Below are 72,089 nucleotides of genomic sequence, written 5' to 3'. Positions count from 1 at the left end.
TGTTTTGTTTGTGGAAAGCTAGGGCACTATGCGGCGCAATGTAGAAAAAGGGCTACTCAAAAGGGTGATAATCCTCCTAAGCCAAATGTGAATTTGTTGAAGGAGATGATGGCAGTGATGATGAAGTCATAGCTGCAGTGGTCTCTCAAGCCCTCATTGTGACTGATGTGAAGAAATGGGTAGTGGATTCAGGAGCCACTAAGCACATTTGTGCAAACAGAGAGATGTTTACCTCCTTTGAAGAAGGGGAAGACCACATCTACCTTGCCAACTCTCGACTGCTAAGGTTCAGGGAAAAGGAAAAGTGGTACTGAAACTCACATCGGGGAAGACCTTGGCACTGAATGATGTTCTGTATGTGCCTGATGTTAGGGCAAACTTAGTCTCTGTGGCGCTGCTTGGGAAAGCTGGGGTTAGAGTGTCGTTTGAGTCTGACAAGGTTGTCATGACTAAGAACAATGTTCTCATTGGGAAGGGATATTGTAATCAGGGTCTGTTTGTTTTAAGTGTTGCTGAAATTAATGAAAATGCATCTTCTTCTGCTTACTTGATTGACTCTTTTGACATATGGCATGCTAGATTAGGACATGCTCATAAATCATATATAAAGAGATTGCAAAATCTTGAGTTAATTCATGGAATTAAAAGTAATGATTTTAACAAATGTGAAGTTTGTGTAGAAACTAAATTAACTAAGAAGCCACATTTTTCTACTCAGAGAGAAACTGAATTGTTATCTTTAATTCATACTGACTTAGGGGATTTAAAACAAGTTCAAACTAGAGGAGGCAAAAGATATTATATCACTTTTATTGATGATTTTTCAAGATATACTAAAGTATATTTATTGAGAAATAAAGATGAAGCTTTTGAAATGTTTCTTTTGTATAAAGCAGAAGTAGAAAATCAACTGAATAAAAAGATTAAACGAGTTAGGTCAGACAGAGGAGAAGAATATTTATTATTAAATGATTTTTGTGAAAAAGAGGGTATAATCCATGAAGTAACTCCTCCTTATTCACCTGAATCTAATGGCATAGCAGAAAGGAAAAATAGAACTTTAAAAGAAATGATGAATGCTCTGCTTGTGAGTTCTGCTGCACCTGATAACTTGTGGGGTGAAGCTTTGTTGTCTGCTTGTTTTTTACAAAATAGAATACCCCATAGGAAAACTAAAAAGACACCTTATGAATTATGGAAAGGATTTGTGCCTAACCTCAAATATTTAAAAGTGTGGGGGTGTCTTGCAAAAGTTTTATTACCTGATTCTAAAAAGAGAAAGATTGGTTCTAAAACTTCTGATTGCATGTTTATTGGTTACGCTCAAAAAAGTGCTGCTTATCATTTTCTAGTTTTGAAAAGTGATATTTTGGATTCTAATACGATTGTTGAAACAAAAGATGCAGAATTTTTTGAACATATATTTCCTTTGAAAGTTGAGCATGTCCCTAAAAGAGTTGAAAACTCTTCTTTGGAAAAAACTTCAAATGATAGTTTGAGTGAGAATTTAAGGAGAAGTAAAAGACAAAGAAAAGAAACATCTTTTGGAGATGATTTTTATACTTATTTAGTAGAAGGTGATCCGAAAAATTTTCATGAAGCTATTTCTTCTCCAGATTCTCAGTTTTGGAAAGAAGCTATTAAAGCTGAAATAAATTCTTTAAATCAAAATAAAACATGGGTTTTGGTTGACTTGCCTCCAGGAGCAAAACCTATTGGATGCAAATGGGTTTTTAGGAAAAAATATTTTCCAAATGGATCAATTGATAAACATAAGGCTAGATTGGTAGCCAAAGGTTTTACTCAAAAAGAAAACGTTGATTACTTTGATACATTTTCTCCCGTGACTAGGATTTCTTCTGTTAGAATCCTGATTGCTTTAGCTTCGATCCACAAGCTTTTTATTCACCAAATGGATGTTAAAACAGCCTTTTTAAATGGTGATTTAGAAGAAGAAATTTATATGACCCAACCTGAGGGGTGTATAGTTCCTGGACAAGAAAACAAAGTTTGCAAACTTGTTAAGTCTTTATATGGTTTGAAACAAGCGCCTAAATAATGGCATGAAAAGCTAGACCAAGTTTTGTTGAGTGGTGGCTTCTCTACTGTTGAGGTAGAACGTTGTGTTTATACAAAACTTGTAAATAGTGATTGTGTGATTATTTGCTTATATGTAGATGATATGCTTATTTTTTGTACTAGCATGAATATTGTGTGAGACAAAATGTTTTCTTGCTTCAAATTTTGACATGAAAGATCTGGGTGAAGCAAAGGTCATATTGGGCGTAAAAATCATAAGGAATAAACATGGTATCCTACTTTCTCAAGAACACTATGTTGAGAAAATCCTGAGAAAGTTCGAACACTATGATGTTTCTCCTTTTAGCATTCCTTATGATTCCAATATGCATTTAACAAAACATGAAGGAGATCCAATGCCTCAATCTAGATATGCACAGATTATCGCGAGTCTGTTGCATTTAATGAACTATACCAGGCCGGACATAGCCTATGCTGTGTGTAGGTTGAGCAGATACACTCACTGCCCAAGTAGTAAGCATTGGGAGGCTTTGCTAAGGGTATTGAGTTACCTGAGGGGTACCATGAACTATGGTATACTATATAGTGGATTTCCCGCTGTATTAGAAGGATACAGTGATGCTAGCTGGGTTTCAGACTCAGATGAGACAAAATCCACTAGTGGCTATATTTTCAATCTTGGTGGTGGTGCAGTAACATGGAAGTCAGCCAAACAAACTATACTAACAAAATCCTCAAGGGATTCTGAGTTTATTGCAATGGAGTTGGCTGGTTCTGAGGCCGAGTGGTTGAAAAACTTCTTAGCGAATATTCTATTGGGTGAAAAACCAACACCATCAGTGTCTTTACATTGTGATAGCCAATCAGCGATAGCTACGGCTAAAAATAAAACCTTTAATGGTAAAAGTAAACATATTCGATTGAGACATAATATTATAAGGCAGCTGCTAAAAGATGGAGTAATCTCAGTCGATTATGTGAGGTCAGAAGTGAACCTAGCGAATCTGTTAACAAAACCTCTAGGGAGGAAACAAATTTATGAAACATCGAGGGGAATGGGACTGAAGCCAATTTGAAACTAACAGCGATAGCAACCCAACCTTTGTGATTGGTGATCCCATGAAGAAGGTTCAATGGGTAAGAACAAGTCGTTTGTTAGTTTTGCTAGCACTAAATAAAGTAGCAGTCCTTTTCTATGGTGTGTGAGAAAGTGCTAGAATGCATTTTGGTGAGGCTGAGCAGAAGCTCTTAATGATTTCATAGTCTCACGGGACGGTGTGCTCATTGCAGGTACACTTAATGAAATCACCTCTACGAATGTGGAGTGGGGCCGCTCCTATAAGATCGTGACAAATCTCTAGAGCATTCGTTATGCACCAGGCACGCGCATGGCCGTTTTAACGTGCAAAAACGCCGTTAACAACAGGAATGTGGGGGTACAGTCTGACTATTAATACCCCTAGTACACACCTAGAGATGTTGGTTTTAAGTTCATAAGAACCACCGGCACCTTGTGTACTAAGTATTATTGGTCTAGGTCTGGTTTTAAGTTCAAAGGACCACCAGATACAATGATTGTACTCATGCGTGTAACTCAACTAATGGTATTTTCTTTGACACATGTGGGGAATTGTTGTAATATTTTTTGGGTGTGTCAAAGAAAGGATCCTACATTAATTGGGAATGTGGGAAGATGAAAATAAATTGAGCATTAATCATGGACAGATTTTCTTATTATTATTATGAATAGGAAAATCAAATGTAGAAGAGTTTTAAATGGATTTCCAATGCATTACAAGATTTAAAAGTGGCCCATTAAAATCCTTTAATACTGAAGCATTTAATTTATTCAACGGAAATTTTCTATGATTATCCAACACCTTGAAACCCTTGATATCCAGGGCTTTAAACATGTTTTAATGTATTAAATGATGGCCATGAATTTCAAAATGGAGTAACGTCTGAAATGTTTGAGTGTTGGTGCGGTTTTATTCCTTTTAATAAATTAAACAATGATTATGAAATACAAAACGGAAGCTTTATCTCTTTGCCTCCAACCGTTCACATTATGCAATTAAATCATTTAATGTGCAACGTTCAAAACTGAAATTTGATTAGCTTTAAGAGGCAAGCAATATTCAGATCATGGAGGCCTATAAAAGGGTGCTTTGGTCTAAGGTTCAGAACACACAGCTCTAGAGTTTTTGAGCTCCTCTCTTCCCCTCTTGTGTGTTCTCTTACCAGCTGAGTTTACTACTATCTTCTGTTGTTCTGCTCACCCTGTTATATAGGAAGGATCCGTTTAATCCTGGGGAGTGCCGCATCCTTATCTACCGGTGGTTGTGGAATAGCTCTTAAGGATAGCGTCTTTAGAACGTGACTCGGATTAACTATTTATTTTGCAGGTGCTGCCGCCAACAAAGAGTCAGTCTGAAATAATTACTGTGTATTGTACAGTCCAGCTGTATGACAGAGTGCTTTATCAGAATGGTGGATAAGAAAAAGAGAGAGGACGGATTCTTGTTTGATTGGCACATTCACTCCGTCGGCAGAAGCGGGAAACACTTTTTATTTAAAACCTATTCATATTTAAATCGGTTGTTGAGCTTCTAATCTCTGAAGTTTAAACTAATTAATACTTCATCTTATTCTTATTATGAGACTAATTTGTGTACCAAAATAAAAAATCAGTTAAAATTAATTTTCTTGAATGTGACACCTATATTACAAAGCATCCACACCGAGGCATTCAACTTGTCAACTCACAATATAACGAAAGAATATAATTTCAGTTCACATAATCAAATTGAAAAGAAGAAATCAAAGAGAACAAATTACCGAATCTTACTCCTTTATACTTAAATATAAAAATTAATTTTTTAGTCTTTTAAATTTTAACTAACTTATAACTTAGTCCCTCATAACAATGACTCTCCTTTCATTTCTACTGGACGAGAAAGATGACAAGCTCTGTTTTTTTCCCCTAAAAAAAGTACTAAATATGTATAACTTGCGTTGGATGACATGTCAGCAATCTTTAGTGGCATAAAATATTATTTTTTGCCATATAAGATAATTATTTGGTGACTAAAAATAAATTATACTCTCTCCGTTCCTTATTATAAGAGACATTTGATGCTTATGGCATGTTCCTATATATAAGAGACACTTAAAAGTTGTTTCTATTTTTTTTGTATTGATTTCCTATTTTATCCCTATTTATTTTGTCTTCCACTCATACTCTCTCTCCCTCCCACTTCTCTTTCTTTTAATAATTTAATTGTTTCTCTCATACTCTCTCTCCTTATTAATGGGGGTATTGTTGGAAAAAACATTATACTTTTTACACATTAATTGTCTCCAACTAATTTTAACTGTTTTTTTTATCAACGTAATTTGATTATTTGTCTCTTATAATAAGAAACGGAGGGAGTATATGATAAGGATTAAATTATTAAATTTGAAAAAATTAGAAATTGAGCTATCCCGAGTCATAGTTGAAGGATTGAAGTATAAGTGAATTAAAACTTAGAACACCAGAAGATTAATTTTTTTTCTAAAAATTAATATGAAAAGAAGAAGTCAAGCCTGTTACAAAGCATCTACGCCGAGGCAATCAAATTTTGCATTTAAATGAATGAACTTACTTTATTTCTATTTTTATATTTATTATTTTTTCTTAGACTAAATTATCTTATATATAAATTAATATATAATTTAATATTATAAGAAATTTTTTTAAAAAAATCATGTCACATTTATTAACATTAAATAATCTATTTAATTTCTTACATTAAATATTTAAAAAATGATAAAAAAACTAAAAATTATTAAATTTCAAATTAGATTTGATGACGACATTTTATTTAATGCTTTACAATACTAAACTTGTAAACTACTATCCTGTAATTTTCAACTTTTTTCTTATTATTTTTTGATATTTAATAAAAAGATATTACAAGTCATGAATTGAGGCATGAATTGAAACAGTAGTGTTGCAGGCTTTGGGGATTTCGGGAAACATGCGCAATGATTGTTGTTTAATATAAACTCTTCTAAGTATTTTAACCTAAACCAAAAACTTATTTTATCTGTTTATTTCATATTTCATAAATTACTTCCTGTTTTTTAAAAACTCCTTTTACAAATATTAGTTGCGATTCTAAACATGTATTTAAAAAAAATTTTAATTATAATTTATAAATATAGATATATGTTAAGACTTAAGAGCGTTTTATTTTAATTTACATAAAAATACCTCAGCTAAGTGATTATGGGACATTCTGCTAGTGTACATCTGAGGGTGCAGAGCATCCAACGTCCTCCAGCTGTATCACATAACGCTTTACAATTGGGAAAAAATTTTTGCAGGGCAAAAGTGACTTTACAAAGGACCACGCGATTTTTGAAATTATACGGTAATACCAAAGCATCAAAATCAAAATATATATATGTTTTGATGGTAAATTATCAAAATATTATTTATTTATTTATTATTTTACACGTATATATATATGCATTTTAACATGTAGCGATTAAAAAAAATATAAGTGTATATATAAAAATTTATAACTTCCAATTTATATTATAACTACTGGTCCAAAAATTTATGAATTTTTATAAGTAAATTTACATATATATAAATATTTTAGCAACTAAAAATAACAAAATTTATTAGTGTACATATAAAAATTTCAAGAGTTAAAACAAAAATTTACAATTATTCATCGGTGAATTTATAAGTATATAGAAATATTTCAACAACTAATAATAATAAAATAACAAACGTGGATGGAATGATGTTTTGGTCATTTACTATTAAAAATATAATTTTACTCCAGTTCTTTGTTTACTGCATACTACAATGTAATTATGAAATTTTTGGGGTGAACAAAAATTAAGTTATTTATCAGTTTCTTTAATGAAATTGTCCCTTTATTAGAATGATTTATGAGAAAAGACAGATTGTTGTCTGCTTGACCCGATGAAAACAGTAATACTATCACCATCTCTTTTTAACCATGAGTTAGTAAATAAAATGGTTGTTGAATTTATAGCTTTCTATAAACTAAATAGTAAATCCATACTACAAATTTAAGGAAAAAAATTAAAAGAAATACTTCTCTAATTATTAATATAATATCTAATTATTGAGTTGATTCTGATATATTTGTATTCCGTGCCCAGCACCCAAAACACTGCACGTTTTGAGTGGTGAGCGCTTTTTTTCATGTTGAGGATTGAGGCATGGTGGACAGCTGACCCCGGTGGGAAACAGTAGTTGAGTCGAGTCCACAGAATAGGAATATGATGATGAGAAAATTACTGAACGCTAATTTCAAGTTGAGGATCGAAGCATGGCGGACGACTGAGACTGACTCCGGTGAGAAACAGTAGTGCTTCTGCTTTGATGCCTCAGCGCAAAGTGGAGAAAGAATAGGCATATTCCATAATTAATTAAGAAGTTTAGGGATTTCGAGATCAGAAAAGATGGATTATAAAATACTCATATGAGCGTAACTTTTCCCGGAAGAGGATACTCTCAGCGTCCTCTTCTCTCAGCGTCCCTTAGCGTCCAAATCGCAGCCGTTAAAATAAATCTAGCGCGGATCATATTATGCCACATTATGGTGCTATTAAAAATTAGAATTAGAAATAAATCTTAAATATAGTGTAGAATTTTTTACTAGATTTCAACTAGGATATTTTTAGCATGAAATATCCAATTTTTTTTACCAGGTGTGTTTGGATGAAACCAAATTATGGTTTGGAAAATAGTTTTTGGAGAATAGATTCTGAAAAAAATAGATTTTAGGAAAAATAGATTTTGTGAAAAAGTGATTTTGAGAAGTGTGAGTGTTTGGATAGTTGTTATTAGAAGTACTTTTTATATATACAAATTGGCATAAATTAATATGATAATTATAGAAAAAATATATTTTATGATATATTTTAATTTGAAGGAATAAAATTGTTAATAATATATTTTTTATTAACATATATTAATAATATATAAGATAATATAATTAATAATTAATTAATATGTATATATATTTATAAGATATAAGATTAAATATGTTTATAAAAAAAACAACAAGATACATATCCTATAGGCTCTCACACTCTCTCTTTTTTCTCCAAAAGTAAAAAATTTCTGCTTTTCCAAAACCATGGTTTTGAACCCAAACCATGGTTTTGATTTTTTTAAGGGTGTTTGGCTAACATTTTTCCCAAATCATGGTTTGGATCCCAAAACCATGGTTTGGGGTGCTTGCCAGTTAAAAAATTTATGAAATGTTTAGACTCCAGACTTATTCAGATAAACATAAATAATAAAAAAACTTAACCATCATATATTTATATATAATTTTTTGGATTTATTCATCTTAAACTGGAAGATTTATCTAAATTTAATATGATACAGATCGAGTTAGACAGAACTATAAAGAGTGGCAAAACTATATCAAGTATTTTATTTTTTAAAATTTTTAATTAAAATACTTGATGGCAAAACTCTACCTCTTTTTATTATCCTATCTGACTCAATTTATATTAATTTGAACTCTTATTAAACTCTACAATTAAAACAAATAGATCTAAGAAATTAGATGGTGCACTCAAATTTCTTTTTTCAAAAAAATAGTTTTTTTTTAAAAAGCAATTTTATAGCATTAATTAGATTTTTTAAATTTTTAATAGCTTGATGATGTGGCATATTGTGAGCTTATAGATTAATCTGATGGTAGATATTGGGACGCTGAGGGACGCGCCGCTGAGACAATCCGGACCCGTATTTTAACCCAAACCAAAAACTTATTTTATCTGTTTATTTCATATTTCATAAATTACTTCATATTTTTTAAAAGCTGCGTTTACAAGTATTAGTTGCGATTCTAAACATGTTAGAGGCTTATTTGAAATGTATTAAAAACAGTTTTTTAATTATAATTTACAAATATATATATTAAGAGAGTTTTATTTTAATTTATATAAAAACACTTCGACAAAGTGATAAGGGGACATTGTACCAGTATACATGTGGGGGTGCAGAACATCCAACGTCCTCCAGCTTCGGACGCTTTAGTCCACTCAGCCATCTCTCTCCAATTGAAAAGGGCCCTTTTTTTTTTATATTCTTTTTTATTTAATTTCATATTTCTATCTTATGGGAAAATTTTTTAGCGCGGCAAAAGTGACTTTACTAAGCACCACGCGATTTTTGAAATTATACGGTAATACCAAAGCATCAAAATCAAAATATATATATGTTTTGATGGTAAATTATCAAAATATTATTTATTTATTTATTTATTATTTTATACGTATATATATATGCATTTTAACATGTGGCGATAAAAAAAATATGAGTGTATATATAAAAATTTATAACTTCCAATTTATATTATAACTAGTAGTCCAAAAATTTATGAATTTTTATAAGTAAATTTACATGTATATAAATATTTTAGCAACTAATAATAACAAAATTTATTAGTGTACATATAAAATTTCAAGAGTTAATACAAAAATTTACAATTTATAAGTATATAGAAATATTTCAACAACTAATAATAATAAAATAACAAATGTGGATGGAATGATATTTTGGTCATTTACTATTAAAAATATAATTTTACTTCAGTTCTTTGTTTACTGCGTACTACAATGTAATTATGAAATTTTTGGGGTGAACAGAAATTAAGTTATTTTATCAGCTCCTTTAATGAATTCTCCCTTTATTAGAATGATTTATGAGAAAAGACAGACTGTTGTCTGACCGGTGGCATATTCGTTTTTCCGTGTAATACTATCACTATCTCTTTTTAACCATGAGTTAGTAAATAAAATGGTTGTTGAATTTGTAGCCTTCTATAAACTAATTAACAAATCAATACTACGAAATTAAGGGAAAGAATTAAAAGAAATACTCTTCTAATTCTTAACATAATACCTAATTATTGAGTTGATTCCGATGGGTTCATATTCCGTGCTCATCAACCTGAAGAGCATAGAGTACTCAACACCCAGAACATTACACGTTTTGAGTGGTGAGCGCCTTTTTTTTTAACTTTAATTTTGCTAAAAAGATTTGTACTACCTCAAATTATTAATATAAAAACTAATTTGATATTTAATTTAGTTTTAAATATAAAATTTTAATCTATTTTGTCTCTCATATATATTTTTTTAAGAGAGTCCTTGTAATAATTAGACATGTTAAAGATTTGATCAATTGGTGGTTCTAAGTAGTACATATGATTAGTAAAAGGTATTTTAGAGAAAATATTACTTATTTATTACAAATAACTACTTTAGATAATTTTTTGTTATACTTAAATTAGTCAAACTAACTCTTATATTAAGGATAAGAGAAAGCATATGTATCAAAATTATTTTAGGTCAACATTTATCTAGTACTCTAAAATATTTTTTCAGGTGTTTTCAGTACCTTAAAGTATTTTATGATTCATTTAGTACCTTAAAATATTTTTCATGTGCATTTAATGTCTTAAAAAATTTTCTATTTCGTGATATTGTATTACAAAATATTTTAGAATGCTAAAAAAATATTTCAGGATACTAGATAAATCATAAAAGACTCTAAAATACTAGACCCTGAAATATGTTTTTAGTGTCTAGTTACAAAGTATTTTAGAATGATGAACGCGTATAAAAAAATATTTTAGAGCATTAGATGAACCACAAAATACTTTAAAATATTATATTCTCAAATATTTTTTTAAATGCGTTGTCATAAAATACTTTAAAACACTAAATACTCACGAGAAGATATTTCAAGATATCATAAAATACTTTAAAATATTAAAAGTATCTAAAAAATATTTCAGAGTATTAAATAAACCTTAACTAAAAATAATTCTAATACATATATTTTTTGTACTGAAAAAAATTTTAAAAAAATAAAGGTTCCTCATTATAATACTCAGCACTCAAAATGTCCACGTTTTGAGTGTTGAGCACGGAATACAGATCCGATTCTGATTCTAAATATAAGACTTAATTCTCATATATATATGTTTTTTTAAATTATCCCTATTAAATTTTTTTTAACCATAATCATGTAAGAGATGGAAGGAAAATATTAAAGAATTTAGTTATCATGTTTTAGAAAAAAAGTTATATTTCTTATAATTAAATAATTTATATAACTGTTTAATATAACTAAATTAGTTAAATATGTTTTATATTAAGAATTATAGAAATAGCATTTAGTGAAAATAATATTAAAATAATTATTATTTAGAAAGACCTAAAATCAATATATGAATATATGAACGTACAAGTACTAAATTTTTCCCCAGTCTCTTTTATTTGTTTTGTAACGCACTCCTCTGTACACCTAGATTGAGCAGATTTATTAATTATGGCTTATGGCTGAAGGCTGAAGGCTTACGTAAAAAAAGTGGAATTTTTAAAACTTTTCATCAAACTTTGAATCATGATTTATCATTTTATTTTATTTTTTAAGATTTATGTTATAAAAATAAGACTTGGATTCATTCTTCGTGTACCTGATAGAAACTCCTATTTATCATAGCTGTACAAATGTTATTTTTAAAAAGTCTACTTTTCTATTCTAGCTTTAATAAATCATGCTTTTGTAAATTCTGATTCATTCATGCCATTGACATGTTACCAATATATACCTACTAATTCCTCAGCTATGCTAACCACCCCTAATCACTCCTCCTTATAGATGTACATATAGTCTTATAAGTGAAATTTACATAACTTCTTAAATAGAAAAGTATAAACATCACATATTATAAAAGAAAAAAGAAAACATAACACAAAATGTATTTAAGATTAATTAATTAACTAAGCACTAAGTTCTTCTCTCCTTCCACCTTAACTATGCTCCTACCAACTCCTCTTTCCCCTTAGTTGAACTAGGCCTTAGGATTAAATAGAAAGCAGAGGTGAAATTTAAAGTATCCCAATAGTAATAATCATATTTCATATATTATGTATGTTATAAAATTGACCGTGTAAAGCAAGCCATGAAAAACAAAACCTTACAAAATAACTGAATTGAACTAAATAAAAAACTGAGGTATATTCACTATCATTTAACTAAATCTCATATAATTGCAGGGCAGCCATGCAAGGTCAACCTGTCCCGTATTCCCAGTACTATGTATGCACATGGCTATGACAACAACTGGTAAGGCAATTTACATGTTCTCATACTTAATTATAGTATTATAGCATGAGTAGACATACAACCAAACAAAACATAAAAAATAATGATTAAAGCTACCTTCCGCTTACTTTCCTATTCTGGTACCTTACTCTGGATTTCTCCTTTGTAAGCTAGGATGCCAATTAAATCCTAACATTACAAGTACATATACAAGGTATGTTAAAACTAAGATTATGATTAACCCACAACTATCTAATTCTATCTAAAGACCCCCACTCAGGCACACTTCACTCTCTTAATTCGATTGGTCATCTCACACGAAAATTCTTATATTTAATTTCTATGTTTCCAAGGGTCTCTAAAACCTCTCCTTTTCTTTTGTTTCGTTGATCAAAAAGAAAACAAGAAACAAAATTCATAAATTTAATCGTTACAAACAAAACACAACTTGCATCTGTTTCCCACATATCACAGCAGCAAATACATATATGTCAAATATTTAAGATCTTAATTCAACATCAAGAACCATCCAAATTGATTATTCAATAGTTGGGAGCATCAAAAACTATTTTAATATCACTTTTTTCACGTTTCAATAACATGTTCAAATAACTTTCTCAAAAGCTGAACCATTTAATAATAATAATAATAACAATCAGTAACTTTGATTTTAGAATCTTAATCATCGTTTTGGATTAGAGATTGATTTTATTAAAATAGAGCTTAAGAGGGTATTTTTCTCATATTCTTATCTCTGCTCTTAAATATTTGATTTTGAGGCTCCATGACATTATCTTGTTCCGATTTATTTTGCAGGTTTTTTTTTAAATATAGATTTTATATTATTTCTTTATTATTTTTAGTAAATATATGCATTTTAACATGTAGCAATAACAAAAATATAAGTGTGTATATAAAAATTTATAGCTCCCAATTTATATTATAACTCCTAGTCCAAAAATTTATGAACGTTTATAAGTAAATTTACACACATATATAAGCATTTTAGCAAATAATAATAACAAAATTTATTAGTGTACATATAAAAATTTTTAAGAGTCGGAAAAAAAATTTACAATTATTCATAGATGAAGTTATAAATATATATAAATATTTCAACAACTAATAATAATAAAATAACAAATGTGGACGGAAAGATATTTTGGTCGTTTACTATTAAAAATATAATGCTGTGTCACGAAGTTTTTGGGGTGAACAGAAATTAAGTCATTTATCAGTTCCTTTAACGAAATTCCCTTCTTCTTAGAGTTTGTCGGTTTGGCTTGCTTTCTTCTAAGCTTGGTTTTATCTTGAGTACCTCTTTCTTGCTATTATTATTTCCTGGTGCAAAATTTGGAGATCTCCCCTCTTGTTGACTCCATATTGCTATCCCTTCCATATCCCTCGTTATCTTTCTTACTCCGTAATCGGATGTCTCTATATCATCGTGACGTCGTCGATATTGAATCGTGTTGGTTCCGGCACCATATCACTCGGACGCTTGGCCCTCCTCCGATCCTCAATCAATCAGCCACCCAGGTCTAGTGGTCATATCAGAGAAAAGGCCACCTCTTGGACTTTGGAAGAACACACGTAAGTATACTTCATATATTATTTATTTTCACTTTAAAGGATTAGGCAATAGGATGAGGTTACAAGCAAAGTGAGATTTCATGTTGTTATTTTATTACTCACAGACTAGATATATCTTGTGTAAGAGAAAACCTTGATATATCTTGTGTCTTCACTAGTGTTTAGAGGCTTTTTTTCTTTGTTAATCATTTTTTTATCTACTATTTTCCAGCATGATAAAGTAGTTGAACTGTTTGGAAACATTATGTTCTTTCCTTCTTTTTTTTTGGATGTGTGTAGGGATTAAGATGCTCAAAAATCATGAGAACACCAGCAAGATTGTGTTCAATGATGATCAACCACTATGGATTTGGAATACTACACCACAAGATGCATCCACCGAACGAAACGAAGCTGGACCTTCTTTGTGTGCTTCACGATTATATACTTCTCTAGTCTTGGATTTTATATTTAGAATCATATAGAGTATTTTTAAACGGTTTAATTCTGTTATGTAATAGAAAATTTGTTATGTTAAGCCGATGCCAATAATAATAGGATTTTTAATTATATTAATGTTATATGTAATGGAAAGTTTAATATGTTATAAGCGGATGCCAGTAATAATAGGATTTCAAATTATGTTGCCCTTCGGTGTTCCTATCATATTCTGCATCATTCAAGTGGATCCTTTTAGGAGAAAGCAAACTTCCTATTTGATTTTTGCTAATGACCGAAATTTATTTTGCTGTGCATAAAAATAAATTAGAAGTTGAAGTGCGACTAAAACATGTAAATGCTTATTTTTGTTTATGTTTTGAAATCAAAATCATCACCCACGTTTTCATTTCAAATGTATTATTACACTTGTCATAGAAATTGAATTATGTTGTTATTTTTCAAACAAAAAAGTGGAGTCTACTATTACAATTTTACTTTCTAACCATGCATTACAAGCCCAAGTGGTACTGTAAGATGTTTATTTGCGCTTTGCATATATACTTTATTTCCCTTAACACGGATAATTTTATTGTAAACAACAAAATAACGTACTCATAGAATTGATGACCAGGGAAAAAAGGCAACCTTTTTTTTTTTTTTTTTGCCAACGGTAAAAATGCAACTGTGTATATGGTAGGTTTAAGTAGTTTTGACTATCAAATGCAACCAATCCTTTTGTTATATGGAGCTTTTCTCACAATTTTGCTCTAGATGTAAAAGCCTTAAAATCAAGTAAAAGGAGATCAATGTTTAAGTAGTTCTGTTTAAGAGAGGGGCATTTAAGTTCGGGTTATCTATAACATGTATGGAAAACATGCATAAAAATTCCCATTTTCAAAGAAGTCCAGATTCTCAGTGTTATCAAATTAAAGGGTATTTAGAGATGCATTGAATTTTGGGTTATCTATAAGATGTGTTATTCTATTTAAAAGATCAAAAGATAATGGATAACATACATAAAAATTCCCACTTTCAAAGAAGTACAAATTCTCAGTGCTATTAAATTAAAGGGTATTTAATTAGTAATGGGTCACGTATTTTATCCCTAAAAATGTGTAAATATTTAAGCAGATTGTCATTATATCTGACCCTAAAGAAAAAATAAAATAAGCATGTGCACCTTGCTTGGCTTTTTCTTTATATCTCTGATGGCAAGAAAGACTTTTCATCTTGATGATAACAAAATCCAAAAATTTGTGATTTAATATTGTTCTTATCCTGGTTTTAAAATTTGGATTATCGAAATTTAAGTTTCAATTCAGACTATTTTGGATAAAAAATCAACTAATTTGTATAGGTATACCAAAAGATAACAATTACTTGAAACCAAAATTTAGTTGTAGAAGATATCATATAATAAGAACGAGAGAGGGAGAGAGTAGTTCATGACTTTTTGATTAGATAATTCATTGATTGATTGATTCATTGGTATGGCGAAATTAACTACTATTGGTATTGTCCTGTTTTTGAAATTTGAATTATTAAAATTTAAACTTCAATTCAAACTATTTTAGACCAAAAATCAACTAATTCTCACATATCAAAAAATGATAATTATTTAGGATAAAAAATTATTTCTAAAAATGTCATATAACAAGAGGACTAGAGGGTAATTCACGACTTTTTTTATTAGTTAATTCATTAATTGATTGATACTATTGTTGTTATCCTGTTTTTAAAATTTAGATTATTGAAATTTTAAATTTTAATTAAAAAAAAAAAAGCAATCTTTTTTACACATGCAATTGATATAGCATTAGAGTGGTTTTATTCTTCCTATGAATTTGTTTTCCTAATTTGCGCGCACTTAAATAGCCTTTTGCTGATTGAGGGACATTCGAGAGACATTCGTATTGAAATAGCTTGTTTTCTTCCAGGTCATGAACCAATCCCATTATTTGCTCCTGAATCTTTTCATGATATTTTCCTAATTTTTTTCCTTTATCTGAACATAAAAAAATTTACATTTTCTGATATTTGTTATGAACTAATAATATGCAATGACATCAGAAAAACATCTATTTTAATATTTTTCTTTTCTTTTATATTTATTGTTTAAATCATTGGATCATCAGATCAGATAATCATATAAACCGCATTGTGGCGGTCAAGTGAAATGCGTAATTTTTGTTTTTGTGAAAAATTAATATATAATGAAATCGGAGAATATCTATTCTGGTTTTTTTAGAATAAAATATATTTGTTGAGTGTACAATATATAATTATTCCCTTTATCCCTTTTCATAATCAACAACTATCATTCTTCCGTTGTCCCCAAATATAAGCAACATTTACAAGTTGCCTTAAATTTTTGAAGCAAATTTCATATTTTACCCTCATTAATTAATCATTTTAATAATGAATATATTTATTATTTTATTTTTAAAACCATTATCTCTCTCCATCACACATTCTTTCTCTTTCATAATTCTTTTTATTATAATAATTTTTATTCTCTTTCTTATCCTATTTTCCCTCATGAATGAGGGTATTTTGGGAAAAAAGCTTTCAATTTCTGCATATTTATTATCTTTAACTAATTTTTTAATCTATGTAATGGACTCCAAAGTTATTTATAAAAAGGGACAGGGGGAGTAAAATAGTGGAAAATCTATTTTGATGTGTTTTGTTATGAATTAATATAGTGTGATTTTTTCAACTCAAAAAAAAAAATAGTGTGATTTTCATAAGAAGGTTATGCTTCAATTCTTTATTTTTTGTGTCTCCTGAGTTGGATTCTATTTTATTCAAAGCTAATGGTGGAAATTTAAAAAGTTGATTTCTCTCGTGATAATTCTCGAGTATTTAATTAAGGAATAAGTGGGGAAAATACTAGAGGTTTTGAAGGAAAGCAAAATAAATACTTTGGGAGAAATACATTTTTATAATAATAACTAATTGATTTATTAGTGGAAGAGATAATGAATGCATTGAAGGAAAATAAATTAATTATGTTTTGCTTTTTTTTTGCCGCCAATTATGTTTTGCAATTATGTTGTGCGAGGAGAATAAGTTGGAAAAAAATAATGAATGCTTCATGGAAAACAAATTGCTTTTAATAACAACCGAGTTATCCTCAATTTATTAACTCCATAGGTGTATTACATATTTTATATACTAAAGTGAGGACTTAATTAAATAGCTTGTAGTCTCATTTTTTGAATTACATGGGTTCATTCTTCTTATGGGTATGTTCTCAATTCGTACTTGAATGGTCTTCTGTTGATTGATGGTTCAAGAGTTTAATTTGTAAGTGGGGTATTAATGAAACCTATTTCTTTGTCCAAGGTCATGACTCAATTATATCATTTGCTAGTCTTAGTAGAAGAGATTGATTTTTAGTACCCAATCACACAAGCATTTAAAACTAATATTAACAAATGATTGCTATATTTTTTGTCTTTTCTTATTTCTTTGATTACTGAATAATTTCAACAAGCACAAATCGCAATATTTCTAGCTAGGCGTACGATACTTGCCCATATTTTCAACTTTAGGAGATAAGTAGAAACATTTTTTGGCCATTTGATTGGTAGGAATATTAGGTAAGGAAAAGATTAATCATTGAGAAATTTTTGAGACAGATATGTTATTAACCAATTTAATTGTGATCTGAATAGATATATTAATGAATTTTTTTGGGAAGAGTTTCAGGAGGCTTCGAAGATTAAGTATAAACCAGCCTTGACAGAAGGGGGATGGAAAATTTGGTTTCAATTATGGTAGGGTGTGGAATTTGATATTGAAAAGAAAGTTGGAAGGTAATATTCGTATACCTATGTCAATGTGATTGTGTTAACAATAATATACATATTTTTATATTTTATGCGTTCTATATAATTTACTCTTAGGATTATTATGCAAGAAAGCTATATCTTAAGGTTAAAATATACCAATAGGAAATACTTTAAATAAATCAAATAGTAATAAGTGATGTTTTTTAGGGGGACATTGATGAAAGTTTCTATATGGTTTAGGGACTCTATAGTTTCTTCACTCGTAGAGAAAAATTTTTTTCAAATCTATAACATAGGCTATAGTGACAAGAATATACTCTCTCCAGTGCATAATATAAGTCGTTTCTGGTATGATTCATTCAAAATATAAATCACTCTAAGAATAATAACTACATTTTCTTGGTTTTGATTAAAGTGACACATGTTATGAATTGAAAGAAAAATGTGTTTTTATAATTCATGTGTTCATTAAATAATGATGACAGTATGGTTTTTTCAAGAAATAATTATCTCAATAATTGATGATGTTAAATGTCAACATCACGTATGATTATTATACTAAATTTATTACATACGTATTATCACATTGTCATTTATATTTAAAGACCCACCAATCCTGAGCCCTGAACATAACTAGTATAGTTGTTTATACTATTGGCAATGAAGACAATTGACACAAAGATTGACAACTATAATTTGTGATAAGTATTTTAACGATTTTGCATGTTTGGCATATTTTAAAAAATATGGTTAATGTGTGTTTTTAAATTCAAATGTTAGTGATTGAACTATTATTAGTTCACTAGTGCAACGCACGGGGTAAGGCGTCTAGTTTTATACTAAAAGTGCTCCCACCGCTATAGTATTTTTAGGGTGTGAAAGTATTTATAAACTTGTAAAATCAGAGTAAAAATGGCACTGAGGTTAAACTTGACAAGCAATCATTACTTTTTGTAGTGGGGCCACGTTAATGTTATGAAAGTACTAAAATGCCCTTAACTCAGGAAAAGAAGTACCTATAAACTTTTAGTAAAAGCGCGCTAAATACTGTATATTCCTTCATAAGTGCAAAAGTACTAATGACCATACAGATAAAAAAAATTTTTAGGAGAAATTATAAATAAAGACCCTCAAATATGTAAAATTATGATTTGGGATTTTAAATTTGAAAAATAATAAATAAAGACCCGATCTCACTTTTGTAAATATAAAATTTGGGTAAAAAGCCTGAAATACGCCTTAGCCAAATTGTGATTTAATCTATTGAAATTATCATTTGCTAAAGTGAACTTGTCATTTCTCATAGTCAACTTGTTATTTGGCACACCCTCAGTCAAGTTGTGATTTGATCTACTAAAGTTTTCATTTACTAAAGTGAACCTGTCATTTCTCATAGTCAACTTATCATTTGGCTGGTGGCATTTCAGACATTCCATCCACGTTTTATATTTGCAAAAGTGGGACCCGTTCCTCATTTGCTATTTTTCAGATTTAGGATCCCAAATTACAATTTTACATATTCAGGGGTTTTATTTACAATTTTTCCAAAAATCTATTAAATTTTATGGTTAATATACATCTTTGGTCTTCTCAATTTACATCAAGTTTTAATTTAGCTCCTTAAATTTATAAAGTGTATTTTTAATTCCTTGAGTGTTAACACCGTTAGTTTCATTAATAATAAAGGTTGACCTAGCAAATTTAAATAGTAACTTTGTAATTAGATATTGAAATATTAATCTTTAGTTTAAAATTTGTGAGTTGAAAAATATTTAAAATAAAACCTAATAAAGATGTAGTCTGATTTTTAACATCAACAATCATCTTTCAATATATAAAAATATTAATGGACTAAAAATAAAATTTATAATTTTAAGAGGTTAAAATAAAACTTGATGCAAATTTAGAGGTCCAAAAGTATAGTATAATACTTTTTTTTTAAAAAAAGTAATCAACTTATTTAGACGTTCATGGGCACTTCAACAAAGCCACCGTTAAAATTATTAGTATTATAATAGTATGATAAAATTTAATAGAGTTTTTTTGGCTAAAACTGAAAGAATTAATTTATTTTCACTATCATTGGTACTTTTGCACTTATGAAAAAAAAACATATGGTATTTAGTGTACTTGAACTAAAAATTTATAGATATTTTTGCACCTCATCTTTTTTTTTTGTTTCTTTTATTTAGCGGGGTTTCGGTACTGTGATAACATTAGCGTGGGCTCTACTATAAAAAAACTAACAATTGTTAGTCAAATTTAATGGCCATGTCATTTTTGCTCTAACTCTACAAGTATATGAGTACTTTTACACCTCAAAAAAGGTTATGATGGTAGTTGTACTTTTAGTATAAGTTTATGGGTATTTTTACACATTGATCCATAAATAAATTGGTTGTTGAATTTATAGTCTTCTCTAAAGTAATTAATAAATTAATACTACAAAATTTAAAAAAATTAAAAAAAAACTCTTTTGGTCCTTAATATATGACCTAATTATTAAATTAATTTGGATTTTAAAAATAAGACTTAACTCTCACATATATCAATTTTTTTTAAATTATATATATCGATACTCTCTCAACCATAATCAAGTAGGAGAGGGAAGGAAGATATTAAAAAGATTATTATGATGTTTTAGAAAAAATATATTATACTTCTTATAATTAATTAATTTACCTAACTATTTTAATATAATCAAATTAGTTTAATAGATCTTATATTAAATGTCAAAGAAGTAACATTTAATGAAAATGATACTAAAATAATACTATCTAGAAAGACATAAAATCAGTATATAAATATATAATTCGAGTAAAGGTGTTCACAGCACGGGATGTCCCAATTTCTCTCTTTTTAAGAAAAAAATTATTTTATTTTTGGGTATATATTTTTTTATGTTATAATGTTTGTTTTTTTATTGGGCTTCTAAAAAGATAAAAACAATATTATATAAAAAAACTTAATTATATAATATAAAAAGGGTGTAAAAACATTATTGTAAAAAAAAAACCATGAAAAATACTATATAACCACGTTTGATAACAACACTTTATTCGGTATTTACAACACTGAAATTACAAATGATAGCAAATTTTTTTTGACATTCTTTATTTAGCATTTACTAATTTGTAACTTCTTTTTTGTCATTTTTCCTAATTTATATTCTATACCGAAATATTATTATTTATTACATTTATTAAATAATCAATATTTATTTTATATTTCCATAACAATCTTCCTCAATGTAACGCTTCCTTGCCTTCGTATACGTTAAACGCATCTTCATTTATGCCCCCACATATAGTCTCCCACCTCTCTCTCTATCGCCATACATAAACACACACACACGCTCTTAAATACACCCACACGCACAGATATATAGGCTCCCACCTCTCTCTCTACACACACACACACACACACATAAACACACACCCGTATAATAACGTTTTTGTTATACAACAACGTAAGGTATGCAGTAGTGTATATAAGAATAAATTACATTTATGACATGTTTTCAGGGCGATCCTTGGCTGGCTGATATTCCAGGTAAGAAGCTTCTCTCTGAGTGCCCTTCAGAATATATGAGAAAACTTACAGTGGCTGAATTATTGTCTCCTAATGGTTGGAATCTCTCTCATTGAAAATTGCATTTCTGATTTTGAAAAAAGAGCCATCTTGAATACTGTTATAAGCTCTTCTAATTGAGAAGATAGATGGCTGTGGGCTGCAGGGAAAAGGAGCAATTATGTGGTAAAGGAAGGTCATAAGATTGCAAAAATGAGTGGCTCTCATCTTGTTTGTAATGTACAGGGTCCTTCTAATAATCCTTTAAAGAATTCTTGGAAAGAATTATGGAAGTTGAACGTACCCAGTAAAATTAAAAATTTTCTTTGGAGGGTGATGCAAAATGCTCTTCCCACCTTTGAAAATTTGTGCAAAAGGAAAGTTAGCGTGTATGATTTATGTCTGATTTGCAAGCAGAAAAGCGAGTCGTTGAAGCACTTTTTTTGAATGCGATTGCATGAAATTAACCTGATTTGGAAGCCTTTTTACCTTTAATTTTGATGTTTATACTCCAGTGGACTTTGTTGACTAGTTTAATCATTGCCTATGCTATTTGCTTCTGTCTCAATGGCAAAAGGCTGTCCCGACCTCTACTCTCTGGTTAATTTGGAAGAGTAGAAACAGGTTCTTATTTCAGAATGTCACCACTAATCCTGTCTTTACCTTTAAACAAGCAGAGGATTTGATTCAGGATCACTAGACTGCTAAAAGTTGGAATAATGCTACTAATGCTATTAATGAGGAGGTTGAAAAGAAGAGTGAAGGCAAAGCAAACTAGAGTTTGCACGTGATCATTCTATATATCAAAATTAATGTGGACTGTACATTAGCTCCTGATAATGATATTGCAGCTAGAGCTTTTGTTGCTCGAGATTCTAATGGATGGGTGTTAGATGGAGTTTCTAGAATAATTGCTGCAGATTCAAGTTTGATGGCTGAAGGTGCTGCACTGCAATGAGCTATGAATTACGCATATGGCAATGATTTTGATGAGGTGCTGTTTGAATCAGATAATCAAACTCTGATTAACTGTTTAAACAAAAACACCCTATCCCAGGTTGGAGGAATTATTTTATTTTTGAAAATCTACAGTTCTCAAGATACCGTCCAAGGAGCCACTCGTATTGCTGGATCCCAAGAGAGACAAATTCTGTTGCTAATTGGGTAGCTAGAGTCTCTTTGGCTGGGTCTTGCCTGACTGATGGGGTGATGAGGCCATCAACTTCTTTGCATAGGCTTACAGAATCTGATTTATGTAATGCCGAAACTAATGTAGACTGATATTTATTTTGTTTTATGGTGATCTCACAAAACTCTGTACTATTGACTTATTGTGGAATGAATTATTGTTGGCAAAAAAAAATTAAGATGGATGGTTAGAGAGAATGTGAAGAGTTTGATTAGGGACCATTTTAATATTTATATACTTATATATTTATGTTATGGTATAAATAAAAGAGTTGCAGATATCAAGAAGTTTTTTTGAAACAATGTTGTCCGAAAGTTGAAAAATCATAATAATGTCAACCTACATGAATGAAAATCTAATGTTAAAATCCAACGCTAGCATGCACATGGCATCCGTCTCACTACTGTTTTTTGAAGTCAAATTTATAACTGAGGAAAAAAACTTGAAAAAATTGTAATTCCTCCCTGGCTCTTCTCTGCCGCCACTCAATCATCACCATCTACCATTTCATCTTTGATCATAAAGAAGCCCCGAAGACCACTCAAGCAAGAAAAATGTTCTGCATCAGTGGGATCTCCATTGCTGATATATATATATATATATATATATTTTGCCTATTGTAAGAATTGTCAATTGGAAACTGATTACTTAGCAAGAGCTTGACAATAATGTTTAATATATTCCTTCTACTCATTTGGGTAAGCTTCTAAGCAAGTTGCCGACATTTATGCCTCGAAATTCCAATAAGCCATCTATTTTAGTCTCTTTCATTCAAAACCAATAACTCAGATGCCTCATCGGACCTCTCTCTGCAATGGACACAAGAGAATCCTTCCAATCTGATCTCGTGGTTCCAGAACATCATTACCCGATCTTCACCCATAATTGCAAAGCATTCAAGAAGAAAACGATTCTGTCAGATGGTTGGCCGTTAGGGATAAGGTTAAGATCGTTTGAGGGTGACATTCAAATCTAAGGGAAACAAGTGACCGATCAGATCGTGTGGGCTTTGAGGATTGACATTGGAGGAGGTAGAAAGGTCGGGGATAGATGGAAGGGATATCACGTGTTCGTCTACGGTCCCTCTCTCATTTTCATTTTTTACAAAATTTTTTTAATTATGTCGCATGATATTTGTATATGACCAAAAAGAAATAATTCGCAGTTGATTTTCTTAACCAAAAGGAAATAGCCCTTGAGAGTATTTAACGATGGTGGCTTAAAATGAGATGTTTGAGTCCTTCAAGAATAAAATGAAAAACACAAGAAAGTGAGCCATTGGAGGATTAGTTCGTTACGAATGGCAACTCGGAAATCCAAGTTTACTGGCAAGCAATTACTTATGTGCATGTCTTTTCTTACATAGTCAGATATATCCTCGTTAACAAACCCCCAAAAGGACATGTCCCCAAATTGAAAATCCTGCATCTTATTTTACTTATTTATAATATGATCCCTTTCACGCTTGTTCTAAATCAGAGTCAAGCATTCAAATTAAAAATCATGCATCTTGAAGAAGGATTCAAGGTTAACAAGGTAGCATTAACAAGAACGGCAAGAAAGAGAAAATTATATGCATATAGAGATAAAATGGCTTCCTTGCACGACACATCATCAATTTTGTTTTCACTCAAACTTCTTCTGTCATGAAATGAATATGCTCCTCGCAAATTCCGTAGTTATTGTATAAGACCATTATATTCAGCTTACCTTTGGATTCAATTTTCGTTGTGATCAAAAACAGAGATGGGGAATTGTCTTACCAGGAAGGATCAAAGTCTTCCCATTGATACCACCTTCAAGCTTCCTGCTCCAACACCGGTTTGGCCACCAGGTAATAATTATTATCTCCATATACTATTTTATTTTTTCCCCCCTTTCTTGTTTAAAAGCAAAGATACATTCGAAAAAGAAAAAGCAAAGATGCAGAACATAACAGACGCAGAGCAATTATGAATAATTACATAACAGAACAAGTTTGGCACAGGTCTTGAACACTTGTTAGACACACTTAAGCTTCATATTCCATATTTGGAGCATCTCTCTGCAAAGCATTTAGACTTCCAGAAACAAACTTATTTCATATATTAAACATGCCCAACACCCCATGTGTCACAGATTGTACTCTGGTTTAGGACAAAATATGTGAGGTTTTAAGTACAGTTTGACGTACGTAAGTATTAATTATGTCAAATATTGTCACAATGAGGAAGGATTGTTATCATTTTACATGTACGTAGGTGATGGATTTGCTAGTGGGATCGTCAATTTGGGTGAGCTACAAGTGGCGCAGGTTTCAACATTTAACAAAGTATGGACATCCTACGAAGGTGGTCTGAGTAATCTTGGCGCTACAATCTTTGAACCAACAGGATTACCAGAAAGATTCTGTATGTTGGGTTGTTATAGCCAACCTAACAACAAGCCCTTTTCTGGGTGGGTTCTTTTGGCCAAAGATAACTCTTCAACCAGTAGCCCTGCTCTAAAGGAACCACTTGACTACAGTTTGATATGGAACACCAAGTCCTTAAAAGTCAATCAAAATGGCTCAGCCTATTTTTGGCAACCAAGCCCTCCGAATGGCTATATAGCAGCAGGACATGTTGTGACCACAACACCAGACAAGCCTTCCTTGGACAAAGTTCGATGTGTCCGGTCAGACCTCACTGATGAGATTGAGACATACGGATGGATTTGGGGGCCAGGAAAATCCAATGACTCCAATGGGTTCAATCTCTATGAAACAAGACCAAGAAATAGGGGAACCCAAGCCCCAGGACTTCTTGTAGGAACATTTCTAGCTCAAAATGGTGGAATTACCGGTGCTTTGGCTATGTCCTCTTTGAAAAACACCAACGTTAACTTCACCTCTATGCCAAATCTAAAACAAATTCAAGCAATAGTCCAAGTTTACTCTCCAATAATGTACCTACATCCTAAAGAACAATACCTCCCTTCCTCTGTAAATTGGTTTTTCACCAATGGAGGATTGCTCTATAAAAGAGGAGAAGAATCACAACCTACCCCAATACAACCAAATGGCACTAATCTTCCCCAAGATCATAACAATGATGGCTCCTATTGGCTAGATCTTCCAGCAGACAAAGCCAACAAGGAAAGAGTTAAAAGGGGTGATTTACAAAGCTCAAAAGCATATCTGCACATAAAACCCATGTTTGGTGGAACATTCACAGACATAGCCTGTTGGGTATACTATCCATTCAATGGACCAGCAAGAGCAAAAGTAGAGTTCATCACTATTTCACTAGGGAAAATTGGCCAACATGTGGGGGACTGGGAACACGTGACACTAAGAGTGAGCAATTTCGATGGAGAACTCAGAAAGCTATATTTCTCGCAACACAGTGGCGGTACTTGGGTTGATTCCTTCAATCTTGAATTCAAGAATGGAAACAAACCCGTCGTATATTCTTCACTTTATGGCCATGCGTTTTACCCTAGAGCAGGGCTCAATCCTCAAGGGACTAATAGTGTTGGACTTAGGAACGATACTGCGGAAAGTGATTTGGTAGTGGACATGGGGGTAGGATATGAAGTGGTTTCCACTGAGTCTCTGAGGTCAGAGATTGTGGAGCTGCCATGGCTGAACTATTTTAGAGAATGGGGTCCAAAGATAAGCTATGATATTGCAGAAGAGCTGAAGAAGATGGAGAAATGGTTGCCTAGGAAGTTGAAAAAGCTTTTGGAGAAATTGGTGAGAAGCTTGCCGAATGAACTGTTAGGAGAGGAAGGACCCACTGGTCCGAAGGTGAAGAACAATTGGAATGGAGATGAAGTTGTTCATTGATTGCAAGACCTGTAAATGTATTGTTTCTTATGAATAGTTTAATTACTATTTTTCAGAAATTTCAAATGACTCAGTTTTATTGAAACCCAACCCCTTACTCGATGATCAAGCAATATTCTGATTGAGTGAGAGATGAACCATTCCGTGAAGGGAAAAAATAAGGCTACTAAAATTGATTTGTGTTTATATAAATATTTTTATATTCATAAGGGAAAACCATATTGGAGGTACCTATACTTTCTCTCAATTTTCAATTTGGTACCTATGTGTTTTTTATTCTTAACTAAATCTTTAATTTTGCTCTATTAACATCATTAATCCTTATGTAGAGACTAAAAATATCAATAGAACAAAGTTATAAGAGCTAATGTTGCTAAAAGTATAAAATTAAATGTTTAATTAAAGGGAAAAAAACACATAGGTACCAAATTAAAAATTGAGAGAAAGTATAGGTACCTCCAATATGGTTTTCCCTATTCATAATATTGTTTAAAGTTTAAACTAATGATAATGCTTGCAGAACAGTCCTTCCCCTTTCCATCCGGTATAAACCAATGATAATGCTCCATATAAAAACTTTATACTCATCTAGTCCTTAATATAAAATATATTTAACTAATTTGATTAGATTAAGAAAGTTAGGTAAGTTGGTTAATTATAAAAAATATAACATGTTTTTCCTAAAACATCATAATCATCTTTTTTAATATTCTTCCTCTCTTTTTTTTTACTTGATTATGGTTGAGGGAGTATTCATAAAGGTAATTTGAAAAAAATTGATAAATATAAGAAATATATCTTATATTTAGGACCAAAATCAACTCAACAATTAGGTTTTATACTAAGGAGTGGATGAGTAATATGTTATATATATTTTTTAAATAGTGTTCAGTTGCAAATATCACCGATGTAATTTTTTATTTGATAACAAAAGCTTACGTACAAAAAAAGAAATAATTATGAATAAATCTGATGCAACGGCGATTATTATTACTATTTTTTAAGATGTTCTTACCAAATTATCATATAGGAAGGAAAGGCTAAAAAAAAAAATTTACTCATAACAATCTTCCTTCTGAGTTAGCTAAAAAGTCTGAAATTGAAAAAACATAGTTGTGTCCTTTTTTACTCCATTCAATTTCATATTACATCAATTAACTCTTAAAATAATAATCGAGTGAAATAATTCCTTCACGAATATAAAACTTTTAAATAATGGAACCTTTCATTCCATTCTATTGACTGTTTCATTTTATTCTATCACAAGCTTTCTACCATAGCTTTATAGGACATAACAATATATATATTGAAAGTGTGAAAATACATATAAGTACTTTGAATTTGAATTTTGAGTAAGCTACGCGTAATTGTCATTACTTTCTAGTAAGTTTTTAATATTTTTTTGACCAAAATATATGTTTAGTCCTCTAACTTTATACATGGTTTTGATTTGATCCCTTAACTTTAAAAAATATACATTTAGTCATTTAATCCTAAAATTATTAGGACTCGATGATGATTTTTTGCAATAATCATAGATGTTTTGAAAATTAAACTTAATATGTTAGCATTTGAGAATATTTTATTAACATTTAAGATCTTAATGTCATCATTTTTTTAAAAAAATTTAGGGTTAAAGGATTAAAAGTATACTTTTTAAAGTTAAGGGACCAAACAGAAACCTTGTACAAAATTAAAGGATTAAAAATATATCGCCTTCTGATTTTCCCTTCAACTTGAATACTTTTGTTGGAGATCATCGTCATCGTCCGTCACCATCAAGGCAAATTTTTCCTGTTATGAATTATGGGGGGTTAGAAGAATCATTGAGACCCCTGCAGATCCGTAATTAATTTAGAGCTAAAAAACTGGTCGAGTCCGTCAGGCCGGTCCATTTAAGCCTGTTTGAGTTGAGGGCTAGACTTGTAATTGGGATCTCTAAAGGAAACTTGGACCTAAAAGGGCCAGTCCTGCAGCGCTGAAAAATAAAAAAGCCGGCTTGTTTAAGCCCACCAACAGTAATTTTTTTTCTTAATTTATATTTTTTTCTTGACCCTAACCTAAAGGCCTGTTTGGTTTGAGGGGAGGGTGGGGTAGGGGAGGGGAGGGGTAGGGGAGGGGGTTTTATCCTCATCTTATTTGGTTTGATTCAAAAAAAGAGAGGGAATGCTATTTAATGATCTCTCGTTTGGTTCAAGAAGGGAAGGGAAGGGATAGTAATAAATAATTTACCATTTTACACTTATATATTAGTTTATATTTTTTATTGATATATTATATAAATTAATTTACATCTTAATTTAAATTATATAATTTAATGAAAATTCAATCTTATCATGTTAATATATGCATTGAAAAATTGGTACAGTAATTTTTTATTCTAATTAATATAATAATATATTTGAAATAATTAAATAAATTCTATATGCTCTAAGAAAAATGAAATTTTATTCTCTTTAGGCTATCCTTTTGTCAGCTTTAAAATATATTTAATAAATAATATATTTAAAAAAAAAATTAATTTTATGATATTATAATTTTTTATTTAAATAATTTTTTTTTAATTAATTCTTTTATAATATATTTTTAATTATAATAATTTATATATTTTTATTTTTTTACTTAAGATAATATATTTTTATTTAAAATAAATATTATAATAATATATTTTATGTGTAGTAGTGGAATATTAAAAAAATCATAAGGGTATGATGATCTAAAATTTTAGCTCTCATCCAAAAACCTCCAATTTGCAAGGGAGCTAAAATGGGGGGAGGGGAGGGAGAGGAGGGACATTTTGGCTTCCCTCTCCTCCAAAATTTTTAACCAAATGAGAGGAGGGGCTCATTTCCCCTCCCCTCCCCTCCCCTCCCCTCCCCTTCTCTTCCCTTCTCTCCAACCAAACAAACCCTACATCCCTAACATTTTACATACTCTTCCTCTCTAAGTTTTACTTTCAGTCTTTCATTCACTTTCAACTCATACCTCAGTCTTTAATGATGTTAAAATAAATAAAAATATATTCTCTATATTTTAAATCAAATTTCAAATTTGTATTTATTTGAATCAACAGTTATATATTAAAATATATTCCCTGTATTAAAATAAAAATTTTAATGGTTGAACCAACAGATATGTATCAATTTGTATATATGTTATAAAATTTTAATAAATAAGTTAACACTTTTTCTATAGTGACTATATCAAAATTTTTACTCTATATTTAAATAAAGTTAGACAAGTGAGCTAGACAAAACCAAAAGTGACCATTCTGAACAAAACCAAAAAAAAAAAAAAGATGACACAGTTAGCTCATTAAAAGGATACTATGGATTAATTCAAAGTGCTAAGATATTTCAAACTTCCCATAAGACTGTGTAGCAAAGTGATTTTCACAATTAAAGCCTGAGGAAAAAAAATACTACTTCCGGTCCTAATTATAAGACCCCATTTGTAGACTACAAACAGGGTCTTATAATTAGGATCGGAGATAGTAAGTAGACAACATAGAATCAATCCCCAGTAGTTGCTAAGTTGAAACCTCTAGAACAAACTTAACATTGATACTTTTAAATAAACTTATTGGTGGGAAAAAATTCAATTCAAAAATACAAAAGAAAACATATTAGACTCCATAATAGCTAAATAGTATTAAGAAGAAATCATTGATATTTTTAAAAGTTAAGAAGAGCCTATTACTAGTGAAGCACAATCAAATGTTCTTACAATTGATGATAGTGACGATAGTGTTTGTCCACTTTTTCTTTTTTTTTAGTGAAAGCATTTGTCTACTTTTAATGGAACTTATTGATGTTAATGTTATTGACTTGTTATGTCTAATAGATGTTTTAGATTTTTTGTATGTTGATGGACATTTGGATATGATGATCTTTTATATTTGTGACTTAATTTTATTCATATTCTATCTTTTACTAGTAATTTTATTAGTTTATTTTTTATTTTTTATAAAACATGTCAGAAATATGAAAAACAAATTTTTTTTTTAAAACAGACCAAAAGTCCATAGGCCAGTCTGAGCAAATTAAGGTATTTTTGAAATTACGGTCCCGGAGGGTCAGCCCTTTTAAGCTCGCCAGCCCTGCAGGGCCGGCCTGTTTTCCCAGCTCTAGTAATTATTCTATGTCATATGCCTGCATGGCCAAATATTTGTTTGACACGAGAAGTTCCCATTATTATAGTTTAATTAGTTATTTCTTCAACCACTAAGGTTAATAGTCAAAAACAAAGTTTAACGGATTAGCTTGGAGCTTCATGAAGTCGTAAAAGTATGTACTCTTCCTGTGTTAAATATAAAAGGAAAATGACATTGAGGTCCCATGTAACACAAAATACTACAAAAAGGTCCTAGGAAATTTGGTAATGATTCTGAAGTCCCAAAGGGACTTGAATACAATTTGGTGAACTGTAAAAAGACGCCTCTGCCCCTGGTGAGATGCATCAAAACTAACTCAAAGCTACCCTGTTTTTCAGTCTGAAAATCAGCACTCTATATGCAGGAAGCAAGAGAGAAAAACCCCAAACTTCATTCTGCTTCTTCCCCCACTCCCATCTGAAAATCTCATCGACTCTATTAATGTCAATCATTGGCAAAAATCGCTTGTGTTTTTGGTTTGGTTTGTGTTTGGTCATTCAAGTTGGGGTTTTATTATAGGTGAGTAGAGTGATTATGGATGTTTTGTTTCTGGGTATATTGTGGGTGGATTAAAGGTAGGCTTGCTCTGTCTGGATATGGTTCAAGGGGAATTGATGAGAAAGATGAAGGTTGGTGTGATTAGAAACCCTTACTGCGAAATAGGAAAATATGTTGTCAATAGGGCCGCGACAGTTGTCAATACAGCTCCTTGACTTGTCAATAGTAACAGCATTGTACAGATTTACATTAATTGATTTTTTAAATTTTTTACACAAAGGCCATGACCTTCTGTACCCTTGACTCATTGGTAGAGGTCACAAAAAGAGGAAGAAGAGGCAACAAAAAAGGGTGAGTAGTTACATGAGGCAAAAAAAGAAAAAAAAAAAAAAGCCACTTTGATCATAGACAAATGATGGCAAAAGAATTTTTTGGTAAATAGAAGTGACATAAATTTTTTTGTAGATGTCACAACACACACAATAATTAGTTTAATACTGGATACATGCAACTATATGTTTTTTTTAATGGGGTTATAAAATCGGTGTAATTACATGTATATGAAGTTGTAAATGAAAGTTAGTTGTGTATTACATTCTGATGCATAGTTAGTTGTCATTATTTGCACCCTTCATTGTCAATATATGCTTCGTCACTTGTCACTCATTGCACCATCAGTTGTCACTTAATGTGCTGATATAAATTTAAAAAAATGATTTTCATTACATAATGTTATACAACGTCATACAATATCACTAATTCCTCAAAACTAATCCATTTTTTTATAATATGATATAGAATAGTTATTAAAAGTCAATCATCACTGATATGAAGTCATAAAATCACTTGTCATGAACAACATATTCACTTGTTAATGGTTTCAGTGTAACTTGACATGTTAGATTCTGCTGTCATTTCAATTGTCATTATCCGCACCCTGCATTGTTATTAGACCTATTATAACTTGTCAATGGAGCATTGTGACTTGTCAATTAATTTGCTGATGTAAGTTGTAAACAATATGAATTCAAATTACATAACCTGTTTTAGTATCATATGATATTTTCAATTACTTTGTTATATTATATTTTAGTTATATTGTCATATATAATTATTATTAATGAAGTGTCAATGGTGGCACTATGACTTGTCAATAGAAGCACTATGACTTATCAATGGTAGCACTATGACTTATCAATGGTAGCACACTGACTTGTCAATGGTAGCACTGTGACTTGTTATTCACCGAATAACTTCTTGAAAGGTTTGGGCACTGCGGCGGATATGATTAGGCGTCGCGGTGCCTTACACAGAATGGCAACTCCTTGGGACAGATGGGGGTGCCGCGACAGATATGGTCAAACGCCACAGCGGATTATCAGTTGTCAATGGTGGCACATTAACTTGTCAATGGTGACACTATGACTTGTCAATGGTGGCACTATGACTTGCCAATAGAGTACTGTGACTTGTTAATGAAGGCACTGTCTCTTATCAATTGAACATAAATTTGAGTAACACCTTCTTCTTAATAATTATGTTTTAATGCAAATATCACTTAACATTATAAATAAATGACACCTTCAGTTGTAAAATTTTTTAATATTAATTATTAATATCCACACATTCATTTGTTATGAAATTGTTATACCACTTGTTATTAACTCCTGTTATATTACTTGTTATTTTGGATAACTCAGGTTGTTATTCCCTCCGTTCCTTATTATAAGAGACAAATAACCAAATTACGTTAATAAAAAAAGCAGTTAAAATTAGTTAAGAACAATCAATGTGTAAAAAGTATAATTTTTTCCCCAAAAATGCCCTCATTAATAAGGAGAGAGAGAAGAATTAAATTATTAAAAGAAAGAGAAGTGAGAGGGAGAGAGAGTGTGAATTGGAGATAAAATAAATATGGGTAAAATAGGAAATCAATACAAAAAAGTAGAGACAACTTTTAAGTGTCTCCGATATATAGGAACATGCTATGAGCATCAAATGTCTCTTATAATAAGGAACAGAGGGAGTAATTTCTAAGCTGGATGCTGTTGAGCTATACACAACTGAGAATTTCAAAAGAAATGAGTTACTTTCGTTTTCAGCAATTGATGATATAATTTCCTTCAATTCTTCATAACTTGTACCCTCCTTTATATTGTTGTTCTTACACTACCTCCCACATATCTCATATCATCTTCTCTATCATTTATAAACTTTCTCCCTATGTGAACAAAGCAAAATAGATGCTTTTCAGATGGACTCGCCATCAATAATTTAAACCTACATCAAGAATCACGTAACTGTCATTGACAAGTCAAGGAGCTACGTTGACAACTGTTGTGGCACACGTTGACAACTATCGCAACCTGATTGACAACATATTTCGTGCTAAGAGTTTCTACCCACATTAACCTTCATTTTTTCTTCCTTTGCTAGTAAACTAACATCAGAACAGAGCAAAACCATTAACAAGTGAATATGCTGTTCATGACAAGTGATTTTATGACTTCATATCAGTGATGATTGACTTTTAATAACTATTCTATATCACATTATAAAAAATGGATTAGTTTTGAGAAATTAGTGATATTGTATGATGTTGTATAACATTATGTAATGAAAATCATATTTTTTAAAAATTTATATCAACACATTAATTGACAACTGATGGTGTAGTGAGTGACAAGTGACGAAGCATATATTGACAATGAAGGGTGCGGATAATGACAACTAACTATGCATCAGAATGTAATACACAGCTAACTTTCATTTACAACTTCATATACATGTAATTGCACTGATTTTATAACCCCATTAAAAAAAAATATATAGTTGCATGTATCCAGTATTAAACTAATTATTTGTGTGTTGTGACATCTACAAAAAAATTTATGTCACTTCTATTTACGAAAAAATTCTTTTGTCATCATTTGTCTAGGATCAAAGTGGCCTCTTTTTTTTTTTTTTTTTTGCCTCATGTAACTACTCACCCTTCTTTATTGCCTCTTCTTCCTCTTTTTGTGACCTCTACCAATGAGTCAAGGGTACAGAAGATCATGACCTTTGTGTAAAAAATTTAAAAAATCAGTTAATATAAATCTGTACAATGCTGTTACTATTGACAAGTCAAGGAGCTATACTGACAACTGTCGCGACCCTATTGACAACATATTTTCCTATTTCGCAGTAAGGGTTTCTAATCACACCAATCTTCATCTTTCTCATCAATTCCCTCTGAACCATGCTCAGACAAAGCAAGCCTACCTTCAATCCACCCACAATATACCTAAAAACAGAACACCTATAATCACCCTACCCATCTATAATAAAACCCTAACTTGAATGACCAAACACACACCAAACCAAAAACACAAGTGATTTTTGCCAATGATTGACATTAATAAAGTGGATGAGATTTTCAGATGGGAATGGGGGAAGAAGCAGAATGAAATTTGGGTTTTTTCTCTCTTGCTTCCTGCGTATAGAGTGCTGATTTTCAGATTGAAAAATAGGGCAGCTTTGAGTTAGTTTAGATGCATCTCACCAGGGGCAGAGACGTCTTTTTACAATTCACCAAATTGCAATCAAGTCCCTTTGGGACTTCAGAATCATTACCAAATTTCCTGGGACCTTTTTGTAGTATTTTATGTTGCATGGGACCTTAGTGTCATTTTTTCAAATATAAAACTCATTTTACAGTATAATTTATGTTATAAAATTAGTCTTGTATTTAGGATCGAAGAAGGATATGCATTATGTCAAATCTTAAAAAAAAACCACAAATGTAATCTTATTGATTTATACTGTATATATTTCATTTAAGTATCTCTCTCAGTACTCGACGTACGTCGTTTCCAAGAAAAGCTGCTGATTGATATCATCACTGAAAACGCAAAAGAAAACGAGAGAGAAGAATACACTAAACACAGTTCAATAATGTACTTATATTCCCATATGGTTCAAGCAATATATATATATATATATATATATGTGCGCATGCAAGCATATTTGTATATATGCACACACACACATATTTGCCAAAACAAGGGAAGGACGTAAGGAAATCTGATCTCTCTCTCTCTCTCTCTCTCTCTCACACACACACACAGAAGGAGAGGCTAGCTTATGGGTTTTGTTGATAATATGTGGAGGTAGAGAGAAAATAGGGTTTGGAGAACGATGAAGAAGAAAATGATGAATATGATAGTTTTAGGGTCTGTATTGTCTGTGTTTCTATGGGCAGTTCATGAGGCGGCGAGGCTACCGGCCAAAGATGCAGTAGGGAAGTTTAAGGCATTCTCGGGTGAGATTCTGTAAAATTTTCTAATTTTTCATTTTCCCTTCCTGTTATGTCTCCTAATTTTCTTGGATCTATACGCTTCTGGTGTATGTTGTTATTTTTCTTTGAGATTTCTAGGCATAGGCTATGTGAGGGTCGAAAAGGAAAAAAAAAATGAACATAAGAAAAAAATTGTGAAATGATATTAACTTTTACGTGCTAACTTTTGTTGGAATTTTTTATAACAAATGAATCATAACATAATCTTCAAATTTTTTATTGTTTTTACACATTTTCAAATTTATTTATACACATATATTAATTCGACATGAAATGATGATAAACATTAAAAATAAGGAAAAAGAATGCTTTATTTACATAACAAAAATAATAACATAAAATATCAAAATAAAAATGAATTATTAAGAAGGTAAATAATTTTTTTACTCCAATTCAAGAATAAAAATAAAAGTATTGACATTATTGAAAAATGATTGCAATCATACTATAAATATCATTAAAAAAAATTTATAATTAGTGAATGAAACGAATTCAATTTAGTGATAAAAAGTTAAAAACTAGCCTAAAGATAATATAATAAAATATGTTATCTATTAGCTTTTCTTTGATGTAGGTTAGCTATTTTCTCCTTTAATGTTGGTAAACTTCTATAAAGTTTTGAATTTATGATTTAGCTAATAAGAAGCTAAATAAAACATTCAAATTAAAATGAATAATGTAAGATGCATATTTATAATTAAGCCATAGGAATGAGGATTTTTTTTTTAAAACTTCAGTTTTATCTGGTAACTTCCATATTACGCACTATGTGATAGAATAAAATGAATATTCTGATTCATGATAATTAGATGCCTAATGCTTGTTTTAAATCAGTTGAATCATACATTCAATCAAGAAATAAATGATCGTATCCCATGAAGCCCAGAAGAATAGCTGCAGGGGCAAAACGGCTTCCTTGAACGACACGTCACTGGGACGTCGTTTTTGTTACCACACATAAATTTGCTAATTCAATGACCTTACATAGCTTCTACCGTCACATTTAGCACATATCAAAGGAATATTCGCCTTATATGCCTTGGGATTCGATCTTCTTGAGATAAAAACAGAGCTGGGAAATTGTCTTGCTCTCTCTTGTGCAAAGGGTATCTCCAAGAAAGATCAAACACTTCCCATTGACGCAACTTTCAAGCTTCCTGCGCGAACACCAGTCTGGCCACGAGGTAAATAACCTTTGTCATCATTCTGTCCTCTCTTTTCCTCTCTATTACTTGTTCAAAAGAGAGAACATATGTTAAAAAGATACAACTGTTTCTGTTATGTTCACTCATGTTAAGTATCTCTTTAACATGTGTTTTCAACCTCAATCCCAATCTTTATCCTTCATTTTCAATATTTTATATCAAATGTAACCATAGAACACAACCGATTCATGTTCCACATTTGTAGTATCTCTCTGCAAAGCATTGATGCTTCAGAAAACAGTTGTATCTGTTGGCAAGGGGAAAAAAAAATGAAAGAGTTATATCATATCCTGAACACAAATGACAGTTCGCTTCTTTTGGGCAAAATATGTGAGGTTCAACTATAATCTAAAGTACAGTGATATTCCAGATGCTGTCAAAATTTATCAGATGTGACCTATATGCTGCTCTCTATCTAGCCAATTCCTATTGGTGATGGATTACTCCTTTGCATGTAGGTGATGGATTTGCCAGTGGGATCATCAATCTGGGAGACATACAAGTGGCTCAAATTTCAACATTCAACAAAGTATGGACATCTTATGAAGGTGGTCCAGATAATCTTGGGGCCACAACCTTTGAACCAATAGGACTACCAGAAGGATTCTCTATATTAGGTTACTATAGCCAACCCAACAACAAGCCTCTTTTTGGATGGGTTCTTGTGGCCAAAGATAATTCTTCAACCAGTCAGCTAGCACCAAAGGAGCCACTTAATTACACACTAATATGGAGCAGCAACTCTATGCAAATTAGTCGAAATAGCCCAGCTTACTTTTGGTTACCAACTCCTCCTGATGGCTATAAAGCAGTAGGCCATCTTGTGACCACCACACGGGACAGGCCTTCCCTCGATAAAATTTGGTGTGTCCGGTTAGACCTTACTAATCAGATTGAGACACATAATTGGATTTGGAGACCAGAAACATCCAGTGACTTCAATGAGTTCAATATTTATGAAACAAGACCAAGTAACAGAGGGACAAAAGCTCAAGGACTTCCTGTAGGTATATTTCTAGCTCAAAATGGTGGAAATAACAGTTCTCTGTCTATATCCTGTTTGAAAAACACCAATTTAAACTTAGACTCTGCCTAATTTAGAACAAATTCAGGCAATAATACAAGCTTACTCTCCAATAATGTACTTACATCCCAATAAAGAATACCTCCCTTCCTCTGTAAATTGGTTTTTTGGAAATGGGGGACTACTCTATAAAAGAGGACATGAATCACATCCTGTCCCAATACAACCAAATGGCACAAATCTTCCTCGGGGTCATTACAATGACAGTTCCTATTGGTTGGATCTTCCAGCAGACAAAGCCAACAAGGAAAGAGTTAAAAGGGGTGACTTACAAAGCTCACAAGCGTATCTACACGTAAAACCCATGTTTGGTGGAACATTCACAAACATAGTCTTTTGGGTATATTACCCATTCAATGGACTAGAAAGAGTAAAAGTAGAGTTCATCAACATTTCTTTGGGGAAAATCAGAGAACATGTGGGGAATTGGGAACACGTGACACTAATAGTAAGCAATTTCAATGGAGAACTCAAAAAAGTATATTTCTCAGAACACAGTGGCATTACCTGGGTTGATTCCTCTAAGCTCGAATTCAAGAACAAAAAAAAAACCCATCATTTATTCTTCACTCCATGGCCATGCGTTTTACCCCAAAGCAGGTCTCCACCATCAAGGGACCGATATTACTTCGAAAAGTAATATAATAATGGACATGAGAGAGGGTTATGAAGTGATTTCTGCAAAGTATTTGGGATCGAAGATAGTGGAGCCGCCATGGCCGAACTATTTCAGAGAATGGGGTCCAGTAATAAGCTATGACATCGCAGAAGAGCTTAAGAAAGTGAAATGGTTGCCTGGGAAGTTGAAAAAGTTTTTGGAGAATATTGTGAACAGTTTGCCGAGTGAAATGTTAGGAGAGGAAGGGCCAACTGGTCCGAAGGTGAAGAGCAACTATAATGGAGATGAAGCTGATAATAATCATCAATGTATATATCAACATATATGTCAAATATACAGCAATTCACACAACTCGTGAATGAATACACGAAATCATGTTTTGTTGATCCAACTACCTTCAACAGTTCAACTGCATTGTTTGTCATGAATATTAGTATCCATACATTTGAATTGAATGGAAATGCTAATGCTTCCACAAACAAAATTATATGAAAATGGGGTCCCTTTTTGGATAAACTTTGAAGGAAGTACTCGTCTAGTTTTATTTACAAAGCAAAGAGATAGATATTTTTTCCTTATATTATTAAATTTTTAACATGGATGTGTTATTTTATTCTATATTTATTAGTATGTATATTATTATTTTCTTAGAAAGCATATATATTAAATAGGGATAAAATTAAAAAAATTATTAAATTTTAAAGTAGAATTAATGAGGTTTAAAGTTCTTTATGATGAAATATGTTGAAAGTGAATTATAAATATGGTGAGACTAATATAATTGAAAAATGGGTGATACTAACTCATGAGATAACCATAATTTTTTGTTCATAATTGATTTTGGAATGCATTGGGATGTTTGGTAGTTTATAAGATACCCGTGGTTTTCGATTCATGATTCAATTTGGCACTATAAATTGTTTTTATTATCCTTCTTGAAACATATGCCGTTTGACCTGCCAAAAGAAAAAACCCCCCTCTTTGGTTAGGAACCAAAGCTTGTGGGGCTTTTGAAGCACCTAGATAAACTTGTCATGTTAGCCAAGTACTCTCAAGTTGACAATTGGTCCGTTGTTCTAATATATTATCTGCAGTTTTAATTATAAGACATTATTTATAATTTATAAATGAGATTTTATAACAAAGAGGGGAAGTAGTATATAATCTTTTGTGATACTAATCATCTTTAATTTTCCTCTTCTTTGGTGGTCTCAAAAAGGACGTTAATGCGTTTGGTGTATATCCACTACTGATAGCACAAACAAGATGATCAACTACCATATCCGCAACATGACACCACAAAAGGGGGTCATCGATCTCGCTGCAGTTGATAAGCCTGTTGAATTCAACAATACTATTCACCAATAAACATTTTCTTCACTTTTTTTTTTTTTTTTGGTTACATGAGGGGCGGAATCGAACCCGCACATTACCAACACACGCACACACTAGGTGCCATTCCGCCTAGAGGCGGTTGGCAACATTTTCTTCACTTTACTCAACATTATCTAGGTGCTTCAAAAGTAAATGAAGTCTCACTTTTTGTCAGCACTTCATTTGGCGTCCATCATCCTGCTACTATGTACTATAAAGTAAATCTCACGATCCCTTTTTGATACTCTTACGCTTTTTAATATAAAATCTGTTTAATTTGATTAAATTAAAAAAGTTATGTAAGTTAGTTAATTATAAAAAATATAACATGTTTTTTCTGAAACACCATAATTATTTTTTTTAATATCTCCCCTCCTTACTTACTTGATTATGATTGAGAGAGTATCTATAGGAGTAATTTAAAAAAATGATAAACATGAAAAATAGGTCTTATATTTAGGATCAAAATTAACTTAATAATTAGGTTTTATATTAAGGACCGGAGGAGTACAATAATTTCATAACAAAATTGCATAACATAATCAGATACAATAATATTGATAAAAAAATCAGTAGAATACTGGTATTAAATATAAATTAAGGGTTAATATTCAATTTTGTCTAGAAGTTTTTTGGGATCAATATTGCGCTAGAAATGTTAAAAATATTAGGAAACGACAGCCGGCTAACCCAGTTGCAAAACAAAAACAAATTGCCCCAGAAAGGATCATCACAGACAATTCTCCGTCAAATAAAAATCTTTGAATTTTTGGTGAGGCCGGCAACTGATATTTTCTATGTCTTTAATGAGACGAAAACAACACTCCAAGGTCATGTTTCAAAATTTATATCATTCATTAAATTATATGAAATTTTGATAGGACTTCATAATATAAGAGTATATGAATTGTGACTAGAGATTGAATAAAATTTATTATTTTCTTAAAATTTTATGAACATAATTTTTATTGTGAAGCTTAGTTTAGTTTGCCGTGGAAGAACAAAGGCAGACTCAAGAAAGGTCTTTATTATTCTTTAGAAGTTACTTGTTTTAATCAAATGATTGAGAGCCTTGGTTGTTAAAAAATTTGCTAGATGATTACCTTCGAATGCTTTCAACAAAATAACCAAAGGTGTGAAAATAATATTCCAATAGGCTGTAAATTAGAAACAATTATTAATATCAAGGGAAAATTGCAAATAAAGACCCTCCAATATATAAAATAACTATTAGGGACCCTGAATTTGGAAAATAGTTTTAAAAGACCCGGTCCCAAATTGCAAATATAAAATGATGGTGGAATGTCCAAAATGCCCTTCTGTTTTTTTTCTCCTTCTTCCTCTCCAGATCTTCTTCCCGACCTTTCCTCCTCCTTTTCCTCTCTCTCTTCGTTCTCTCTTTCCTCTCCAAATTTCCTTCCATCTCCTCACTCCTTCCTAAAGTATATGGAACTCACAATGTCATTCGGTAATCCTCTCTTCATTGTCATCCCCCGTCACTTTCTTCTTATCTTGCTTAGCTGCTCTTTCGTCGACAATGAAGCATCTTCCATCATTCTCTCTGTTGCTGTGGAAGGAGAGGAGAGTCGAGGAGTTTGAGGGAGAGTGACAGTCATTTGCAATTTGGGGAGTTTGAAGGAGAGTGACAGTCATTTACAATACTTGTAATGTTTGTTTCCAATGTGTGCGATGATTGCTTGGTGCTGAGACAACACCCAACAAATTTGGATTCAGCTTGTATTCATAATTGAAAATAACAAGTTTGATAAGTTGTTGAAAATAATAAGTTGACAAGTTCTAATATCCACTTTACGACAAGTTCAGTAATGCAAATAACAAGTTTAGCAAGGCAAATAACAACTTCTGATAAGCAATTCATAGAAATTCGAGTTTCTGTGTTAAAATGATAGCATTTTCAAATTTCTTTAGCAAATGACAAGTTTTGATACACAATTTATGACAAGTTAAGCAAGGCGAATGACAAGTTTAGTAAGACGAATGACAACTTCTGATAAGCAGTTCATATAAATCTGAGTTTTTGTGTGAAAACGACAGGTTCCCATTAGGTTTTCATACTTTTTTTTGTTAAAATGACCGAATTTCCACATTGATTTATAAAATGACAGGTTCACAATAGAAAACGACAAGTTCCCATAAGATTTTCATATACTTTCATACTTTTTTTGCTGGAATTACAGTTTGTACATTTCTGACAGCAACCACTTCTGATAAACACGGAATGACAAGTTCACAATGAAAAATGCCAAGTATGGCAAATGACAATTTCCCATAACGTTTTCATACATTTTCATACTTTTTCTACTGGAATTACAATTTGCACATTTCTGATAGCACCCACTTTTGATAAACACGAAATGACAAGTTCATAATGGAAAATGACTAGTTAAGTATGGCAAATGAAAAGTTCCCATAACGTTTTCATACATTTTCATACTTTTTGCTGGGATTACAATTTGCACATTGCTGATAACAACCATTTTGATAAACAGTAAATGACAAGTCCACAATAGCGAATGACAAGTTAAGTATGTAAAATGACAGGTTCCCATAACGTTTCCATACAATTGTAAATTTCTCTGTTAAAATAACAATGTGCAGATTTTTGACAGCAAACACTTCTGATAAACAGTAAATTACAAGTCTATAATAGTGAATGACAAGTTAAGTATGTAAAATAAGAAGTTCCCATCACGTTTTCATACAATGGTAAATTTCTCTGCTGAAATAACAGTGCAGATTTCTGACAGCAACCACTTCTGATTAACATATTTCATCATCAACTTCACCTCTCATTTCCTCCTAATGTATAAAATTATAGCACCAGAACTCTCATAAGCCCCTCAAGAAGCATGCTCATATCAACACCAATGGCAAATGCACTATGATGATCATATCCACTCACAAGTGCATCCTCAACCATGAGATCCCAAATGTAAATTGTCATATCATATGAATAAGAAATCATCAAATTCTACATATAAGGTGATAACTTTATTTGTTTAGCACTGTATTTAGGGCTCGTTTGTTCCTCACATCCCACACCTTGATCGATTGATCCACCGAAATACAACATCATACTTAATTTCCACAATTTAGAGCTTGTTTGCAATTATTAGAAGTAGATGCTGTAAAAAATGTGCAAATTGTAATTCCAGCAGAAAAAGTATGAAAATGTATGAAAACGTTATGGGAACTTGTCATTTGCCATTCTTAACTTAGCATTTTTCATTGTGAACTTGTCATTTCGTATTTATCAGAAGTGGTTGCTATAAAAAATGTACAAACTGTAATTCCAGCAAAAAAAAGTATGAAAAAGTATGAAAATCTTATGGGAACTTGTCATTTTCTATTGTGAACCTGTCATTTCATAAATCAATGTGGAAATTCGGTCATTTTAACAGAAAAAGTATGAAAACCTAATGGGAACCTGTTATTTTCACACAAAAACTCAGATTTCTATTAATTGCTTATCAGAAGTTGTCATTCGCCTTACTAAACTTGTCATTCGCCTTGCTTAACTTGTCATAAATTGTGTATCAGAACTTTTCATCTGCTAAAAAAATCTGAAAATGCTATCATTTTAACACAGAAACTCAAATTTCTATGAATTGCTTATCAGAAGTTGTTATTTGCCTTGCTAAACTTGTTATTTGCATTACTGAACGTGTCGTGAAATGGGTATCAGAACTTGTCAACTTGTTATTTTCAATTATGAACACAAGCTGAAAATCAAAATAGAAATGAAGAATAAAAATCCAGATTTGTTGGGTGTTGTCTCAGCACCAAGTAATCATCGCACACATTGGAAGCAAACATTACAAGCATTGTAAATGACTGTCACTCTCCTTCAAACTCCCCAAATTGCAAATGAATGTCACTCTCCCTCAAACTCCTCGACTCTCCTCTCCTTCCACAGCAACAGAGAGAATGATGAAAGATGCTTCATTGTCGACGAAAGAGCAGCTAAGCAAGATAAGAAGAAAGTGATGGGGATGACAATGAAGAGAGGATTATCGAAGGACATTGTGAGTTCCATATACTTTGGGAAGGAGTGAGGAGATGGAAGGAAATTTGGAGAGGAAAGAGAGAACGAAGAGAGAGAGGAAAAGGAGGAGGAAAGGTCGGAATGAAGATTTGGAGAGGAAGAAGGAGAAAAAAACATAAGGGCATTTTAGACATTTCACCATCATTTCATATTTACAATTTGGGACCGGATCCTTTGAAGCTATTTTTCAAATTCAGGGTCCCTAATAGTTATTTTATATATTGGAGGGTCTTTATTTGTAATTTTTCTTAATATCAATATATGAGATGATTTATCTGAAGAGGTATATTTTTGTAGACAAACAAGTCAATTTTATTAATTGAAAAAACAAATTACAATATTATTTTATACATAATACTGTTTAACAATTTTTAAGAAATTTTAACTTTAAAATAGTTAGTATATTTATTTTACGTTTATGAGATAATTGTTATGTGTCTGTTAAATTTAACAATTATTTTATCCTTTTTAAATTTAATACTCCTCCGGTCTTTAATATAAGACCCAATTATTGAGTTGGTTTTAGCTCTAAATATAAGACCCATTTATTATATTTATCAGTTTTCTCTAAATTACCTCTGTAGATACTCCCTCAACCATAATTAAGTAAAAGAGGGAGAGGAGGCATTAAGAAAGATGATTATAGTGTTTTAGGAAAAATGTGTCATATTTCTTATAACTAATTAACTTACTTAACTTTCTTAATCTAATCAAATTAGTTAAATGGGTTTTATATTAAGGATAAAAGGAGTATTTCTATTGGCCTCTTCAATCTTTTTCGCGAGACTAACGTAATTAATCCAATTCGTGATCATAACTTCAAGCATTATCATACGGTGCTTGCCTTTTGCCACACACTGAGTGGAAAAAAATATTTAAAACAAAGCACAATATTTTTTCCTTGTAGAACGGTTTTTTGTTATTGAGAAAACAACAGGAAAAAACTCGTTAATAATGTGCTATTATTACATATAGTTTTGAAAAAAAAATTATAAAAATTGTTCTTGAGAAAAAAAAAAAACAGAACATCTCTTTGATCTTTTGTTAATTTATTTCTATAAAATTAGAGAATATGTGGAGAAACATTTTTTTTATAAATACAAAAATTATCCTTTCTCCTTTCGTTTGATTGCTTTATATATATATATATATATATATATATATTAAAATAATGATTCAAACAGATTTTTTTAATTTTTAATTTTCAAAACCGGGTCTGAAAAACTTGTTCTAAACTTTGAAAAAAGAGAATAAGATCAAACTGAATTTCGGAAGACTATGTAAAGACAAGAACAAAGGATTAATACATTTATTTTATATAAAGCCTGGCCGATTACCTTGTTCGCCGGGGCGAGCTTAAAAAAGTTGAAACACTTCAATTAATGCCAGGACGGCTTGTCGTAAAAACAAATGGACCTTTCGTAGGAACATCGGAAGTGTCAGATGAGTCAAAAGTTCCAACCAATAACAATTAACAAACGAAATATAAGAAAACAAAAGCTACAAGTTCACACATGCACATCACTTTTCTAATTTCTATCTCACCTTTATATTTTTGGGGGAAAAAATTTAAAAAATATCTTCCAAGTTTTAAAATCTCAAATCAGAAATAATTTTAAAAATTTGTTGTCATTTGTTTTTTAAATATTGTGAATTATTATTAAAATATAGTAAATAAGATTAATTAAAAATTTTAAAATTCAAAGATATTTTTTTTCCTGAAAAATTCTCTCTATTTTTGCCCTCTTTTTCTTTGGTTTCATAGCCTTTTCATCATATCTCAGAGACTTATATATATTATGCTTCATCATATAAGTTATATATTTAGGTGTTATAAATTAACCCACTTATTAAGAAAAATCGATAAAAACTTTATTTTTATTTAACTTTTTTTTAATTTTTTTCCCTAAGTTTATGTGAAGTGTTTTTGTTTCAAAGATTTGAATTATATTTTATATTAGAGACACTGATTATTATTATTATAATTATTATCCTATACGTACACGAAGCATCCGTCTACACGTCTACTTATAAAAAATAATAATAATAATGTAATTTACATTAAAGTCAATATATTGAAGAGCATGCGCATTCTTAAGAATTAATATTGTTTTTTAAGATATTTTTCTGAATATAATGTTAACCACTTCTTTTGTTTTTGGAGAAATATAGACTTAAGAATTAAGATTGTGAAACGCATGTATGTTTCATATTAAATTTTCGGTGAATCACGTTTCTTGTAATAATTTATCAATAAATTTGTTTTATATAAATTTTTATGTTTTGGATAGGATATATCCGCATAAGTTGAAAATGAATAATTGTTGGCCAAAAAACAGTTGAAAATGAATCAAATAAAAAAAAAAAGGAAGAACATTTTTTTTTTGGCCTTACATCAGCCATTCTTGACGTTTAAACTAATTTATTTTTAATACATTAATCTAGCATTTACTCATCAGACTCGATTGATTATAAATGCTTTTCTAACCTTGTTATTATTGCTTCTTCCTTCTAAACTCAATCTTGTCTAAGAGCCGCCAACCAAACCAAGCATGGTAATTACTCATCTGTGCTAATTTTTTATTTTGACTTAAAAAGAAAGCTATATATGTACCTGCATATATTGCATCCAATTCTTAATATAAAACCTACATAATTAACTTATAAATACCAAAAAAAATAGATAACTTAATTATTTGTGATAAATATGTATTTTTAAATAATATTTTTTAATTATGTGTATTAGAATTACAGTTTAATTGAAGCCTCTCAGCTGGCAAAAAAAAAAATGAAGCCTCTTAGTATCTACAATTAATATGGATTCTTTAAAAAAATTTATAAATATAAAAAATAATTAATTTTATATTTAGAATTAAATTTAATTTCTTATCTACCTCTATGTTTATTTAGGACGAGAGCTCATATTTATTTCCCAAAAAATTTAGTATATATTGAAGCAGAGACCAAGACCACCAAGTCCACTCAATTCCACCAACAATGGCCTTCAATGCACCTTCCCTATCACTTCTTGTGCTGGCACTATGCATAGGAAGGAGCACTCTGCTGCTGGCACCACCACCAGCATTACAGTGTGGCCCCAACCAAGACTTATCAAATGGCCTTCACCTCAACAAGCTACTCTGCTCTCCCCTTCCTTCACCATCACCACCAACGTCCCTAGCCACATACACCTTGCCGGCGCCGTCAGCCGCTACCTCCGCCTCATCCTCACCGAGCATCACCGTCCTCTTGTCCCTCCCTCCGCAGTTAATTTCTCAACCCACACCCTTCCCTTACAATCCCTCATTATCACCGTCGCTGAACCCGCCGCTCCACTCCACCACGGCGTTGATGAGTCCTATTCTCTCACAATCCCTGCAACCGGACCCGCCAATCTCACTGCCGCGACGCCGTGGGGCGCCATCCGAGGCCTGGAGACGTTCTCGCAGCTCGTATGGGGAAATCCGACGCGCGTGGCGGCGGAAGTGTACGTCTGGGATGCGCCGATTTTCGCTCACAGAGGCGTTATGCTGGATACGTCGAGGAATTACTTTCCGGTGGAGGATATTCTGAGGATGATTTCGGCGATGAGTATGAACAAGATGAACGTGTTTCACTGGCACATTACGGACTCGCATTCTTTTCCATTGGTGGTGCCTTCGGAACCAGATTTGGCCGATAAGGGGTCGTATGGCTCCGATATGCAGTATTCTCCGGCCGATGTTGGAAGGATTGTTCGATTTGGGCTTGATCATGGGGTTAGAGTTCTGCCTGAAATTGACTCACCTGGTTAGTATATCTAATTTGACGGGGTGCCCCCAATTTTTTTTTAATCATTTTTTACCCGGATCAGTGCCCACCCGACATCCATGCCTAACACTGAAAGTTGGACCGATAAATGTGGTAGTTTTGGGATCAGTGATCAGTGGTTTAATGGTCTGCGCACAATCATAGTTGAATTGGATTAAATTAATTAAAACATAAAAATATTTATACATAATAATAATATTTAAATAAAAAGGATATTAGTTTACAAATAAATAGATATCTTTGTATGAGGTCTTTCTAAACCATTGTTTATCCCAGTAAAACGGAGAAACATTAAGGGGGGGGGGGGGGGAAGGCTATGAGATTATGTACTGAGTGTCCGAGTCAGCTTATCCCTTTGTTTGCCCACCAAGTATGTAATCATCCTTTGTTAAAATCTGTACGATGAAATAAAAAATAGAAGAATTTGGTTTTGTCTGTATGTAAATATATAGTATGATCATGTTCTAATTGAAACTGTAAAGCTTTGACTTTGTGACAGGCCATAACCGCAGATCTAGTTATTTGGATGCAACTAATTGGGCTGATCTCTCCTACAACCTCGGGATCGGCCGAATATTACTCATTAAAAACTTCACTGAGTAAGAACAGAAAAATATGATTGAGATCCCCCAAAACCACCAAAAAGAAGTGGCTGCTTGAAACAATTAGTTGTTCTATACTTCTCTTAGGACATGAATGTTTAGAACCTTTGGATAAGTAACGTTTTCTGTTGGCATTCCAAAAGTATGCCGTTTTCCCCACATCAGCATAATTCAGCTTTATCAAACGGAAGTTTTGAAGATTGAGACCGGTCATATCTTGTGTTTGACGTGTTTAACATTCGCATCTAACAGTTCGAATTATATTTTCTGAGTTGATGTGTTATTGTGAGTAGCGTTACTGGAGAGTCGGGCAGGGGAGTGCCCATTTTTTTAAGTTCGAAGGTGCACACAGAATGATGAGGACTAATAAATTATTCTACTCATAAGACCTTTTGATTATTAGTTAATTAACACTTCTTGTTTAATATTCTAGTTTGAAGTTTACAACTTGGGGTCTGATACTTTGAAATAACCTCTATTCTAATATAAAAGCATGCCCTTTTCACATAAGTCAGTGATGTTACTAGGCATCATGATCCATAAGGCTCGTGTGCTTGAAAAACAAATCCCAATGTATTTGATGTTTCTTTGACACCTGTGTATAGACATTTTATATTTTGGATGTATCATATTTGGGTCAGTATCCATCGAGGCAATGATGGTTACTGTTCAAAAGAAAATGTGAATTGACAGGCTGAACAGGATCTGTATCTATCGGCTCTCATTTAATGTCAATGTTCATAAATTTCAGATTACCATGATTACTGATTTAAAGAACCTCTGAATGGACAGGGCACACAGGATCTTGGGCATTGGCATATCCAGATATTGTAACATGTGCCAACATGTTCTGGATGCCGCCGGGTGGTGATGCACTTGCTGCAGAACCTGGAACAGGACATTTAAATCCGTTAAATCCTAGGACCTACACTGTACTTAAGAATGTCATAAAGCATGTTACTTCATTATTTCCAGAACCATTCTATCATGGCGGTGCTGATGAGGTCATCCCAGCTTGCTGGAAAACTGATCCCACAATTCAAGCGTTCCTAGCCAACAATGGAACCTTCAACCAACTTCTTGAGGCATTCATCAATTCTACTCTCCCTTATATCTTATCCCTCAACCGAACTGTGGTCTATTGGGAAGATGTTTTCCTATCCGACCGAGTTCATGTTCCATCCACAATGCTTCCTAAAGAAAATGTGATTCTACAGACATGGAACAACGGACACGACAACACAAAGCGTCTTGTTTCTTCTGGATACCGAACCATTGTTTCGTCTGCAGATTTCTATTATCTGGACTGTGGACATGGGGATTTTGTTGGGAATGATTCCCGGTATATTATTCAAAGTGGAGATCAAGGGCATGGAGGGTCCTGGTGTGGGCCCTTCAAGACCTGGCAACTTATCTATAATTATGATATCACGTATGGTTTAAGTGAAGATGAGGCAAAGCTGGTTCTTGGTGGAGAAGTGGCATTGTGGTCTGAACAAGCAGATCAAACTGTTTTGGATTCGAGAGTTTGGCCGAGAACATCGGCGATGGCTGAGTCGTTGTGGTCCGGCAACAGAGATAAGAAGGGTATGAGGAGATATGGAGAGGCCACAGATAGATTGAATGAGTGGAGATACAGAATGGTAAGAAGAGGTATAGGGGCGGAGCCAATTCAGCCCCTGTGGTGTGTTAGAAACCCTGGCATGTGTTACTATGCATGATGGACTGATAAACACTAACTGAAATAGGTGTCGCGATAATTCACAGATTCAAAAACTTCTTTTGATATTTTATTGCTTCCTTACTCAGCCAATGGGCAATCTACATCTCTTGCTCATTCATTCCTCTATGAAAATGATGGATATTGCCAGTTATACTTGTTTTAGATGTGACTGAGTCTTATTCAAGTCATTGTTTATGTTCTTTCAAGAATTATTTTAATCGATTGTTTTGTATTAGGACAAGAACTCTGTTTCAGATATTGAAAGATGGTGTCTGTGTCATTATCGATTCGATATTTCTTAAGTTTTCTTTTGTATCACATGTGTCCAATAAAGTATGAATTATATATTTGATTGTCCCAATGAAAATATGAGTGAGTTTCAGCAGAACAAATATTTGATTCTCCAAAATCTGTATATGACACTATTGAGCATTACTTCTCCATCACAATGACGGCCAATGTTTATCCTATTTCGTCTGTCAAATGGAGTTCTTATATAAGTTTTTTGGTCAAAGATGTTATACTTATGGAATTGTGTATTTTGAAGGATTGTTACAAGAGTAAGTTGGTCCCTCGTGAACATGAGTGATCCTCGTAGTTTTTGAATATTACCAATAATAACATAGTTTAGTGGCATGAAAACTTTTTTTTCGTAATTTAAATGACAATTAACGCGTTGAGTCATGCCTACCCTTGAAATAAAAAGAAATTTGTCAACAATTCAGACAAACGAACATAAAAAGGGGGAGGCGAAAGATGAAGCCGGATCCAATTGAATCTGGCTTAGACATAGATCCGTCTTATTCTTACCTACCTCTGGTCATAAAGTGGGATTTTTGGCCCAGAAAGTCATTCAATGGGCCTTCCCATCCCACCCGTGAAATTCTTTTATTGTTATGTGCTTTCCAGCCAAGGTTCAAAGGTTTGAATCCCTGTTGGGATAGGTATTCACATTTAGTACCCGATAGTGTTTTGAATATGATTACCTCTAATAGGAAGATACTTATGCTTTAGCAAAAAAAAATTCTTAAGAGGTGCACACGTTATGTTAGACAGTATTTTAAATAGGATTGTATAAAAAGAGAATATCTGTGTCTAGCCCAAAAAACAAAATTCCACTTCATGAGTTTTTTTTTTCCCCTGTTTTTTTTTTGCCAATGCACCTCACATGAGTTAGAGAAATAAAATAGGGAGAATTGCTATGAAGTCTCAAATAAAGAACATAGTTATTAAAAAGTTTCCGTAATAATAGAACAGCTTTTAATGACAAGTTTTAAATAATAAATAAAAACTATTCACTTGTTATTAAGACTTGTTGGTAATTGTTTTTTTTATCGGATCCTCATTGTAACTATCCGATTGCCACATTATGAATATAAAATAAAACAAATTTAGAACTATAGTAATTGGTGAATGGGGTTTTAATTTTCAACTACCGAACGAAAATTAAATGAGTTGGTCTATTTAATTCACAAAACCTGTGTTTTGAGAGGTCACTGGCATGCAAGTCATCAATTAAAGCTTGAATCACTACTATCTATATCTGACCGCTTACACCCCTCAACATACCCAAATTTCTTTATGGTTTCTTTTAGTGTGTGGCAAGCAACGCAATACAGACAATGCTGAATATGATGATGAGGATATATCACTCTCCAAACGGCGCCTATCACTCCAAAACTCCATTACTTCTCACTTAAGACTCTTCTTTGATTGTTTCTTTCTCTGTCTAGCTATATATAAACCCCTCCACTATATGGAAAAATGATTCAAAGAAATCATCGCTTCTTTGTTTTGTTGTTAAAACCATGAATCTTTCTGTGTATGTGGTTTTTCTGGTTCTGCTGCTAGCTGCTTCATCATCTTCTAGTGATGCTGCAATGACGTGTGACCAAGCGACTGGGTATCTGAAGCCATGCCACGAGTACTTGACCGGGCCGAGTGGAGCGAAGCCGCCGGCGGCGTGTTGTGACGGAGCCAAAGCGCTAGCTCTGGTATCGGCAGCGTCGACCCCGGAAGATAGGAAGACTGCTTGTGAATGCATCAAGGCTGCTGCTCAAACCACGCCAATTAATGCTCAAAACGCTCACGATCTTCCTGATAACTGTGGCATCTCTCTGCCCTTTGAGATTTCTCCCGACTTGGACTGCGACAAGTAGGTTTTAATTAATTACTTCTTAGTTTGATTTGTTTCATTTCTTTCTTTCCCCTTTCACTTCAAGTATTGCTTAATATAATATAGGTTGGTTTGCAAGAAATATAATTTAAAAGATTGATTTATAAAAGCCTGGTAATGACTTAAATCGTTATAAAATTTCAACCGAAGAAGACAATTAATGATGGAATTATGTATATTGATTTAACTTCAATTCATTCAATTATGTTAAAAAAAAATATAATTTGATATATTTACAATACATTCTGGAAAAGGTAAGACATATTTACATTTTCATGTGTACATACTACATAAAATCTGAAAAAGAAGTCATATCATTTGTTGTAATTTGTAACAAAGATATATGGGTCAACCTTTTAAGGTATGGTGACAAATTTTCTGACATCTTTGAATTTACATGTGTATCGTTTGCAGGATTGGTCAGAGCCGAGCTGTGCAATGCAATATATTGAGAAGCTGAGACCTGAAAGCCATATATGTAGAAGGTTATCACTATATGTAGAGATACCTATACTATAGATGAATAAAATAATAATAAAAAGTTGGAACTTACATGGTTTCTTACTTCCGTTTTTTCATATTTTGGTCGACACATGCCTTGGCGGATTTAGTCAAAGAAGTATCAAAATTTATACATAATAATTATAATATAACACATTCAAACTTTAAAAATTGATCAACGACAATTTAAGTCTAATAGAAGAGACTAATATTAAATTCCTGCTAAAAGAAATCTTAGTATTTATATTTATTGTATGACAGTGCCTCAAATATAACACTCTTCAACAACATGCCTGTGCTTATTTTTCTAAAAAAAGTTATAATAGATTTACAAAATGCATTTATGACACCCAAATTAAAGAAACGTGAGGAAATATTACATCCCAAATATATATAATAAGCTTGTTTCATCCGATTTTGGTTACTTTGGCTATCAATTGTAAAAATATTAAGAGACATTTTTCCCTTTAAATGTTCACTGGAGAGCACCTGGCATCTTAAACTTCTAACAATTAAAGTTATGAAAACGTTTTTTTTTTTTAATCAACAAATCTGTTTTGAGATCTAAATACTAAAAATGCAAACAATATAAAAAGCCTCAAAATCACAACTCTTTATCTTCGGTTCATCTTGACGTAAATGAGTTTTCAAGATGAATGATCATGGGCAACTAGGGTTTCTTCCAGGTCCACCAAAAGAGAAGTAGTTGCCCCAGTCATTAGATTGGCCAGTTTGGACGTTGTAACAGTTGGGTTGGTCAACACGAGTGCGAATATTATTAGGAGGCACAGTTTGGTTGTTGCCATTAACAACCTTAATATTCCAGAAAAAGCAAGCTTTGCCATAACCTTCTTGAGGAAAATGACCACTTCCCATTTGTGTTGTAGTGTGTTGTCCATTTGATCCTAAGTTTAATACTTCACCTCCCCATCCTACTGTTGTTGCGCTCTCAGACAGAAGTGGGAACAGAGAAGCTGGCCAGTATCCCACAACTTCATTAGGCCCATATTGCAGCAACCAGTTTCCATTCTTTTGATCCTGCTCATCATTTTCAAAATCCTTATTTTCATAAAAAAAAAAGAAGAACAATACATCATTGGTTAAGACCATGACATTGCTTTTGACAAAATTTAAAAATAAATAAATAAATGACATTGCTATATGCATAGGGATGTACTTCCTCCTGTTCTAAATATATGAACTAGTTAATGGTTTACTCTAGTTCTAAATATTATACTTCAATTCATTTTATTTTTTAAATTTATAATTTTCTCTCAAACTATCCATATTCTATGCACATATTAAGGGGGTTTCCAAGGAGAGATAATTTCAATGCAAATAATTAAAGAGAATGTTTAAGAAAAAATCAATGTACATTTTTTTCGGCATAGCTAATTTAACTAATTTCTTTAATTTTTGTGAAGGATCGTAAAAAGTATGTTGGAATGATGAATCTACTTGGTCTTAACTCGAGGATTTATACATGGGGTCTTTTTCACGAATATATTTGTTCTTTTCCACAAAATTGTTACAAATCTGTAATTGATGTCGGAATTTTTCCTTTTTTTTTTGACATTAAATCAAGTCAGCTCGATTTCGCAAAAGCTTAACAAAACAGAATCAGTATACCTTCCAGACAAGGATGGTGATAGCATGTTGGGATTTGCTATCTCCATAGGCAGACAAGGGCTTTACGGCAGCTCCCACGACTACTCGATGATTCACTTGAATAAAGCCAGAGCAAAGAAGATCATAACACCCACTGGCATTTTCACCTGAACCACCCTATCAAATGTAAAGTAATGTCAAGAAATATTTACCAAATGATGAAGAGAGTGCCTTGAATAAGAAATCACTAGAAAGTGAACTCACCCTCCAAAATGTAAAAAATCTGGTGTTATTATCTCCATACAGCCGGGGATTGACCTGATTTACGATATTTCGAAACAACAGAATGACTTGAAATGTTTGCTTGATGTGAATTTCTCCCCCGATCCTGTGATGTGAATTTCTATTCTTACATATCTTCTTAATTAATTTTTTTAAATAAATTAAAGAATATATACCTGCCAACCAGCTTGAATGCTATTATAACCTTTACCAATGTTATCGTTTAGAATTGAGATCTAAGAGTCACTAAATTCATTGTGCTCTTGAACATGGGGATTCCAAACGTTCATAGTTGCCATGCCCCCATAATATTTATCTCCTTTTACATAAACTGCAGCAAACTGGATGATCCAAATTTGTCAAAGAAACAAGAAAAGTACATTATATGAGTAAACCCAAAAATAATTTCAGAAACATGGTTATATAAATATAATGATAAAGGTGCTTCTCTTTGGAATGAAACTAACGCTTTCAATATTTTGAAAAAAACCTGAGATGCACAGACGCAACAGAATACCTGGTGTTTGGTTTGAGTTTCAAATGATCCACATCGAGGGCTGTTCTTGAGATTCTTTTTTCCAAATTGTTGGACAGATTTCGCCCTCAATATGTCTTCCTTTCTTATTCTTCTTATGGGAATGGTTTCTTCTGGGCAACTTCCACTCTGTTGCCATAATTGAGCAACTGGTTGTGATTTTGCAGACACTTCACTTTTCTCAAGCATACTTTTTTCAGGATGAAAACTTGGTGTCATCTTCAATAGAATGAAATAATAAATTAACTTCAGAATTGTGTGCAAAGAGAAAACTAAAATAAAGATGGGGTTTGTTTAATTTTACCTGAATTTTGTGATTTTTGAGCTTTGAGTCAGTAAAAGCTGGTTGATTTGAAATATGAACACAATCGATTATATCTCCATCGGGGCTCTGACTTCTATAATTAATACCAAATGTTATTTCAACCAGTTATGAAAATAAAAGTATAAAACATGCAAAGTTTCATCATTATCTAAGTACACATATTCAAGAAAGAAAAACAGACATGATTAATTTGTTAAATATGTTATAATCAATAACATGATCCACCATAGCCTAATACACAAGATTAAACCAGAAATGTAATTCTTGTTCTTTCACCTATTGTTAAAGACACTGATGAGAAACAAAATTAATATTCAGATAAAGTTCAAACAAAAGTCAAGTACAGTAGTTATAAAAATCGTTTACCTTTATAGATTTAACTGCTGGTCTGTTCAACTTCTTAAAAAGCTTCTGAATCTCAAGATTCTGGTAATTAGAACTACCATCCCTGCCTTTGTCTGTTATCGCCATGGATACAGAAAACAGAAAGAAGAAGCATAACACATTCCCCACCCAAGTCTTGGCTTCTTCTGATTCTGTTGCCATTGAAGGACCTTCGTAAGAATTCTCAAATCGATATGTTTAGGATTTGAAAGGTCAGGGATTTATGAGATGTCCTCCACCATTCAAAAGTGAAGTTATTTAATTTTATGATTCGACGGGATTTAATTAACACCTTTGCAAAAATGCCTCTGGTATCATTTAAGGATACGTTATAATAATATTTAATAACCAATATCCATAATAATCAATTCCATAATCTTGCTGATCAAAGACATTACAATAATATATATGCCTCTATATGGTTTATTGATTATATTTCGTTTTTATTCTTTTCAAAACGGGACTGGTTGTTAAACTAACCGATTCAATGGTTTAAGGTTCGTTATTTCTTTTTTTTTTTTCCCCGTTTGTTCAGTTGGATGGTTGGTTTGTTTTGTTTGTTAGGCTTGTATCTTTTACCTTGCAGTCATGGGGCCGGCCTTTTCTGTTGGTTATTTTGAACCTGGTTGAATGGTTATTGAATTTGGTGGGAGTCAAATTAACGTACTTTTTATATCAAAACGTAGCATATAATTTTGTAATTAAAATGTTTATAAAGCTGAAAAAAGCTTGGCAGAAGTGTATCCTTAATCTTTTGACTTTATATAAGGCTTCATTTTGATTTCTTAATTTTATAAAATATCTTTTTATTGTTCTAACATTAATGCCATTAACAGAAAATGCTCACATTGAAATTTTAACTGTTGACAGATGTCAAGTTTAATTTTAAAAATAGTACTAATTGGCATAAAAAATCATGATTTGAGACTGATATTGTCGGATTAGAGAATTAAAAAGATAATTTTATAAAATTAAAGAATTAGACTAAAATTTTATATCAAATTAAAGGATCAAATGTATGTTTATAGTCCTCCATAATCTCAAATCTCAAATTAGACTTAAAAAAAAATGGCAGCAAATAAACTCTATAGCATCCATTAAGTAAATTTATAATCATTAATAATTAAGCGCAATACTTTTAGATTTGATAATGCCTCAATTAATCCTTGAAGGATAGGTGATATTCTTGAAGTGTTGGGACTGATTGATTATTAGGTTGGAATTTGAGGGATTGGAAGAGTTTAAATTTCAAGAATCAAATTATAATTGAGTCCACGTTACAGGAAGTAAATGATTATTTTTTCCCAAAAAAAAAAACACTAACTAAACTTATTTCAGAAAATATAATATCAAACTAATTTTTAATTTCTCACGTGCTTACCTGCGCTATACTCTTTTTTTTTTTTTATTGATTTGGAAAATCAGGTGAATCCAGAGCTGCATGGAGATAATAACACAAGGCTTTTCACATTTTGGACAGTAAGTTAAACTTGAAATTGTAGTTTCTTTGAGTCATAATCTTCAATATTGTTAATTTCACCATTTCATTTTACACTTGACTCAGGTTGATGCAGGTCAACACACTGGATGCTATAATCTTCTTTGTTCTGGCTTTATTCCAGTTAACAATGAAATAGCCCTGCGAGGCACCATAGAACCATTGTCTGTCTTTGGTGATAATAATTCCCGATATGAAATCACCATTCTCATCTGGAAGGTACCAACTTGGAAAGAATCTCTATTTCCATTCATGGGAGGGACATACGTGAGTTTCCATTTAGTGAGACAAACATCTAATTCAGACACTAATTTGTTCACTTTAGTAAAACAATATTGATTTGATCGATTTATGTTTTGATGATGAGCAGGATCCGAAGCAAGGAGATTGGTGGATGTCTTATGGGAATGATACATACGTGGGATACTGGCCAGCGCTCTGTTCTCTCGCCTCTCTGAGAGTGCAACAAAGATAATGTGGTGAGGTGAAGCTGTGAACTCACAATCTAATGGACAACGCACCACAACACAAATGGAAAGGGGCCATTTTCCTGAAGAAGGTTTTGGGAAAGCTGGCTTTTTCAAGGAAATTAGAATTGTTAATGGCAAAAATCAAGCCATCCCTCCTAATAACATTCGCACTTACACTGACCAATCCAACTGCTACAATTTCCAACTTGGTACTTCTGATAACTGGGGCAAGTACTTCTTTTTTGGTGGTCCGGGGAGAAGCCCTGGTTGCCCATGGTCTTTCCTCTTGAAAACTGATTAGATATATCAAAAGGAAAAGAAGGGGGAAAAAAAAGAAGTAACTTTACGTTGTTATTCTTGGAAGCTTTTTCACTTTTTTAGTTCTTTACTAGTAACTAATGCCTCAAGTAAGCTTATTTTTATATATGTTGAATTATATGTATCTATTATTTACCTGAGCGGAAATACATGTACTATAACCTTGTCTTTATCATCATATCCCTTGGCCATTTTAGTTTGCTTGTGTCTATTCGAAAGTCAAATCAGAGGCACAAGTTGAGAGAAACTGATTAATACTCTGTATAATTCACATCCCACGCCTAATATTCCCTCTGTGGCTTCTTCACGAATAAAGTGTAAGTCAAGCTCAAAGTGCTTGGACTTATTATGCAGAACAGGATTGGCAGCTAAGGCTACCGCGCCAGAATTGTCACACCAAATGGTGGGAGTACGAATCAGCTGATTATTTATCTCTTTTAACACAGCCATAAGTCAAAGAACATCTGTAACAGAATCTGCAACACTTCTGCAGTATTTCCTTTGGGAAAGATGAAAGCCAACCTCTGTGCCATGAAACTCAATGCCCAAGAAAAGGAGATAATTCACCCAGAACTTTTAATGAGAAGGAGGAGCTCATTTAAGAGATAAGTTGCTGTACATCGTTGTCATTGCTGCCCATAAGTCATTACAAAAAAACAGTTGATTAGCGATAGAATTTGTGACGGAAAAAAATTCCGTCGCTAATTTCGATGAAATTGTGACGGAAATTCCATCGCTAATTTTTTTGACGGATTAGCAACAGAAATTTTCCGCCACTAATATATTGACGGATTAGCGACGGAATTTCTGTTCGTCGCTAATCCATCAAAAAATCCTTAGCAACGGAATTTTTTCTGTCAGAAATTTCCGTTACTAATTTCGTCGCTAAATTGTTTGTCATGGAATTTTTATACTAATTCTGTCGCTAATTCTATTCCGTCACAATTTGTCGCTAATTGTCACTAGTTTTAAATTATAATCTTACAAAAATTTATATAATAACAATTAAGAATATAATAATTTAAAAACATTTTTAATTATAAAATAAATTGATATATTTGTGGAGTTGGTGTTAATAAAGATATCGCCATCATTCATGTCATCATTAGGTATATACTGAAAATAGAAAGATAATTTCTTAAAAATTGTTTATATTTCATTAAAATAAATTCCTCTTGATTATTAATAATAATTAAAAAATATAATAAGAATATTAATAACTTTTTTATACAAACTGATATAAGAAAGAAATAATTTTATCATATGTATAATATATTGAAATATATAATATATGATAGAAATTCAAAACCAAAAAATAAATTTATATGAGCGCAAACTAATATTGAAGTGAATTTTGAATTTCAATCATTAAACAATAAAATTTAATCATGATGTAATTAATACCCATGATATAGATTGATTTTGGTCTTCAATACAAAAACAAATGGTATATACAAAGAATTTTAAAAAAATAAATTACATAGGATATATATATAAGTAGGATAATACTATTTATCATAATCTATTCAAATCATTTAATTTTTTATATAGAATAATTTATTAAATTTTATTATAGTAGTTATTTTTTGAATAACAAGATTTTTTGACTAATTGTAAATGATTTTCTTCAAATATATAAAACACATATAGATAATATAATATAATGTAATATAATACATATATAATTAAATTGTATATCTTATCAATGTTAATTAAAAAATAAATTTTAAAAAATATTTATAAAAAATTATTTATGATTTAAAATTCAAAATTAGTGTCATTAGAAATTAAAATTATTTTAAAAATATTTTTTAAAAAATAAAAAAATTATAAAACAAATGGTAAAACAAATATTTAAAAATTATTTTGTCATTAAAATTGTTATGATTAAAATTATCATATAGTATATTTTTAGTTTTTAATAATATATATGTATATATAATTTTACATAATAAGTCAATAGGTTTATTACAGCTCAACTGGTAAAACCGCACACATGCACAGAAGAGGTCCTGGGTTTGAGCCATGGAGAAGTCAATTTGAGGAGGGACTTATATGGTGGTGACACGTGGCAGGCAAAGGTGACATGTGATGTGGCAGTAGAGGTAAGGTGGCAACGACAGGTGGAGATGGTCACCAGTGATGACGTGGCGATTGGTAGAGGTGCCACATGGCATTTTATTTTATTTTTTACAAAAATTGCATTAGCAATGGATTTGCGACGGAAATTTCTATGAAGAGCGCTAATCAAATTCTATCGCTAATCCGTTTTCGTCGCTAATCCATCATTAAATTCCATCGCTAAAAGCATGTTATTTTGTAGTGAGTTATGCCTTTTAATTTCATTTTTTAAAAAAAGTTATGCCTTTTAATGCACTTGTTTTGTCTCACTAACCTTTTTCTCACTCCACGAGTCTTGTTTTGTCTCACTAACTTTTTCTCACTCCACGAGTACTCCTTAATTACTAGGTTAATTCAAAGAACTCGACATAATCAAAAGCAATTGATATAACTAAGGGAACAATACATAAGGGGAAAAAAAACATTTGATATAACTAAGGGAACAATAAAGAATTAAAGTCGCCTTCTTATTCGCACAAAAATCTTGATTAGGAAAACAGAAAACTAGTAATACAAAGATCTGCATAATGATCTCTCTCTCTCTCTCTCTCTCTCAAAGGCAAGCAAGATTTCTTCCTGGACCACCAAAATAGAAGTAGGCTCCAAGTTCATCATTAGAAGATGCCATTTTCACATTGCAGCACTTGACATGGTCAGAGTAAGTGGCAACACCATTAGGAGGAGGCACAGATTGGTTTTTCCCGTTCACAATTGTAATGTTCCTGAAATAACTTGCTCTCCCTTGAGCTTCCCCAGCAAAATGTCCACTTCCCATTTGTGTTGTGCTGTGTTTCCCATCTTCAGATGCTAAGTTTAACACTTCACCTCCCCACAGTATCGTCGTTGCCCCATCAGAGAGGCGTCCAAACAAAGACGATGGCCAATATCCCACCACTGTATCTCTCCCATATTGCATCCACCAATCTCCATTGATTGGATCCTAAATATATCGGATGAAACATATATATCAGATTCAATTATGCATCAAACGAAGCTGAAATCCCTCTGATGTGAGAAAACAACCGTGTTATATTTCTATCAGAATGATGAGATTGATGTAATCTGATATGAAAAGAGAGTTGGGTACCTTCCAAATAAGGATGGTCATGTCAAATTGGGATTTAAGGTCGCCATAGACAGACAATGGTTGGATGGAGGCTCCCACAGCTACTCCATTGTTAAGCTGAACAAAACCAGAGCAAAGCATATCAAAACATCCTGTACTTTGACCTGAATCTGCCTGTCATTTGTCATATAAAATCAGTAAATTAGTTATATAATGATAATAACCAAGAGAATGATCTGATGAAACTACAATTTGGTTGTGAATTGACAAAGCTGAACTCACTGTCCAAAATGTAAAAAGTCTGGTGTTATTATCTCCATATGGCTGTGGATTCATCTAATTTTCCAAATTAAAAAACCAACAGAGAGAGGGAGAGAGAAACTCAGGTGAGCACATAAGAAATGAGAAGTTTATTGGTTGATGATATGTAATATATTTGGATATAATCTTTTTGGAAAGAAATTAAAGAATATATACCTGCCAGCCAGCTTGAATGCTATCGTAACCTTTACTAGTATTGCCATTTTGTATCCCAATTGAGAGTTACTAAATTCGTTATGCTTTTCAACTATGGGTTTCCAAATGTTCATGGATGCCTTGCCTCCATAATACTTATCTCCCGTCACATAAACTGTGGCAAACTAGATGTTCCAAAATCATCAAAGAAGCAATAGAACAAAAATACACTAATAAGTAAGCATAAAACTGAAGAAACTACATTAGTTTACATGTATTTACAGGAACCAGAGGTTTTTGTGTTTAAATTCAGAGATACGGGCACAGTGGCAACAGTATATGTACCTGGTGCTGAGCTTCATTTTTAAAAGATGTAAACTCAGGAATGCTCTTGTGGTTCTTCTTCCCGAATCTTTGGATAGACTCTGCTCTTAAGATGTCTTCTTCTCTTATTCTTCTTATCGGAATGGTGCCTTCTGGGCAACTTCCGCTTTGGTGCCACAACTGAGAAATTGGGTTTTGCCTTGAAGATGATGCTTCATTTTCTTCAAACATCATTCCTTCTGGATGAAAACTCGGTTTCATCTTCATAAAATGAGAGATAATTAGCTTGTGAATGAGAGAAACCTTTGGTTCGGTGAAAAAGAAAAGAAACTGGAAGCAAATTATGTTCACCTGAATTTTGTGATCCCTGAGCTTCGAATTTTGAAAAGCTGGCTGATTTAAAATATGAACGCAATCGATTATATCACCATCAGGGCTCTGATTTTGAAACACCAACGGTTAGCCCAATCAATTATAAAATATAGAATGGCAGAGAACTGTTATTTGTCAAATTGAAAATTCATTTAAAAAAAAAAAAAAGACTTGCATGTATACCTTTATAGACTTAACAGCTGGTCTGTTCAACTGGTTCATAAGCTTCTGAATTTCAAGATTCAGAACAGAACCGCCATTCTTGTCCCCGTCTGCTATCCCCATAGGTACAGAAAACAAGATGAAGCAGAATAAGACATAGTTCTTTACCCAGTAAGTATTATGATCTCCCAAGTTTGCCGCTATTGAAGTCGAGGAAATATAAAACAAGCTAAGCTAAGATAGCTCCTTTGTGAGAATTCTCAAGTCGGTGTTGGAGAATTGAAGGCTCAGAAATTTATAGGATGTCTGTGTGCGTAGTTTCTTGAATTTGAAGTTACTCTATGACTCGACCAAATTTACTTACCAAAATGAGTTTAACTACAAAAATGGGAAAGCAGCATTATTTAAGGAAATTTTTTATATTGTAATTATAAATAATTATAAGGTTGGCAAAAAAAATTATAAATAATTATAAGAATAAATTACATAATCTCTTTTGAGGTTTGCTTTATATATTGTTCAAAAGTAATAATTTATTACCGTATTTCTTAAGATTTGCTTATAATAATTATAAGAATAAATTCTCTTTTTTTTTTTTTTGCCAACAATAAGAATAAATTACCTTAGTCTTTATTAACATGTGGTAATTGTTAACCGTTAACACACACAAAATAGAACAATAGGATCTAATATTTAATAGGAAGAATTACAATCAAATTCTAAGGAAGAGAAATGATTGTTAAAAGGTCCTAATAACAAATTGAACAACTTGTAATGACAAATTTTTAAGTGGAGGACAACAACTTCTGGGACTATTTTGTAATTTTTTTCTCTTAAAATCTCATAGTAATTCTCCCTATTTAATAATTACAAGATTTCGTAACTTAAATAAAAATAGAAAAAATCTCACAAAAATATCCTGAAAATTACTAAATTATAAATAAAAAATTTTATACTTTAATAGGTTTAATATTTTGACTATACTTGACCTGCAAATAATACCAATTTTTTATAAGAATTTTTCATTTGAGATTTAGTAATTTGCAGATTTTTTTTTTGGTTTTCTCAAGAAAATATACCAATTAACGGACCAAAAAAATCCAATATAAGGGAATGTTTTACTTTTATCGGGGTTCATTATTGAAGCGCATGTTATCTTTCCTTTTTTTTTAAAAAAAAAAAATCATTGAGAGCATTACAACGTGTTTAAAAAAAAAAAACTTATCCATTATACTCCTCCGGTCCTTAATATAAGATCTATTTAACTAATTGGATTATATTAACGAAGTTAGATAAGTTAGTTAATTATAAGAAATATGACATGTTTTTCCTAAAATATCATAATCATCTTCTTGAATATCCTCCTTTCCTCTTCTACTTGATTATGGTTGAGGGAGTATTATAGGGATGATTTAGAAAAAATTGATAAATATGATAATAGGTCTTATATTTAGAACCAAAATTAACTCAATAATTAGGTCATATATTAAGGATCGGAGGAGTATTGATTTTTCCTAATTACCGTTACCTTTATAATTTTTTTTTCCTTTTCCATTGCCCTTTTTCAAATTTCTTTTTTTTTTTTCGACAAAGTCTTTTTTTTTTTTCAACTTCAATTTTTCCTTTTCCCTTTAAACAATTCGTCATGTTCTAATAGATCGAAGAATTTTACTGAAAGATTGCAGTGGTAAGACATGCAAGTGGATTAAGCTTTAAAATGCAAATAACATAATCAATATGACACATCCACGGATTCACCGATATACTAATGCTGTATTATATTCTCATCCAGAATGTACGAAGCATTTGAGACCAACCAAGAGGATCGAGGAAAATATGAGATCTTTGATAGAAATTCTAATAAAACCTTAAAACCACTATACAACATTAAGGGCAACTAGGGTTTCTGCCAGGACCGCCATAATAGAAGAAAGTGCCCAATCGACGAGAAGAGCCGGTTTGGATAGAATAACAGTTGGAATTATCAGAGTAAGGCGTAATGTTAGTAGGACGCACCAATTGATTTTTGCCATCAACAATTTTGATGTTGTTGAAATAGCTTTCTTTGCCATATCCTTCTCTAGGAAAATGCCCACTTCCCATTTGTGTTCTTGTGTGTTGTCCATTAGATTCTGAGTTTATTATTTCACCTCCCCACTCCATCAATGATGCACCATCAGAGAGGTGTGTGAATATGGATGAAGGCCAATATCCCATAACTTTGTCCGCTCCATATTGCATCCACCAGTCTCCATTGAGTTTATCCTTTTTATTGTCAGCATCAAATCATTAACAAGCTATACTATTCACAAGCTATATACTCCTCCGATCTTAAATGTAGAAGCTAGCATCGATTTGTTCTTAAAGATATAATACTCCAATTCACTGTCTCCAAAAGTCTCCAAACCGTCTCTATTAATAGCACTTATTAAGGGGATTTCCATTAGAGATAGTTTCTAATACAAATGATTAATTAAAGGGCATTTTAAGAAACTAACACATTTCTAATTGATAACTAACTTAATTAATTTTTTTTCAGTCTTTATAAATTATTTATCAAGGTCCTACTTTTAGGATCGGAGGAGTATATGAGCACATGATCCATAAAATATATTGAAAATGGTACCTTCCATATGAGGATCTTGATTTCATATTGGGATTTAGCATTCCCATAGGAAGATAATGGCCAGATTGTGGATCCTACAGCTACTCCGGCATTGAGTTGAACAAAGCCAGAGCATAGGAGATTATAGCATCCAGTATCTCTATATGAATCAGTCTGTTGCATTACAATAATAATTAAGACTGTGATCTGGACAAACAAAATGCAGGGTTGCGAATAAATTTGAACTTACAGTCCAATATGTGAATAGTCTGGTGCGATAATCTCCAAACAGTTCTGGACTCACCTAATTGTTTGAGTTTGAGAGAAATGGGGGATAATTAGATACAATTGATATATAGAGACATAACTGATAACAAGGAGAAATATCTAAACATGTTTAAGCATAAAATATTTAGTACCATCCAACCGGCTTCAATAGTGTTGAGATTTTGACTATCATCATTATTTACGACCCACATTTGAGAGATACTAAATTCATCGTTTTGTTGAACATTAGGCTTCCAAACGTTCATGGTTGCGCTCGCACCATAATATCTATCACCTCTCGTAAAAGCTATGGCATACTGAAAGGCAACAAAGCCATCAAAGCAACAAAAAATAGGGGGGAAATCATGAAATAAGCAAAACGAAACGTAAAAATAAAATCTTGTAGTTTATTTGATAGAGGCATAACATAAGTATACCTCATGGCCAACGTTCGGTGCTGTTGGAGGGATGTTCTTGAGATTCTTCTTTCCAAATTGTTGCACAGAACTTGCTCTCAATATGTCTTCTTCTCTTGTCCTTCTTATAGGAATGGTTCCCCCTGGACAAGTTCCATTTTGGTGCCATAGTTGAGGAATTGGTGCTGATTTTGAAGACACATTATTACTTTCTTCCATTATCGTCCCTTCTGGGTAAGAATTTGGCCTCATCTAAAGCCAAATGAGAAATAATTGATTGTATCTACCATCAAAATTCTGGATTAGAGGACTAGTAAAACACAAAAGGAAAGTATTCTTACCCGGATTTTGTGATTTTTAAGCTTTGGGTGATCAAAAGCCGGTTGTTTTAAAATATCAACACAATCGATTATATCTCCATCAGGACTCTGTATGTTTTAAGTACCCACCAAGTTCAAACACATAATTAAAAAGGAAAATAATGCTAGTTGATTGGCAATTGGCTCAATATATAGCATTGAAGTTGTTACACAAACACACCCACTCATACACACACACGCGGGCGCGCACACACCTGAATAGATTTAACAGCTGGTTTATTCAAATTCTTCAAAATCTGCTCAACCTCGAGCTTCTGAGTAGAACTAGCATTACTGGCTGGGACACCAATGAAGGAGTCTCGGCTTGCCATGGTGATATGTAATAAAGAAAACAAGAAGAAAGAATAAAATATCAATTTTGCCTTCCAAGTCCTCTCGTTTCCCAATTTTAACGCCATTAATTATTGAATGTAAGAAATAAGAAGGAAGAACAAAACGAGAATTCTCTAATGAATATACGAGAACCGTGTTTGCAAGAATTTATAGGATGCTTCGTATTACCCCTTTTTAAATGTTAGATTACCTTCTTATCCTTTTTGTGGCGAGATTTCGATGACATGATGATGCATTATCCAGGTTACAAAGAAAACCGAACAACTCAAAAGGTTGGTTTTTGAGGTTGCTTTTACTTGTAATATCCTCGCTAATAATTTTAGTAAAACGGTAATAATGCTAGAGTTACCAAATATTAATTTTCCCTCTATTTTAAGTTTGTTGTCGCCCTATTCTAACAGAAAACTGTCAATTTATTGTGATTTATGCATTATATTGATAACATGGTAGGTTTTTTTTGTGAGAGATTATATGGTATCCTCCCCGGACAATCGAAGGGCTAACTTTTCTCTTTTTCTTTTTCTTTTTTCAAGAAAAAAAATCATAATCTGATTTAAACATGATATTTGAAGTCAAATTTTAAATATACACAACCAAATCAAATATAAAAACATATTTTAAATATACAAAATCAAATAAAAAATCCACAAAAATTTCAAATATAAAATCAAATGAAATCCCCTTTTCAAGTTTTGGATGCACTGTCAAAGGCCAAAACTTTATGAGCAGCTACACGTTCAAATTTGAAAAAACCTTCTTGAGCTACATGTTGCCTGCAATGTTAAACTACTGCGGCAATTATACCGGCAAGCGTTGACAATACCATTCATTAATGTCTTATTGATACAAGAGCTTGGTAAAGTGCACAACGGGGGTTGCTACTTGTTACAGTTTGTGGGTTGGCCGGTGTGGGTTGGTATTTTGTAAACACAAACCCGCTTGAAGTGGGTCGATAAATTGGCCAACCAAACAATTACTTTTTTTATAAGTATTTTAAAATGTTTTTTTAATATTTGTAGTTGGATTAATACAAACTTTGATCCTTTAATTTACTTTCATTTTGGTTTTGGTCCCTCAAGTTTCCTTTCATTTAAAATATTGGTTCTTATAATCCAATAAAAACTTGGATCATTTTATTTCCTGAGAGACCAAAACCTATGATTTGAAAGTTGAGAGATTAAAATCAAAATGAAGGCAAATTGGAGGGACCAAAGATTATTTTAACCCTTTACAATTTTTTAAAATTAAATTACAAATTTTTATAAATTATATTCAAATTGTCTTTCATATTTTCATAACGTTATATAGTTAAATTAACCCCAAAACTTACAAATATAAATATATAATCTAGTTTATATGATTATTTTATTAATATAAAAACAATAAATTAATAAAAAGTGAGAAATCAAACATGCAATTAAGTTCCTAACATAAAACACAGTTATATCTAAATTAAGTGTTAAACAATAAATTTTTCTACTAAAAGTAAAATAAAAAAATTGCAAAAAGAAAAAAAAAGATTCTTCGATATCTCATCTTAAGACAAAAAGAAATAAAGTCCAAATACTTTTTAAATAGTCATTAACTATAACTAAAGTAATTGAAATGTGTTGTCATTTGAGACTCTCTTCTTAGATTTAAAAGAAGACTTTATTCTTTCTTTTCTTTTTTTAAAACAAGCATCACAAACTCTGTTTTTATCAAAACAAAGCCTGGAAAGACCAGAAGCTAAATCATCCTTAACTAACTAAGTTGGTTCACGTTTACGGGAGTGCAATGCTTGTTCCATAACCAATTTTCCTAATGTAAAGAACTAGATACTACTCATATTATTGATTAAGGCCACATGGCCATGAATTTCAATACACATAATAATGGACTCTGTCTTATTTATAGGCTACAGGGCCCAACCTAACTAACTTAGGCCTCTTAACACTCCCTCTCAAGTTTGTGGTGCATAAAGATTTACAACTCCTAACTTGCTCAGGATTCTATCATGATCCTGCTTACCTAGACCCTTAGTGAATATTTCACCTTGCTGTTCTTTACTTCTTATATGATTCAGACTTATAATTCCCTGCTGTAATTTCTCTCTAACAAAATGACAATCTATCTCTATATGTTTGGTTCTCTCATGATACATAGGATTATTTGCAATACAAATTGCTGATTTACTATCACAGTAAACATGCATAGGCTTCAAATTAGTCATTCCAAGGTCTTCCAGCAAACGTTTGATCCATACAACCTCTGACACAGCACTGCTTAAGGCTCTGTATTCTGCTTCTGTAGATGATTTGGCAACCGTATTCTGCTTCTTTGATTTCTAGGATATTGTTGATCCACCAAACTTGGCTACATATCTAGTCATGGATCTTATAGTATCTAGACATGTTCCCCAATCTGCATCCATAGAGCATTCCAATTGGACATTTTGAGTTGCTGCAAGTTTAATTCCAAGTCTTGGATAGCCTTTCAAATATCTGACCACTCATGTTGCTGCCTTGTAATATGATTTTCTTGGTGCATTCATGAATTGACTAAGTGCCTGCATAGCAAAGCTTATATCAGGCCTAGTCACAGTAAGATATGACAATTTACTTATTAATCTCCTGTATGTGCTTAGATCTGTGGTCAAGGGGTCTTCTCCCTGATTCCTTGGTTTGCTACTCAATCTTACATTTTGTTCAATAGGTATACCAAGTGGCTTTACTGCAGTCAAACCCATGTCAGTCAAAATATCTAATATATATTTTCTTTGATTGAGTATTATTCCATGCCTTGACCTAGCTACTTCTATTCCCACAAAATATTTGAGTTGACCTAAATCCTTAATTTTGAATTTGTTATGCAAAAATTTCTTTACTTCATCAATCTTCTCTGCTTGATTTCCTGTGATTACAAGATCATCTACATAAATTATGATTAAACTCTGCTTGGATGGTTCTGTAATGCTGTCAAAACTAGATAAAATATGTTTATACTCTTGTGATATATGTGAATAAGATAAATATGATTGCATTGGATACCTTACCATTTTTGCATTTGTCATTAATGTGTGATCTGTATCTATAGTGCAAGCATAACCTACCAATGACTTAAAAGTTGTGTTAGCATGACATACATAGTCTTTCATCCAAGTGGGTCTCCTTCTTTCTCGGTCTAGTCTCTAAGATAATTGAGGAGCTTCTACATCTATTGGATCTCCAACCTCATCTAATTCTTCTTAATGGTTATTATGATGGTTAGATTTAATTAATGGTGGGGGTATTGGTTCAGTATCATAACTTCTACTTGTATTGCCAAAGGGATATTCAATCATTTGCATATTGTTGTCTCCCCCCTTGATTGAGACCTACTACATCTTTAAAAGGACACCTAGATTCTTCAAAAATAACATCCTACTTATATGGATAATCTTGGATTGAAGGTTATATAATAATTAACCCTTTTGATTAGTTGGTACCCAATAACAACATAAGGTTCAGAACGGTGCTGAAATTTATCATGAGGCTATAAAATTGTAGCGAAAGCTAGGCACCCAAAGACCCTTAAAGTGGACAGATCTGGTTGATGGTTGTATAGAACTTCATAAGGGGTCTTGTTCACTAAAATTGAAGAGGGAGTCCTGTTGATCAAATAATTAAGTGGTTGTAGGTCTTCCCCCCAAAATTTTAAAGGAATATGGGACTGAAAAATAAGACTCCTAGCAACTTCTAATAGGTGGTGAAGTTTTCTTTCAACCACCCCATTTTGTTGTGGTGTTTAGGGGCATGAAGTCTCATGTACTATCCCTTTACTAGTGAAATGAGTTTTCAATTCAGCATTAACAAATTCCAAACCATTGTCTGTTCTTACTTTCTTAACAACAAAAGAAAATTGAGTAGTAACATAAAGCAGAAAATTCTTTAAATGATGAACAGCCTCATTTTTATTGATCATAAGAAAGGTCCAAGTATAGAGGGAAAAATCATCTACAACATCAAAAAATAGCGATGTCCTTTATAACTGGGAACCCTATAGGGTCCCCAAACATCTACATGAATCAGCTCAAAACTACTATGTGTTTTAGAAGTACTAAAAGGAAAAGGTAAGCGGGCTTATTTAGCACGAGAACAAACAATACATTTCTCATCAATAATAACATGAACTTCTATCTGAATCAAGTCTAGTTATCTAAGTTTGTTCATGGGAACATGACCCAATCTGTTATGCCAAGTAACGTGTTTAGTAGAAACATGCATCACACTATCCATTTTGTTAACTTTTTCAATGATATAGAGACCACCATAGAGGCTACTAATCCTCCTTGTTTTCCCAGTTAAGGTGTCCTGCAGTGTACAATAATCATAGTAAAATGTAGCCACAAATTCTTTACTTGCTATTAATTTAGATACAGAAATGAGGTTATAACAGCAACCAACAACATAATAAACATCCTTTGGAGCAACATTATCAAGGATCTTAACAGTGCCTACGTGAGTGATTAGCATCCTGTCACCATTAGGAACTGTTAATCTCTAGAATTTCATGTCATTTCAGTACTTTTTCTTTAAGTTTTATGCATTCTTAGTTGTATTTGTTCATATTTTGGCATTTATCCTTGTTGTTTTTGAGCTTATAAAGTTTGTCACTTTTGCAAGATTATTTTGGTCTAAAAATTAAAGTTTCAAGCCACTTGGAAGCACTTCGGAAGGAATTAAAGATCAAGGTTTCTAAAGAATTATATTATGGTGATCAAAGAAGAAAAATAGAGGCCAAATCATAGGTAGAACTCCTCATTTGAGCTAGAAGTACAAAACTTTCCAGAGGCAAAATGAGCTGCAGTGCACTTTGACTTGGCTGCGGCTCAACTAAAATAGAGGAAAACTTGGCTGTGGCGCAAAATTTTTAGGGCACGGCACAGTCATTGATAGCAAAATGCACAGTTCAACTAAGCTTGAAAATTATAGGTTTTAAGCCTTAATACTCGACTTTGGCCGCCATTCTTCAGATCTGGGTGGTTCTTGAGAGTATTTGGCTGTGCTAGGGCTTGCTTCTTGGAGGAGATTGAGCTAGGAGTTGGAGTTTTGAAGAGATTTGGGCTTCTTTCCTTGGTTTTTCCTCTCTATCTTGCTTTCTCTACTCTTGTTTCATATTTGTGTTGATATAGATGTATGTTTACATGGATTTTCTGAGTACGTGTGGCTAAATACTTTGATTCTAGGATGATTTTGAACTTTTGTATGGATTAAGTACTCATTTCCCCTATATATTTGTGATTAATGATATGATTGTGTTGATTTTACTCTATGCTTAGTGCTTCTTGTTGATTGATCACCAATGAGATTGTTGGGTTCTCTTGATTGATGCTTGAGAGGACTAGATTGAGTGTAGAACTTGGGTTTAATTGGGTGAGAATTTGAAATTTGCGAGTTGGATGGATGGTTTTGTTA

The 72,089-nt window shown here is 32.0% G+C and overlaps 6 protein-coding genes and 1 pseudogene across 6 annotated transcripts; 4 read left to right on the top strand and 3 right to left on the bottom strand.

Moving 5' to 3' along the window:
* The first annotated feature begins 24,520 nt into the window (after window positions 1-24,520).
* LOC114730481 (uncharacterized) lies at window positions 24,521-26,582 on the top strand. Its single transcript, XM_028917563.1, has 2 exons — window positions 24,521-24,608; window positions 25,015-26,582. The coding sequence occupies exons 1-2, from the start codon at window positions 24,521-24,523 to the stop codon at window positions 26,580-26,582; spliced, it is 1,656 nt and encodes a 551-aa protein (XP_028773396.1).
* Window positions 26,583-35,412: 8,830 nt separating this feature from the next.
* On the top strand, window positions 35,413-38,838 carry LOC114730480 (uncharacterized; annotated as a pseudogene).
* An 8,034-nt stretch (window positions 38,839-46,872) lies between these two features.
* LOC114730468 (beta-hexosaminidase 2) lies at window positions 46,873-50,402 on the top strand. The gene is made up of 2 exons (XM_028917550.1): window positions 46,873-47,709; window positions 49,125-50,402. The coding sequence occupies exons 1-2, from the start codon at window positions 46,962-46,964 to the stop codon at window positions 50,051-50,053; spliced, it is 1,677 nt and encodes a 558-aa protein (XP_028773383.1). The 5' UTR covers window positions 46,873-46,961; the 3' UTR covers window positions 50,054-50,402.
* Window positions 50,403-51,863: 1,461 nt separating this feature from the next.
* LOC114730479 (non-specific lipid-transfer protein 4.1-like) lies at window positions 51,864-52,704 on the top strand. Its single transcript, XM_028917562.1, has 2 exons — window positions 51,864-52,210; window positions 52,646-52,704. The coding sequence occupies exons 1-2, from the start codon at window positions 51,864-51,866 to the stop codon at window positions 52,689-52,691; spliced, it is 393 nt and encodes a 130-aa protein (XP_028773395.1). The 3' UTR covers window positions 52,692-52,704.
* Window positions 52,705-53,366: 662 nt separating this feature from the next.
* Window positions 53,367-55,953, bottom strand: LOC114730478 (uncharacterized). Its single transcript, XM_028917561.1, has 6 exons — window positions 55,849-55,953; window positions 55,140-55,376; window positions 54,799-54,827; window positions 54,605-54,728; window positions 54,362-54,517; window positions 53,367-53,770 (listed from the first exon to the last, which is right to left on the bottom strand). Exons 1-6 carry the CDS (start codon window positions 55,951-55,953, stop codon window positions 53,393-53,395), a joined length of 1,029 nt encoding a protein of 342 aa, XP_028773394.1. The 3' UTR covers window positions 53,367-53,392.
* A 4,873-nt stretch (window positions 55,954-60,826) lies between these two features.
* LOC114730477 (uncharacterized) lies at window positions 60,827-62,776 on the bottom strand. The gene is made up of 6 exons (XM_028917560.1): window positions 62,675-62,776; window positions 62,471-62,557; window positions 62,141-62,380; window positions 61,846-61,980; window positions 61,361-61,513; window positions 60,827-61,213 (listed from the first exon to the last, which is right to left on the bottom strand). The coding sequence occupies exons 1-6, from the start codon at window positions 62,774-62,776 to the stop codon at window positions 60,827-60,829; spliced, it is 1,104 nt and encodes a 367-aa protein (XP_028773393.1).
* A 1,764-nt stretch (window positions 62,777-64,540) lies between these two features.
* On the bottom strand, window positions 64,541-66,632 carry LOC114730476 (uncharacterized). The gene is made up of 7 exons (XM_028917559.1): window positions 66,516-66,632; window positions 66,283-66,369; window positions 65,963-66,193; window positions 65,678-65,842; window positions 65,509-65,562; window positions 65,280-65,432; window positions 64,541-64,918 (listed from the first exon to the last, which is right to left on the bottom strand). The coding sequence occupies exons 1-7, from the start codon at window positions 66,630-66,632 to the stop codon at window positions 64,541-64,543; spliced, it is 1,185 nt and encodes a 394-aa protein (XP_028773392.1).
* Between the last annotated feature and the right edge of the window lie 5,457 nt (window positions 66,633-72,089).

The sequence above is a fragment of the Neltuma alba genome, unplaced genomic scaffold, assembly GCF_004799145.2.
Source record: "Neltuma alba isolate B1F8T4 unplaced genomic scaffold, ASM479914v2 tig00012734_pilon, whole genome shotgun sequence".
NCBI lineage: Eukaryota > Viridiplantae > Streptophyta > Magnoliopsida > Fabales > Fabaceae > Neltuma > Neltuma alba.
Note: the sequence above shows the minus strand (reverse complement) of the source record. Positions and strands in the feature narration are given on the sequence as shown.

Bases quoted from the DNA above. Each gene is read 5' to 3' on its own strand.
- LOC114730481 (XM_028917563.1), top strand. From the start codon at position 24,521: ATGGGGAATTGTCTTACCAGGAAGGATCAAAGTCTTCCCATTGATACC. The intron at 24,609-25,014 runs GTAATAATTATT...ACATGTACGTAG, and splicing joins AACACCGGTTTGGCCACCAG to GTGATGGATTTGCTAGTGGG.
- LOC114730468 (XM_028917550.1), top strand. From the start codon at position 46,962: ATGCATAGGAAGGAGCACTCTGCTGCTGGCACCACCACCAGCATTACA. The intron at 47,710-49,124 runs GTTAGTATATCT...CTGAATGGACAG, and splicing joins GCCTGAAATTGACTCACCTG to GGCACACAGGATCTTGGGCA.
- LOC114730479 (XM_028917562.1), top strand. From the start codon at position 51,864: ATGAATCTTTCTGTGTATGTGGTTTTTCTGGTTCTGCTGCTAGCTGCT. The intron at 52,211-52,645 runs GTAGGTTTTAAT...TATCGTTTGCAG, and splicing joins CCCGACTTGGACTGCGACAA to GATTGGTCAGAGCCGAGCTG.
- LOC114730478 (XM_028917561.1), bottom strand. From the start codon at position 55,953: ATGGCGATAACAGACAAAGGCAGGGATGGTAGTTCTAATTACCAGAAT. The intron at 55,377-55,848 runs GTAAACGATTTT...ATTCTATTGAAG, and splicing joins CAGCAGTTAAATCTATAAAG to ATGACACCAAGTTTTCATCC. The intron at 54,518-54,604 runs GTGAGTTCACTT...TACATTTGATAG, and splicing joins GATTTTTTACATTTTGGAGG to GGTGGTTCAGGTGAAAATGC.
- LOC114730477 (XM_028917560.1), bottom strand. From the start codon at position 62,776: ATGGGGATAGCAGACGGGGACAAGAATGGCGGTTCTGTTCTGAATCTT. The intron at 62,558-62,674 runs GTATACATGCAA...TTTCAAAATCAG, and splicing joins CAGCTGTTAAGTCTATAAAG to AGCCCTGATGGTGATATAAT. The intron at 62,381-62,470 runs GTGAACATAATT...CATTTTATGAAG, and splicing joins TCAGGGATCACAAAATTCAG to ATGAAACCGAGTTTTCATCC.
- LOC114730476 (XM_028917559.1), bottom strand. From the start codon at position 66,632: ATGGCAAGCCGAGACTCCTTCATTGGTGTCCCAGCCAGTAATGCTAGT. The intron at 66,370-66,515 runs GTGTGTGCGCGC...TAAAACATACAG, and splicing joins CAGCTGTTAAATCTATTCAG to AGTCCTGATGGAGATATAAT. The intron at 65,563-65,677 runs GTACTAAATATT...TCAAACAATTAG, and splicing joins CTATTGAAGCCGGTTGGATG to GTGAGTCCAGAACTGTTTGG.